The following is a 72,089-nucleotide window of genomic DNA, read 5'->3' on the forward strand; positions in this document are numbered from 1 at the left end:
TCTTAAAGAGCACGAGATATTAATCAAGAATTAACGCGAACTAAGTTTTCAAGGCAATGTCCAGGGTGCAACCAGGACTTATCTTAGAAGTTGGCTCAAAATTGGTTATGTTTTTTTTCTAGAAAAGCATAGAATGTCAATCGCAGCACCAACAAAAACTAAGACTTGCAAAAATGCATAAAGATAAAGTGATGCAAATCAATTAAAAGCAAAAAAGTTGGTAAAACCAATTGTCTCGAGGTTAGAAAACCTCATACAAAGTTTCAAAAAAAATGTATACAAAGGATAAAAAGAAAAGAAATCCTAGGCCCCGCCAGGTTGCTCCGATGAGGTCACCACCTCGCCCTCCTGCTCGGCGGCTGCGGAGTTCTCCCCAGTCTCGGATGGCGCCTCGTGCTGAAGGCGAGCTTTGAACTTCTCCAGAAAGCTCTCCCAAGCATCCGCCCCCATGAAGGAGAAGTCACCATCTGGGTTATAAACCCAGCAATGGTACAGCATAGCCTCCATGGAGGAGTTGGAGGCTGCCCTCTCTGTCGCCAGGGCGGCCTCAGCCTTCGCGGCATCTAGTGCGGCCCGAGCGGCCGTAGCCTCCTCGAGCTCAGTCCTCACCGCAGCTAGCGCGACCTTGGTAGCCTCGGCCTCCTGTAGCTTAGGCTGAGACACTTCCAGCTCGGCCTGTACGATTGCCAGGGCATCCTTAGCCTCCTGCGCCTGTTTCTTGGCAGTCTCCAAGGCAGCCAGGGCAGTCTGGTGTTCCCCCCTCATGTCTTCGAGCCTGGCCTGAGCTCGGGATATTCTCCGGTGGAGAGCCAGGGTGCCCTGCAAGGCCAAAAGATGATAAGGAAACTGCCTTAGATAAAAAACAACAACAAATAAACATGTGATGCATAACAAGCAAGGAATACCAAAGGCGAGGTCAACTTACCATGAGAGCCATCCCCAGCGAAGACTCCATCACATTCTCCGGGCTCCTCGTCTTGATCACCCTCAGGTCCCTCTCAGCGACATTGTAGTAATGGTCCCCAATGTAGCTCGCTGTCTCGTAGACCGTTCCCCGAAAGACGTCGGGGATCTTCTCTAGAGCCCGGGGGTTCACCGGGACGCGCACCTCGGGGGTCATGGCCGCCAAGGTCCCGGGGGGCACCTCTGTATCCCGAGCTGAGTCGGAGACTCGCGGAGGAGGAGGAGGCATCTTCGTTGCAGGAGGGGCGGAGGTAGTTTCTTCGGAGCTGCCGGAGCCTGGTTTTTCCTCTTTGCAGGGGACTTAGAGGTGCTCTCGATGACCTTCTTGGCCAGCCGAAGCTTTTTCACTATGGGCCCAGCGGCCCCAGAAGAAGGGTTCCCTCCAGGGAACATAGCTCGCAAGTCGGTGCTCCCGGGCTGAGACATCTCTTCTGAGAAAGCAAAGGCAAAGTATTAATATACAAATAGAAATATTTATGCGAGACATCAAAAGTTAAAGGGAAAACAGATCTCAAATATATTGAAAGGGATCCTACCCTCCGAGCTAGAGGAATCTATGGTCACGACCACCATCGCCGAAGCTGTAGCGGGTGAGTCTAGGATAATGACTTCGCGGGCTGGATGAGGTTCTGGGTCCGATTCTGGCTCGGGACTAGACTCTTCTACATATTTCCTAAGGCCCGGAGCTACTATACCCTCCCAAAGAGAGGGCCACGACTGAAGGTTGGTCCCATACTCCTCAAAAAAGACCGACCTAAAAGCTATGGTGCTGTCTACAACTACAGTTCCCCTAGGGTGGCTACTTTCGTAATCCAGCACGAGTTGGTCGATGCACTGGAGTAGGGTTATATCGTGGTCTAGGTCACTTCGGCGACGTTGAACGGGCTGGTTGGGATTGAACCTAACTAACCGAGGATCGGCGGTGGCCCTATCTAAGTCCCTAAACATGTAAGGATTACCTTGCCTAGAGGGACCTGCGGCTGCTCCGGACTGGACCCTCTCCTTGTCCGTTTCTTGGGCGACCTCCAGCGCCCACTTCAGCCTCACGAGGGGCACCTTGTCCTCCTCATCCTCGTCCTCTCCTTCCCCCGCGGCCTCCTCCTCGGGGATGGGTGCTATCTCGCGGGCTAGAGGAGGGCCCCGAGGTCTCCTCAAGGCCAAAGTCTGACCCGGAGAGATCAGCTTGCACGCCAGCATCGTCTCGTCTGTCACGAGCTGGCGATAGTCCTTTTCACTGGGGGGCAGACCCGCCAGTGTCTCGTATTGACCCCTGAGGGTCACAGACTTGGCTGTCCTCGCGAAAATGGCTGCATGATTGTTTCTAAGTCAGGAACAAATAGAGGGAGCTATTCAATAGTCAACTTACGAGCTAAGAGTAAAAGGTACTTACGAGGATGGTTGAAGTAATGAAGTTCGCAGTTGCGAAACCCCTTGGAGATAAAGAACTGGTCTTTGAAGTCGTTGGGGTGGCTGGGAAGATCGATGACCGCAGCCGTGTTTGGAAAACGGGACAGGTAGTAGAACCCGTCGCCTCACCCCCGCTGCTCCGGGCTGGCCTTGAGGCAGAAAAAATATAAGATATCCGCCGGGGTGGGGACCTCCCATTCCTGCTTCAGGAACAGATATCTCAACCCCGCTAACAAACGGTAGGAGTTAGGGGGGAGCTGGGAAGGAGCCAACTTCACGTAGTTGAGGAAGTCAGCAAAGTATTGGTCCAGCAGGAGGAAGGCCCCAGCCTTGAAGTGCTCGTCACTCCAAGCCGCGTAGTCTTCATCGAGCGGTGCACAGCTCTGCTCTCCTTCTAGGGGAGGTCGAGTGATCAGGGCGCCCCTCCCTAGCTCGATATTGTGGGAAAGGAATATTTTATTCACTTTCCCCTGGTCGGTGATCTTCGAGATGATCTTCTCAGCCTCGAAGAAAGCGTCAGGCGCCACCTCGAGCTCCCACTCCACGGCCAGCCCGAAAACGGGGATTGAAGAGTCCATCGCCACCTCCTTTCCTTTGAATTGTTGAGAGGACGAGCTGCCTGCAGTCTTCTTAGGGGTGTTCTTCTTGGGTCCCATCTGGTCGCCTAACGAACAAAAGAAGAAATTTTAGAAAAGGCGACCTAAGCATCAGAAAGAACCTGAAGCGAAATGTGTTCCTTTGCACGGGCTGAGGTAATCTCAGCCCGTGGAGAGTGAGACCACGCGGTTCTATGAACACGCGCCTGTTCTCCCAACGGATCCCCGATTACTCAGAATTCGTGTGTCAGGAGGGTCAGGATAAAAGTTTGCCTTGGAAGGAAAGTTTCCGTAGGCAAGAAGTGCAAAACCGCCTGTGAAGCGTGTCCCCTAAGCTACCCGGTTTTGCACCCAAAAGGATGGATATTTTAAACAAGCATACCGAAAATCCTACCCAGAAGATTTCCCCCGAAAGCGTACCCTATGAGCCATGCTCCTAAATGGTTTTCTTCTACAATCGATGCCCTAAAATAAAAACCTACGCCCTTCACACCCACAAAAAACCAACAGAATGTTGCATGCAGCTACAGGAACAATTTACCTAGGCTACAGTGAAGAAGAAATTCAAAGCATGCACAGTCAGAATGTTTTGCTGTGGGGAGGATGAAGGGATCGTCTGGGTTGGAGCCTCGTCGGAATAGCTGGTACCAAAGCCTCAAAGGAGCTCTCGTGCTTGAACTTCTGGAACGCTGGGAACAGTAACCGGGAGAAAAATAGGGTTTTTTGAGGATGAGAAGAAAGAAGAAGATGGGAAATTTGGAAAATTTTCAAATAAACGGGTGGCCCATGCGTAAGGTGGCCACCCCTTTTATATACGTAGGAGGCCAGGTGAGGAGGGTCATTGGATTGCCCTGATGTGGGATCCGAGGCTCTCTACTCGAAAGGCGAAACAACGGCCGAGTATAGGCTAGGCCATTTAATGTGGTTCTCGGAAGACGTACCGTCACCAACCACGATGCTCCACGTATTCGGCGCCTGCGTAATGGACAGAATATGAAGAGTCCATGAAGAAGCCTAAAAGCCCCCACTGTGGCCCCAGATGACGTCATGTGCCACGAGCAGAGGCTTGGGGGGCAAATGTACGCCCTAATTTTCCACGGGCTATTAGCGAGCTGAGATATGGCATAATTATATCATCCACATGGATGTCACGTAGCCGGAGCTGCTGTTATCAGGTCTTATCTTTTTAGCTCAAGGCAGCCAAAAGTTTATTAAGATTACTTAAGAGCCGAGTCAAATATGAAGACCGCGGGTCAAGAAGGCATCCAGCTCAAGGCACGAGCTGGAGTTGGAGGTTGTGACCCTTTATAAAGTCAACCACGCAATGTAAACGTGCATATATCAAACATCACGTGTCTGATATATCCCTGAATTCTCGGACACGCAGCATGAACGTGCGTGTTCAGGCACTCATGACTGGGTTAGGCCGTGCGGCCCATTATCCCCCTTACCTATTGATTAGACCACACTTCATTTGTCAGATTTTAGGAATTAATCATGAATGTCACAGAAGTGACATGATGGGTAAGAAGGTCACGGGATGAACCCCCTTACCAACTCCTAGGTGCCCTCTCCTATAAATATGGAGACCCTGGGAGTTGCAAAGGGTTGGATTCTATTGTGTAACGAAATACCCTGTAAAGAATACCAGAAATATAGCAATAATAGTGGCTGGTGGAGTAGAAGGATTTTAACCTTTGAACCACCTAAAAACGTATTCGTATCATTAGTTCATTTTAAGATCATTCATTTGTTTCAGTTCATTACTTAGCACTAATCTCATTCTCTTATTTTCTTAATTACCTGTTGGCGAAGAACTGCGTCAACAGTTAGATTTATGATAACTTATTGGAGCTTGATTTCATAGGCTCATGGTCCCCATTGTACCTTCGATAAAATCATCTAGATAGTCTCAATTAATTGATTTAATCATCAATTAGAATTATCAAAGTTGACCAGGTCAATTTTGGATAATTTCACAGAGTTGTGTAATTTTGAAAAGAAAAGAGAAATTATGGCAGATTTATTAATTAAGATAAATTGGTATCTAAATTAATAAATAAGTTTAAATAAAGGTTCAAATTATAAATAATTAATTTTATAAAGGATTTAAATAATTATTTAATTAATTAAATCGATAGAAAATAATACAGGCCTTGATTTTAAGTCCAATGGACTTATAATCAAATGTGAAATTTCACGGGCCTAAAGCCCATGATAATTTCGACCTAGGGCTTTAAAATGGCTATTATTTTATTGATTTTTTAATTAAATTAAATGGCCTAATTGAGTCTATAAAAGGAGTGCTTAGAGAGAAGTCAAAACATAAGTCACAAGTCAGATTTTCTGATAGTTTTAGATTCTCTCTAAACACAAGTCATTTTCTAAGCCTCTTTGTTATTTTCTCTTCTTCTCTCTATATCTATCTCATTTGTTGAGAATTTCCCACACTAGTCTAGGTGGTTCTAAGGATACATTGGAAGATTGTGAAAAAAATAGAAGATCGGTTCAGTTTCTTGATAATACTCTGCGACAGAGAGGATACAAGAGATAGAGAAACTGAAGGAATGACTGTTTCATTCCGCTGCGTATACTGTAAGTATTCTATTCTTTGTTTCTCTTTGAATTCAATTTTAGAAACATGTTTTAGGCTATATCGTATTAATTTGTTTAATATTAGATATACATGAAAATAAATAAAGATCATGTATAAGTTAATCTAATAGTAAACTCATTTAATAATGGACACCATTATCAACAACCTACTATTCGATCAAAATAAGAAAACAAAATCTCTTATTTTATGAGCTAGACCCACGGTTTCGATAATCTTAGATTTAGTCTTGGTAGTCACCATAGGGGTGAGTCTAGTAGAATTTGACCTATAATTATCTATCTTTTGAAATCTAACATTGTCAAAATAACTAATGAACACCTTTCGTAGGGGGGCGAATCAAAGCGTTTCGAGGCCCCATTAAGCTATTGACCTTGTTAAACTAACGGTGGAGATCGAATATTATTCTTAAAATAAGCTCATTATTTAATTAAAATAATATTTTTTATTATTAATTTTTTAAAATTAATGACTATGGTTCTCCAAAAAAATGTAAAAATTAAATGAACATATACAATTAAGTCCAACTCAGGCAATGGGCCTTAACAATTGGGCTTGTATGGAGGAGGGATGGGTCCAGTATGTCGCTATCACTACTAAGGCCCCCATACTTCCATACAAGGTCCAAAAGACAGGAATTTAAACATTTGTTTTATTAATTGAAGCAAATGGACATTCACAAGTGGAACCACCCACAAGAGAGAAATTTAAAATTTACATTTTCTAATGGGTCCAAATAAAACCTATCATTTTATGAATGTTTTATTTAGTAAAATCCATATATTAAGCAAACATACAGGCCATTATATGCATCTAGGCTTAATTGCAAAAATACAACATATAGTGCAACACAGACATGTTATAATTGGATGGGCCTAATCATGTTACTAAATGAGCAAGTCTATGAATTTATGCAAAAATACCACAATTTATTTCATTTGCAAAAATACAACAATTAATTTTCTAGAATTTATTCAAAATTTGAATTAATTAAATTTTTGCAAAAATAAATAAGTCAATTTAAATGAAATTTATCAACAATTAACAAAAGTTAATTTAAATTTCATTTATCAAAAATCAACTTAGTTTAGGTCATTTTACAAAATATGAATTTAATTTAAATAGGATTTATCAACAATTAATCAAAGTTAATTTAAATCTAATTTATTAAAAAAATATTTTATTAATTGGTTTGCAAAACGTGATATTTTTAAAAATTTAACCAGTTATAAATTTTTTCAAAACAAATATCATTAGTTGTTTTTGGAAAAAATATATATATATATCTTAAACAGTTAAACAAATTCAGATATTCATAAAAATATCTAGTCAACAAATTTTCAAATTTCAAAATATTTAAATATTAAAATTCATAGATTAATCAGATATTAATATTTTCAAATAAAAGATTTCAAAAATATCAAGTATTTAAAAAAAAGTATCTTTAATATCTGATAACTTAATTCTAATATTTTTATATATTAAAATATTTAAAATTAATTAGTTAACCTATTTTTAAATTTGAATTTGAATATTTGTAGAAAATATCCATTTTTTAAAAGATCAAACAACAAAAATATCATATTTCAAAAGAGATATTTTTATATAATAGAGAAAAATATGATATTTTTGTATCAACTCATTAAAAAATACATTCAAAATTCAAATTTTAAGAAAAAATTTATCGCAGGACACGGCCAGTGAATGTTGGTGGCTGCGAGACTTTTGTGGGCAAAATTTGCGTTTTGGCTGCGGGGCAGAGGTTAATAGTGGTCGCAGCCACTAGTCTCAGACTCCTAGGCCACAGCCACTGAAACCTAGTGGCCGCGGGCACAGCCCAAAAAATATTTTCAAAAGATTTTGTATAATTTTTACCATGTTTTACATCAAATAAAGCATTTATAAAAATTAATTGCATAGAAAACACAACAAAATAACCTAAATTTGCTAATAATCACATAAAAATCAATATGCTGCATAAAAAACATGAAACCCATATAATTACTCAACACATCAAATAATTCAATTTTTACCATGTTCATGCATGAAAATAAAGATTACCAAAGGCTTTGAGGCTAGTTGTCGGGAAAACTTATAGAGGATCTTGTTTATTTTCATGTAAATCTTATATTAAACAAATTTATATAAGACAACCTAGAACATGTTTCTACAATTGAATTTAAACAAAGATAATGATAAGAACACTTACATTATATGCAACGGAATGTATTAGTCATTCCTTCCGTTTCTCTAACCATTGAATCCTTTTTGTCGCAGGGTATCACCAAGAAACTGAACCGATCTTCAATTTTCTTCACAGCCTTCCAAAGTATTCTTAGAATCACCTAGACTAGAGTAGGCAATTCTCAACACATGAGATATATACAAAAAGAAGAAGAGAAGAGAATATTAAGGCTTAGAAAAGGATTTTTGCTGTAGAGAGAATCTAAAATCCTAGAGCATCAAAACTAGATGTTCTGATCTTCTATTCTGCTCCAGATCTTCTCAATCATCTGTTGATCTTCTGTTTTCAACTCTCACTTAGCATTCCTTTTATAGGCTTAATTATGCCATTTATTTTAATTAAAAAATTAATAAGATAATAGATAATATCAGTCATTAGGTCGAAATTCTCATGGGCTTTAGGCCTGTGAAATTTCCCATGTAATTATAAGCCCGGTGGACTAAAAATCAAGGCCCGTATTATTTTCTATTGATTAATTAATTAAATAATTATTTAAATCCTTTACCAAATTAATTATTTATAATTTGAACCTTGATTTACTTATTTATTAATTTAGCACCAATTTGTCTTAATTAATAAATCTGCCCTAAAATCTATTTTCTTCTCTAAATTGTATAACTCTCTGAAACTATCCAAAATTGACCTGGTCAACTTTGATAATTCTAATTGATAATTAAATCAATTAATTGAGACTATCTAGATGATTTTATCCAATGTAAAGTGGGGCCATGGGCCTATGAAATCATGCTCCAATAAGTTATCATAAATTTAACAAATAAATTTACTAACTTATTAATTGCTTGTGACTCTACTAAAGACTCAGAATTGCACTATTGAATTCATAGAACGTTCTATAACCAATATAGATATGTTACTAGTTATACATTGTTACAACCATAATTATCACTCAATCCTCTATAGACGGTCTACAATGAAATGTTTATCCTTGAAACACTTAGTTATTCACTATAATGAGATCTCTATCATTTAGCACCTTGAACCAAACTAAAAGGAAACCATCGTTTTACTTCTTCATTAGAAGCTATAGATGTTCATATCTATGATTAACACTCCCACTCAATTATACTACCGAGTTCTCAAGATGTAAGTATGGGCTAGTCTGCAGGGTAAACTGGTAACGAACAAGTAAAAGAACTCAAATAATACAATTAGTTAAAATACTAACCACTCAGAATTGAGATTCAATTGACCTATGGTCAACTATATGATATGACTATAATAGATTATAACGGTATGTTTACTTATCTTATCTACTGTTAATATCGGTCCAGTCTGATGTAACAAATACATCTGATCTTATCTACTTTGCTAATGTTCTGAAAAGAACATAACATTGCAATATGTAAGTAGATCATAACGTAGATTGACAAGTCAGTATAAATCATGTGCACTGACTAATTTTAGCACTAACTTATGTTTGAACATATACTCATATTTATATTCCACTGTAATTACATTGCTATAAATATGATTAACTATATGCTCAAGATTTAATAGAAGTTTATATTAAACAAATAATTATAAAAATAAAATATGTGAGCAAAGTGATTGAATAAGTCAAAAATTAATTTTTTTATTAATAATAAAATGAGATTACAAAAAGAAAATAAGGCATAAAACCCCAACATTCGGTTCCTCCAAATAAGCTCAAGTCTACCATTATTACCTACTGCATCCACTCCAAAACAACCTTCATAACCCAATTGGATCTTCACCCAATCCAACTGTTTCCACTTCATTCTAGTTTCGAACAGAAAAAGAACTTCCAGTGTTCTTGATCATGGAAAATAAGAGTATTTAATGCGTAGACAACGAAAATTCTTGGTTTTAACGGTTTATTTTGTTAATTTTAACGGAATACTCCAAATATTTTACGGAATATACTTTTAAAACCAAATAAAAATAAAAATTATTAATTATATTAATATAAATTCAAATATTATAAAATATTTATTAATTATATTAATATAAATTCAAATGTTATAAAATATCATTATTAAATTCAAATATTATAAAATATTATTAATTATAAATTCAAATGTTATAAAATATTATTATAATAATATTTAATACTAGATTAGATATTTATTAATTATATCCATATAAATTTAATGTTATAAAATATTATTATAATAATATATAACAGATATAATATATATTCTTATTTTTTATAAAATTTTGCTAGAATAATATTTAGTAATTATATTAAGATAAATTTAAATATTATAAAATATTATTATAATAATAATATTTAATACAAATTATATATTTAATAATTATATCAATATAAATTCACATATTATAAAACTATATATTTGTTATTACAATAATATATAATGCATAATAAATACATTATATATAAGTGTCATGTACGTACAAATAACATGAGTGTTTCTTCTCCAATCATTGATGCGTAATTTGAATAATACTATCATGAATGTTTTGTACCTTAAATAGAATAGTTTGTGATCTAAAAAATTACCGTATTATTTATTTAAAAAAAAACATAAACAATGTTTTGGTTTAATTTTTCTTTTAATATGTTTATGTCATTCTTTTATATATAATATTGTTTATTTATTAAAATTTATATTATGACAATCATAAAAACTTCATAAATTTTCTAAATGATGAATTTTTTTAATAAAAATAAAAATTATGATATTTTATAATAAAAATAAAAATTAAATATATATTATCATTATAATGATATTTTATAATATTTAAATTTATATTAATATAATTATTGAATATATAATTTTATATTAAATATTATTATAATAATGATATTTTATAATATTTTAATTTATATTAATATAATTACTAAATATTTATTCTACCATATTTTATAATTTATTTTTACGATATATTTCGTTAAATAATTAGAATATTTTGTTAAAATTAACAAAAAAAAGTCATTAAAAATCAAGAAATACCGTTAAATACACATTTTTTATATAGAATAAATATATATTTTACTGTATAAATTAATTTTTTAAAAATTATATATATATATATATATATTTAACCGTCAAAATGAAAAATATAGATTATATTTAAAATCTAGTTGAAAAAGAACAAAAATTAATTTATGTGCTCAAAGCCGCGAGTAAATATATACTAATTTTTTTTAGAGAAGTTTAAATTAATAAAAGCCTAAGAAATTATAAAATTAACAAATTACATTTTTTTATAAATTAAAATTCTCTATTTTTTTATTCAGTTTGTTCTTTAATAATAATATAATAATTTTAACTATACTTAAATTATAAAATTTGTTCTCTATTTATTTAATTTTTTTAGTTTTCTCTTTATTTTAGTATTTTTTTTTAGAAGATTAATCTTCTTTTTTTTTCCCTTTTCTTTCTTGATGAGTTGACAAAATTTATCTTAATAATATTTAGTTTTACTTTTGAACATTAGAAGTATAATATTTTGGCATAGTTTTTTTTTATATAAATAAAATTTATTTATTCATTTATTTTAATAATTTTAGTTTTAGACTTGCAAGTTTATATTAGTTTTAGAAGGCATTTGAATCAAAAGAAAATTATTAGAGATCAATTTTCCAAAAGAAAAATAAATAAATAACGGACACTATCTTACCAAATCACACTAATGATAACCACCGAGTCAATAAACTTTTTCATCACAACTCTGTGGAAATCAGTCACATTAAAGTTGCTCTTTCATCAACTTCAAGAGACTGCTTTGTGAAAACATTTTCATACTAGATGATGTTCCACAAGATAAAATTAAGTCCTTTAAAAATTAAAAAGAGAACCAGTACAGAGAAATCTGTAAGAAGAAAATGTCAAGCTGTAATTTCAATAAAACGACTTGTGTATAAGTAATATCTTCTTTAGCTGTAATGAAGAACTAATATTCACAAAAGCACATATAATGCTTTAAACAGCTAAATTTGTTTCAATTACGTCATCTGTGAATATTGGATCAATTATTAACTACCCATCTCTAATGTCAGTTAGACTATGGATCTCCCCTACAACTTGTTCTGCATAAATTGTAAAATCCCCCATATTTTATCAACTAGTACTAATTATTCACATTATTCTGTTTGCATTACTCTCTCCAGGAAGATTATCCTGCTTTCACAACTTGCCCGCTGAATCCAGCATTGCCAAGTACTCAGTTATGGCTTCACCTTCTTTGGTAACTTCAATGTCGTAATCTGACAAAGCGTCGACCTTTGCAAGTCCATCTGCAAGCATGTCCTCCATCTCTGCATCACGCTCTTCTGCTTTTCCAGCAGTAGATGGACCTCCATCATCATCATCTTCTTCCACAATATTGTCGGTAAATGGAACTGAAGGACTCGCAAAGGCATCAGAAGCAACTGGAGGAATAGGTGCCGACTCTGTATTGTTGTCAGCAGCGGCATCTGTGGGGACTGATGCAGATTGCGACAGCAGTCGAAGCATTGCTTCCTCGATTGTCCCACCAGCCTGAACAGCTTCAATTGCTGCAGATGAAGTTAAAATATCAGACCATAATTAGGAACCTCGCCCCTTAGATACACACATGGCAGTGTTTGGAATTGAAAGAAAGAGTAAAAAATGATAACTGGCAAGCTGTAGAATCCCTTTAAAATATTATAGCAAACAATATAATATGAGAGCTTAATAGGTAATATTAGAAGTGTAAAATTATAAGTCCAAGGAAATCAACGAGGTTCTACATAGGTTTTTAAAGCAAACGTTTGTTTAGTAACATTGGAAATAAGTATTTGTGCAGTATAATACTAAACATTGTCATTATGAAAAAGAAGCTCTTTCTCAGTTACCTCTTGATCTTTCGAAACCCTTTTGCACAAGGCTTTCAATTGAAGCATCATTAGCCTTTTGCTGTCTCCTTCTTTTCCTTGATTCAATAGTAAACTGCAAATTAAAAAAACTAGTTAGAGAACCATAGTTCCAAACAACATAATAAAATTATTTAGAAAACTAAGAAACCTGAATTGAAGAATTAATATCTGGATTGGTCAAATCATCCAATGCCTTTTGAGTATCATTCTCATTTCGTCGAAGTGCTTCAGCTGCGAGCTCCTTCTCAAACCTACAGCGTGTACCCATAAAGACACAACATGTAAGATACACAGTTAATCAAACAAAAGAAATGGCATCAGTTTAAACTAAGTAAAATTTAATAGGATTAAAAAATCCATTGAGTGAACTATTTCATGATATGATGAATCGACTCTCATATCAAGATTTCTTTATTAAATAACTAAAAATTAATTATGTGATTCAATAAAAATAAATAGAATAGAAAAACCTAACGTATACTTGTTGTGTTATCAAATAATTAATGATTGCTATTGATGCAAATCCTTGATAGGAAATAGTATTCATCAAGCAGAAAGATTCTACCTTTTAGAGACTCTTGCAATAAAAACTAAGACAATGAGCCTCTCATATTCAAGTAAGTATTCCTTATAAATTAATAGTAAATAGCTATGAAGTCTGTGTTTGTAATTAACAAACAAAGCCAATGAACCTTCATAATCAGATAAATATGCCTTAATCTTAATAATATATAGCTTTATAGTTTCTTCATTACCCAATAGAAACCAATTCATTCAACTTCTGGAGATCCACAGCCTTCTTTAAGGGTGTCCTTCCATACGTCTTTTGCTCCCTGCCAATTTTTGGCCAAATTAAAATTACAGATTGAGAAATATATCTTATAAAGTCAAATTATTAATTATTCATGAGACTAACATAATCTCCTTTTGTTTCTGAAGATCCTCTACCCTTTTCTGTAGCCTCCTTGCTTTTTGTTCAACAAGAAAATCGATGGCCCTCTCAATATCTTGATTGCTCATCCGCAATGCCCTCTTTGCATCATGTTCTCTAAAGCCCATGCTCATAACAAGTGACAAGGCTTCATCTGGCACCTGTAGCTGAAAGAAACCATAACAAACAAAATATAGAGTAAGTGAGAGTCATTACGATTAGATGGCAGCCTTTTCCCCTTATGATTAGTTACATAAAGAAGGGAAGAACTTCTATAGATTAGAATAGCCAATTATTTTTTCTTCTCTCTGGAAAAGTAATATGCAGATGTAATCGAACAATCAATTTAGGGCCAACCAGGATACCAAAGAAAAAACTAGCTTACATTTGGTCCACCAATTTATATCTCAGAAAACACAAAGTATAATCAACTAACCCGGATAAATCTCTCTCGCGCAGAGGTCAGCACCTTTCTTGATTTATCAAACTGACCACTGTGGTAAGCTACCACTCCTTCCAGCAGCTCCAATCTCAAATATCTATAATCAGAATATGAAAGGTAATGAGATGAATACTTTATTGAAATTGTGTTGATAAAATAAAGACCGATGCACTTCAAATGAAAAATAAATAAGGATAGAAATGAAAAGCAGTCACAACAATTTGTGAATATTACGAGTTTAAATATGTTCAGAAATATGCTTACAGTGCAAGCTCTGGGTAGCGACCTCCTTGAAGGAATCTGACGCGTTGGGAATCCTTTCCGTGAGAACGTTCAAAATTCTGTCTAGCTTTCTGAAGGCGCTCCCCTGCCACTGAGAGACAGCTAATGTCTTGTAGCATGAAGTAGCACCACACAATGTCTATTTGCAGTATTGGAGGATTGTCGATAAACTGAAAATGGCACATATCCGAAAGGTGGAAAATATTTTAAAGATGATTATGATATTTACCTTATAAAGATGAGTACATCTATAATTGCATAAGAGTCCAAATGGAATTGTATTATGAACATGTGTAATTATTTTATATCTAGCTTCAAGTCAGTTCAGATTGCCCCTTTTAGGGAAAAAGTTCAGAAAAAGCTTATCAAGGTTCATAATTACACTTCCCTGATCCATTATACAAATGGAATTACAAGAATTCAAGAAGAGCATTAACAGAGTTTCCACTCTCTTACAAAAGCAAGTAATGAAAGAAAGAAAAAGTCATTGAGTGTGCAAGTCACGTGGACACAATTCAGCTCTGTCAATAAGCAGCTCAGTCCAATGACTTCTATTAAGGGAGTACTTATGAGTACTTTGTAAGCTATTTCAAAGTGAAGAGGCACGATCAGGTGTATAAAACAATAATAGCCAACTCACCTCAATGACCTTCGGATCACACAAAGAGAATGCCTCCTGGAAGAAAGAAAAAAAGTAAGCTTGGAATAAATAAATGCCTTACTCACATTATAATACCAAGTAAATAGCTTATAGCTTAACAATCAATACAGCACAAGCAGTATGTAAAATTCCTTGCTTAAAAGAAAAACATCTAATGTAATTCATAACATATTGAAAGGGCAACAGACATTTTGAGGTGATACTTATCCTATCCAAAGAAAGCCACCACATAGATGCAACTTATGTTAGCATATCAACTTTGTAATAGATAATTCAGGACTACAGACAACTGACCTCTCCCATAGTAAGTACTTCCATTGCATCTTTGTAATTTTCCTTCTTAATTAGCTCCTTTCCATTAGTATGAAGCATCAGGCCCATCATGATTGCCCTATAAAATAAGTGCAAACACGTCCAAATTAATTAGCACTGAGCTGCGAACACTTAAACCCTAACAAAAGAATTATATGGACATCTAACTTTATAGACAAACAGTAAAGCATACAAAGAGAAAATTCTAATAAGCACCATACCGCTGATCAGTCTCTGTTCCTAATTTCACTTGTCGTCCACTTTGATCTTCCAGTTCAATAACTTGATCATCAACTGGTAATGTACCATCTGCATTTCTTTGGGACATTGCGGCAGCAGCCGACCTGTCAATTCAATACAAACACAATCAAGTTAACAAGGAGAATTTTATGCTCAACATTGGCTTCAAGAAAATTGAGGACCAGCACATTCATAACATTCATTTGAAAGGTACTTCATGGATAGAACTTCAGAAAAACACCAAACAGAATAATTGGATAATCAAACACATCCTGTAGTATCATATAGTAAACAGCTATCCACAGAATTTTATGGAGCTGTTATATTCAATATGCAACCAAACTATAAGAAGAAAAATTCCAAGATAAATTATCAACAAAATCAAAGCCAAAAGTGCTCTCTCTCTCTCTCTCTCTCTCTCTCTCTCTCTCCCAAAGCAAGGCTGCAAATTATATACAGAGATACTGCTCAACCATACAATATAGAATCAGAAAGACATTACATACATATAGCTCATATTGAGATAGATTTCTCAAAAGACCTAATTTTTCATTGACAAATTATTAAACCAGAGAAGACCCAATTTACAAACTTGGTTCAATTAACAGAATTTTCCATCAAAATAGTCAACGATATACCATCAAAGCTTCAAACACACCAAACCCATTATCAAAAAGAAAAACTCACTTAAGTCGAGCAAGTCTACGAGAGCGTTCCTCCTCAGCCATCAATTCGTTCTGTAAGAATTTACCCTCATCGGCAGCGACCCGGGTAGACAAAATCTTGGAGTTGTTCTTGATGCCCAATTGGCCAAGCTTATCGTTTCCATCGCCATCTTTCAAAACTTTACCGGCGCATATCAAATTGATGGAGTTGGGTCCACAGTTTGATCGTTTAGCAACCTCTTCTCTCAACATGGGCACGGTCCAATTCTCCAATTCGACCTCTATAACACCAGCCCATGTCCCTGCAATCTTCAGCTTCGACATGGGTATGAACGATCGAAGGAAAAGAGTGATTAGAGGCAGTGGATTTTTGGGTGTGGTAGATAGGGAGTTCGGATTGGAGAAGACTGTATTATATGTAGCTTTAGAATTCTGGTACGAGGAGCAGAAGCACTTATATAGTTTTCTTGCTGATGAAGGTTACGAGTTCGAGTGTGATTCAGTTAAAATAAAAAATGGGAGTGAAAAACTCATCTTTATCTACAACTTTAATACTTTCCACATAGGTTTTTGTCACAGCTATCACACTGAATTAATAATGTTAAATAATTTCAGTTTCTTTTTTGGTATGGAATTTTGGAATATGCTCGTAAAAATATCTTAACTAATATGTATATAAATATTGTTTGAAAATTAGTTAGATTTTAAAGTTTTGATTTATTTTTCTTTAATACAAAAAAAAATATATATTTGTTTCACAGATGGGATAAGTATCCTCACCTAAATAGAAATGGAGCCGGAGTCATAAGCAGGGTTACAATGTAATTTATATATTTGATGTGACATTCCGGTGGGGAAGGGTGACACTCCTTAACCCATCTATATTCATATTTATATTTTTGTATTTATTCTTTTTTCTTCATATAATATAGAGTTTATATATTTAAATTTGTATTTCGTGTCATTACTTATTTAGACTTTATATTTTAACAAAATACTTTTTAGACTATTAGAGATTAATATGTGATTATTCTCATTGCTCAAGATGGTTAATATACATGCTGTACAAGCTTAGTTTAAGACTAGAAACTAGGAAAGTCAATAACTCATTATATCACAATCTATGCTATCCTAAAATAGAAGATTACAATTACAAAATATTTACAAAAATATTGTTGTCTAACACACCCCCGCAGTCGAAGCGGGAGGTAAGCGAACGCTTAGACTGTCCCGAAAGTCATCAAATAAAACGCGCGGAAGACCTTTGGTGAAAATATCTGCAATCTGGTATCGAGATGGGACATGTAGGACATGTACTTCGCCACGCGCAACTTTTTCACGGACGAAGTGAATATCCATTTCTATATGTTTGGTGCGCTGGTGTTGTACTGGATTACTGGATAAATATATTGCACTAACATTATCACAATAGACGAGTGTAGCTTGTCGGATAGGACAATGAAGCTCAAGAAGTAAGGTTCTGATCCAGCAGGTCTCTGAAACAACATTAGCGACACCCCTATACTCGGCCTCAGCACTAGACTTAGAAAGAGTCGGTTGACGTTTTGAGGACCATGAAATGAGGTTATCACCAAGAAATACACAATAACCTGAAGTAGATCGGCGAGTGTCAGGACACCCTCCCCAGTCTGCATCTGTATAAGAGACCAACTTGCCAATGTGAGACTTATAGAGATGTAGGCCGAACATAAGAGTACCCTGAATGTAGTGCAAGATGCGCTTAAGGGCATGCATGTGGGCATTTCGAGGATCATGCATATGAAGGCAGACTTGTTGCACTGCATAAGAGATATCAGGGTGAGTGAACGTGAGATACTGTAATGCACCTGCAAGTTGTCTGTACTTTGTGGGATCATCATAAGGAGCATCTGTAGTGGCACTAAGTTTGGACTTAGTGTCAACCGGTGTAGGGCATGTGCTGCAATTGGACATGCCTTCCCGTTCAAGTATCTCCTCGGCATACTGTTTCTGGGAAAGGAAGAGGCCATTCTCATGTTTGGTGACACCAATCCCCAAAAAATAACTTAACGGGCCAAGATCCTTCATAGCAAACTTCGAGGCCAAAAGAGCCATGATAGACCTACGAAGATTATCTGAGGAGGCTATGAGAATAATGTCATCAACATAGAGCAGAATGTATGCAAGATCAGAACCCTTCCTGTAAATGAACAGGGAATGATCAGAAGTACTGTGAGAAAATCCAATGGAGAAGACATAGTCTGCAAACCGCTGGTACCAGGCTCGGGGAGCCTGTTTCAAGCCATAGAGAGATTTCTGTAACAAGCAAACATGATCAGGATATTTGGGATTTTTGAATCCCAATGGTTGATGCATATACACGGTCTCATGGAGATGACCATGTAAAAAGGCATTCTTGACATCAAGCTGATGAATGGGCCAAGAATATGATAAGGCAATGCTCAGGACAACTCGAATAGTAGCAGGCTTAACCACTGGACTGAAGGTTTCATCACAATCCACACCTTGCTTTTGAGACCTGCCATCACCTACAAGGCGGGTTTTATGCCGCTCAAATTCACCATTAGACTTTCTTTATGACGAAAAATCCACATAGATCGAATGAAATTCACATTGGGAGGTCTAGGTACTAATTTCCATGTCCCATTTTTAATTAGAGCATTTTATTCATCTAACATTGCATGTTTCCAATTTAAGTCATGTAAAGCACTAACCAGATTTTTTGGGATGGGTGAGACGGCGGTAGTGGTCGTGGTGCTTAAATTGGTAGAGTATTTGCGGTTAGGTTTGAAAATGCCATTGAGACTACGGGTCGTCATACGATGAGACACGAGTTTAGTAGAGCTAGGTCCGGTTGGAGGTGAATTTTGGGGCTCAATTTGTGGACTGGGGCCTGATCCGGTGAGTGGGTGATGCTGGCAGGAGGAGGAAGGCTGATTTTTGGGCTGTGGGGAAGTTTGGGCCTGGGAGAGAGGGTGGCCCGTAATGGTATTGGGGCTGCTGGGTCGTGTAGAGGACTGAGGCACAGCTGGGGAAGGAGAGGGGCCAACTGGCCCAATTTGAGGAAGGAGAGGGGCGAGCTGGGCAGGGGTCTCTGCTTGGGCCTGTTGGGCCGAGGGAGACGTGACAGCATGTGGAGGAGTTGGGGAATGATATGTTGGTGGATCAAAATGTGTCTGTGAGTTGGTGTTCTGCCTTTGATAAAGAAAATGGGGAGGTAAGCCATTAGCAAGAAATTCATATTCATGAGTAGTGGGGGTATGGATTTTGGAGAAAGGAAACTCATTTTCAATGAAACGCACATGACGACAAATGAATATTTTTCCACTAGACATATCATAACACTTATATCCACGGTGATTAGGAGGGTAGCCTAAGAATGCACAAGGAGTGGATCGTTCTTGCAATTTGTTTATGGTGGAGGAAGGAAAGAGGGGAAAACAAAGGCAACCAAAGACTCTCAAATGAGAATAGGTAGGATCCTTTTGATAAAGAACTTGAGTAAGGGAAAGGTTTCCTAGGACTTTGGTTGGGAGAATATTGAGAAGGTAGGTGGCCATGGCAAGGGCATGATGCCAAAACGATCCCGGGATAGAAGCATGAGCAAGAATGGTGCGCATGATATTATTAATGGATTGAATGTGTCTTTCGGCTTTGCCATTTTGAGGAGATGTGTAAGGGCAAGAGAGACGGAGTTGGATGCCATTATCGACACAGAATTGTTTAAATGGGCCATTTACAAATTCCGTGCCATTATCACATTGGAAGTTCTTGAAGGGTCGTTCAAATTGTGTTATAGTGAGAGCATGGAAAGCTTTAAAATATGGAAAGACCTGCGACTTTGTAGCAATGGGGTAAGTCCACAAGAACCAATAAACCTTGGCTCGCTCTGATACCAAGTTGTAACGCCCTACTACCTTAGAGCCATTACCAAGTGAGTTTAAAATGGAAATTTGTGCAACTAACCAACTCTTTGAGGTTTTTAAAACCAAAAGTGTGACTAAACCAGAGTTTAAGGCTGTAATCTTTGGAAAAGCTTAATTTCATTGAAAACAGTAAGTATCAAACATTCGGGATCCCAAAATAAGGTTTACAAAGTATTTACAACTCAAAAATAGGTTTACACTTGGTTAACTATCAAAAGAATAGGTTAATACAGCCATATACAAAATGCCCCCAACCAAAGCAGTCGGGCAGGCCGAACATGTACATGCCGCCCCCACGCTCTCCATACTCATGGGCGGTTGACTGACTCTTTGCTTTTACCTGCAACACAGAGCACCCGTGAGCTGAAGCCCAGCAAGAAAACTCACATAGTATATAACATATGCATAGAATATAGCTGACATATAATCCACTGATAAATAGGAAAACCATTAGACTGAACAAGCACGACCATGCCGCCCCAGAGGCCTTACCAAAGCCTGGGGTCTCGGTCCTACCGTAAGGATAACTCATGTATCCATTGGGTCCCACCCTGGCTATAAGCACTCCATGTGCTAAGTGTTACTTCCGGCCCCAAGGCCGTTCTCGGCCTTCGCCGCTCTCGGCCTTAGCCGTTCATTTCATTATAATCACACATATAGTACATTTTGAAATAATCATTCAAACATATAATAATTCATTTAAGGTTATACATTTGCACATAATACAATCTAGGGCCATGCCCTGCAATAACACTGTGGGCCCATGCCCTGATCTCGAGTGTTACGGTTTTCTTACTTGTATTTCGAGCTTTCTGATGCACTAAAGCCGCGAGCACGGTCCTCTAACCCGAGCTTTTCCAAAGACCTAGTCACAACACGTATAAAACATCCTTTAATACTAATCAATTCAAAACCACTTCCCGGGACCAATTCCACACTCTCGGGACTCCCAAATTCCTAAAACAATTCATTGGAAACATCCCTCGAACCCCCGGAGCAAAAGCTCAAAATTGCAAAATTTCATGCCCAGAAAATGGCCTAGCGCCGCGGCGCTACCCAAGAGGGCCGCGGCGCCCAGCAAGTCAGAGAGCCTCCCCTGACTGGAAACATCCTCGCGCCGCGGCACCCAAGAACAGGGCCGCGGCGCTCCTTCGCGAACCCAGATTTTCTGGGTTTTCTCATGCATTTTTCCCGAGCTACAACCTCCCCAAATCATCCCAAACAAATACCTAAACCCCAAGATCAATGTAAAACTTCATATGAACCATCTAACAACCTATAGACACTAGAATCAAGATCAAAACACCATCACACCCAAAATCCACCCTTTGATTTCTAATTTCAGCAACTCAAACCAAAAATTTAAAATGCTTAACTCATGCTTTAGATTTCACAAATCAAAACAGAAACCAAACTTAAATGTGCATAAGATCCATACCTCAAGTGGAGAATTCACCCAAAAGCTTCCTTGATCTCCTCCTAGACTCCCACTTCAGCCCCTTCTACACTTCTTCTTCTTTTTCTTCTTCTTGCCCTAGCTTTTCTTTCTTCTAGTTTTTCTTTTCTTCAATTTTTATCAAAGCCATCAAATGACTCAATGCCCAAACCGTGTACCCCAAAAACCCAGCTGAAAATTGTCTAAATCCCTTGCCAAAAGTCCATTTTACCCCTTCCTAATAATCCTTCCTAACTAAACCTTCAAGGGTACTCAAGTCCTTTCACTCCTATTCAATTCTACCATTTTCCATCTAAAACTTGTTACTCAAAGAAGTTACAAACGGTTACACAAGTTACTCAATCGCCAATAACTATAACCATTAGTTCTCAATTCAACTTACAAAATTCCTAAAGTACCCCTAAGCTCCTCCCGAGCCGGGTACAAAATCCCGTTGTGACTTTTAGACTAATTAGCTCACTAGGACTGTCTCAACGCGTGCATCACGATAAAAACACCACACTCACATGGCACAAATCACATAATACAATGATCACATTTATGCCCTCAACGGGCTAAACTTACCAGTTTACCCCTAACATACATACGGGGCTCACATGCATCTGCATACAACCTAATCATGCATTCTAATCACATATTCAATCAAATTCATATAATATCATGTCAATTTACTTCTCGCCTTCCAGGCATGCTTTAAACGAGGTCTTAAACCTTATTAGCAACTTGGGGTGCTACAGGGCATAAGAAGTTGCATATGCCTGCTGTGGTCTTGTGCCAAGCACTCTAGGAGCCCGTTGAGCAGAATTGGGTCTAGGCTGCCCATAACTTGATGGGTAAGGACAAGGAGGAACTGTCCAAGGGGCGCCTCAAGGTTGCTGCCACGCTGCCCATGGGCTGAGGCCAGGAGGCGGCTGCCATCGCTGCTGGGGGTTGTAGCTGCCGTTGCCTGTGCCGGAAGAGGAGCCACCACCGCCGAAACCGCCATTTTTATTGCGAGAGCGGTTGTTTTGACCATTACCGCCTCTATTATTCTTCCTCCTATTTTTGTCTTTGTTGTTTTGACCATGAGAGCTATTGTGGCCATCGATGGGAGGATTATAATGTGACCCATTTGTAGTGGTGACAAGGGCAGCAACACCACCACTTTCTTTAGCGGCAGCGGTTTTGATGGTTCGTTCTCGAAGCTTGAGACGAGATCGACAATTTTCGAACGAGGGTAGTGGGTCTTGGTTCTGAATGTAGTCAACCACGCCGGAGTACGAATCTGGCCATCCTCCTGTAAGTTTGGGAACAAGGCGACTATTCGTCACCGGAGCATCCACGTCGGCTAGTCTATCGGACAATGACTTGACATGGTTGCAATAAGCATCGATGCTGGAGAAATTCTCAAAATTCATGGCAGCCAATTCCTCTTCAAGCTGAGTAGCACGAGATCCTTTATTGTCATGGAATAGAGTTTCAAGGTGGTTCCATGCGGCCTGGGGCGAGTCATCCTTGAACAATATGGCATGGAGAAGGTCGGAGGATATGGTGGCATAAATCCATTGCAGTATGGCGGCGTCGAGACGTTTCCAAAGAGCTGGGTCAGCAGCTTTCTCCTTCTCGTAGGCGGCCTTTGCTGCTTCCTCAGTGGGAGGAAAGATGTGGTCAAGGAGGTTGTGGACACAGAGTTGAACCGTGAAAAGAGCAGCCCATGAATGATATTGGCCAGTTTCGTTATCCAATGTGATTGGGATGATGGATTTCACGTTGGTAATCGAGAGGGCGGGGTGGAACTTTTCTTTGTTGTCTGACATGATATAGAAGAAACAAGGTGGGACAAGGAGGGAGCAGGGCTGCGTGAAGAACAGAGATGGGGTTCCCAGGAAGAAGAAGAAGGAAAAACTTTAGAAATCTGATACCATATTAGAGATTAATCCGTGATTATTCTCATTGCTTAAGATGGTTAATATACATGCTGTACAAGCTTAGTTTAAGGCTAGAAACTAGGAAAGTCAATAACTCATTACATCACAATCTATGCTATCCTAAAATAGAAGATTACGATTACAAAAATATTGTTGTCTAACATAGACCCTATATTTTGTAAAATATTTCAAATAAGCCACAAAACTCAATTTTGATGAACGAAAAAATGAATATAATAACACAATTGTTAGGCATAATAGTTGTGTTTTTGTTTTTAGTTGTTAGTTTGATGAATTAATTGTGATTTTAATTCGAAAAACTTTGATCAAAATCGAGCTTAGGGGTCTATTTGAATAATTTTACAAAATATAAGGTCCACAAAATAATTTGTCAAAATACAGGGTCTAAATAAATAATGAGACAATACAAATGTCCAAAAAAAATATAAACCCTATAATATATACAATTACATTACTATGTTTTAAAATTCCAGTTTAATACATAAATATAGATTTTAATTATGATGTTTTAAAATTTTGTTTTATATAATTCTTTTTCTTTTTATATGGATGAGTTTTCTTCGAGATCCCCAACCTTGATGGAAATTCCTCATCCTCAAAAATCAAGCGGAGTGGGGGTGGCGATGTGGACAGGGACAAGGTAGGCATTCCCCGCCCATTCTCCACCCTACTTTCATCCTTAGTTTAGAGTCTTTCTATTTACCAAAAAGTTAAAAAAAAAAATCAATTTGGTGAAATATTCTTTTTAAATATTATTTTACTAATGGATCTTGACATACCTCTTTTACTAGTATGTTTTTTTTTTTTTTTAATTTTAAGTTGTAAAGGTCTATTTAACATGACTTTTCAAAGTTATTCCAAAACTTAAAGCTTGTTTTTGGGAGTGATTGGGTAAACTTTTAATTTGTGTTTAAAAAATTCTTTTTAAGGAAGTAAATATCTACATGCTGCTTTTTTGGTAACATCTTTTAAAATTAAGATTTTTTTTATTTGAGCTTTAATAAAATTTTATGTTTTCTATTTTAATTATGGCTATTTAGGATTGTTTCCTTGCGAACTATGACCAATGCATTATTGTGCATCCTGATTTTTTCGAACTGTTAAAAATTATCTCTGAACTATTCACAGTGTTGTAAAGTGAGACTTCTGTTAAGTTTTATCCTACGATGCTAACAAATTGATGACATAGTTATTTTGTCACTGACTTGTTATTGCCACGTCAACGTCATGTATATAATTTAAAATTAAAAAATATATATTTCTTATCAAAATAAACAATAAAAAATTTATTTTTAATTCTTACAAAGATTAACTTTTTTTTTTAATAAATTCTTAAAAGATTAATATATTTTAATAATTTTTTTTGAATAACTTTAATTCTTAAGAATTAAAATATATATATTTTTTGAATTATTTTGAATTTTATTTTTTTAAAAAAAGAAATATATATTTTTTAATTTTAAATTATACACATGATGTTGACGTGGCAATGACAAGTCAGTGACCAAATAGCCACGTCATCAATATGTTAGTCACATAGGATAAAACTTAACAGAAGTCCCACTTTACAACACTGTGAATAGTCCGAGGATAATTTTTAACGACTCGAAAAAATTAAGGGGCACAATAATGTATTGTTCATAGTTTGGGGGAAAAAAATCATAAATAACATTTATTTATATCCCAATAATAGATTTTGTATTTTATCATTTTTGCAATTAATAAAAATAAGAGTTTATACTTTTTTGGACTATGTGTTTGTGCCATTATCTTTTGGACACTGCGTTTTGACAAATTACTTTTTCAACAATGTGTTTTGTAATATGATTCCAATGAATCCCTAACTCTAATTTTGGTCAAAATTTTTTGAACTAAAATCACAAATAATTCACCAAACTAACAATTCAGAACAAAACCACAACCATTATGCCTAATAACTATGTTGTCATATTCAAAACAAAAATTCATCAAAATTGAGTTTAGGTGTCTATTTGAATCATTTTATAAAAGACAGAGTACAAAAAGTAATTTATCAAAACATATGGTCTAAATAAGTAATAAGACAAAACATAGTGTCCAAAAAAGTATAAGCCCTATAAATAAATATATATTTATATATATACTAAAAGATTTTGTTGTTAATAACTAAAAAAAAAAACGTTTACGACCAAAAAGTATAAGTAAAAGCTATGCCAAATGAGCTTACAGTTTCTTATATCTTTATTCTGTTGCAAAAATGGTCCAACTTGTTGAATTTTATTGATTTTTGGTACATAATTAATTGATAATTATTTTGACTATATATATTCACACTACTACATCAAACATCGATCACAACCCCAATAATCATCATATTATGTAGTCAGACATCGCCTAACAAGAACCAATGTTTGGACGCTAAAGACAAGCATGGGATGTTGGTTGCCCGAGAGACAACTTCCTGTGCTATACAAGATATTTATAATTTAAATAGTAGTTGTATATAACTTGTTTTGTGTATAATTGATAAGTTCATTGTTCTATATATATTTTGCAAGTTCTTTCGTATTTTGATGATGCTAATTTTGTGTTTTAAGAGATTTTAGCTTCATGTTGTAAGTTTTCAATATTTAAACTAAGTTGTAATTTTTGTTGATAACAATGATATATTTGATGCAATTTTGATTTAAGAATTTTATAGGCTACCAAAAGGAGTTGCAAAATGAAGTTTATATGTCATGTGTTTTGAAGTCTCTAAGCATATATGGTGATGTTGCGGTGAATGAAGCTTGAGTAACGGCATACAAAATCAAGTGAAGTGAAATTTGGAGTGTTGGTTGCTCAAAGAAGTGGTGGTCGCAACCTAATTACAAGGAATTAGGATTTTGGAAACATCAGGTTTTGGTAGCGGCGAGCGCTTCTTCAGGCCGCGACCTAAATCCTAATTTTTAAGGGAATCCGTACACTGGCCGCGACCACTACTTTTCTAGGTCGCGACTCAAGGCTAATTTTCTCAAGCATCAAGCACTCAGACTGTGACCACTACTATTCTAGGTCGCGGCCAGTCATCGCGATTTCAGATTTTTATGTTATTTAAGAGAATTATAAAAAGTTTTAGGGCTAATTTTTTCAAGAGTTTTGAATTGCGAATTTTGGGAGATTAGAAGAATAGAGAATAGGAGAGGACAACAATCTTTTCTACATTAAACTAGTTTTTTCTTCTTCTTTTTAAACTATTTAATTTCAATTATGATTATGTTATTTATTATATTTGTGATTATGGTGTAATCTTCTTTTAGGTTAAGGGTTATTTCAAAATCCAAGACATGAATTCTTGATTTTCAATAATGAATGTTATTTCTTGATTTCTCCAATATTAAATTGTTTCTATTCTTCTATGATTAATTTTATGAATTATGTGATATCTTGTTAGGTAGTCAACTAATTATGATGTTTCATTGTTCTACTATCATCTTAGAATTACTATTCATCTAATAGTTTAGGGTTCTAAGCGTATATGATAATTTACAATTGATAGTATTGTCAGATGTATTATTGATTATGATGAAGTTTAGAACCTAGGTTAAATGAATTATATGTTAAATAGATTTTTTTGCTTAGATTAACCTATCTCCATGGAAATTAATGTTATTCCTAGGTCAAATAGATTGCATGCTTCATGGATTTATTTCTTGGTATAAAGATTTAATTATTGAGCGCTTCGCCTTAATTAATTGTAATTGGGAGATTGGAATAATTGACTGCTTCGGCGTTATCTACGGGGTTAATAATTTAATTGGGAAATTAGAATAATGTTTATTATTGTTGGTCTTGAATGATTGTGGAGGGTGGAGAATGACTCTTAACTGTTTCTTTAAATCGTAATATCAACTCATTATTGCTTTTATGTTTATGTTATTTAAATTTCAAATTAAAAAAAAAGATATTCTTTAATTTTTGTTGTTAATTCTAGAATAATAATTTGAATGTAGTCCTCGTGGGTTCAACTTGTATTTACCATTATACTGATATAATTGGTGATACTGAAAAGAAAATATTTAGTAAATTTGGTACGACATACGACACACATCAAATTTTTGGCGCTGTTGCCAGGGACTATTGTTATTCACTTTATTATTCAAATTTATTTATTTGCAACTAACTAGATTTTACAATGAAATTGTCAGGTGTATATGTTTGGTGAATACGATACACAAGATTGACTAAAAAAATCAAAGATTATCTTGAGGCATCGTCAGTGTCACACTCTTCTAGAACTATCACTGATAATCCACTATTTCAGCGTCATTATCAACATGTAGATTTTGTTAAAGAGCCATTACCGTCTGATAATGAATCTGATTCTAACGATTCAGTTCGATCCTATAGAACAATGACCCAATAAAGGACGTTGAAAGAGTTGGCAGTGTTAGATCTTGACCAACAACCGCTTTGCATCCATTATCCACCTTTGTATGTAAACTTTGAGTTGAAGTCGGGCCTCATTCACTTATTGCCCTCTTTCCATGGGTTGCCCGGTGAGGATTCAAATAAACATTTGAAGGAGTTTCATATTTTCTATTCTAGTATGAAACATGCTGTAGTGACTGAAGAACAAATTAAGTTGCGAGCTTTTCCTTTCTCCCTGAAGAATGCAGCTAAAGAGTGGTTGTACTATCTTCTACTCGGTACTATTGAAACCTGGAATGGTATGAAGACTATGTTCTTGGAACAATATTTTCTAGCATCTAAAGCTGGAAGCATTAGGAAAGAGATCTGCGGTATAAGGCAATATACAGGGGAGTCATTATATGAATATTGGGAGAGATTCAAGCGGTTGTATGCTAGTTGCCCTCATCATCAGATAAGTGAACAACTCATAATTCAATACTTTTATGAAGGATTTCAATCACTGGATAAGAGTATGATCGATGCAGCCAGTGTGGGTGCACTAGTTGATAAGACTCCTGCTACAGCCAGGAGCTTGATTTCTAACATGGTTGCTCTAACGTCCCCCTAATCCAGGATCGTTACACTGTGTACTTTAAATAGTGTCAGACTTGCTAATCAAGTTTATTGGTTATAAACTTGTAACTAAGGTTAATGACAAGGGTTAGGGTTAAAAATTTTAGTTAAAAAGGAATAATAATTTCATTAAAATATTTACTTCCATACATGGGATCCCAACATAATGTTTAAAAGGTCTATTACAGTTCAAAAGTTACAACCAGCCGACCTAAGCAGCAAAATAGGGGATAAAACCCTAGTTCCTCCAAGATAACCCCAGGTGTGGTGGTCGAGCAGCCGCATATGTACACGCCACCACCAAAGCTCTCCAACTAAGGGATGGTCAAGCTTTTTCCTTCCCCTTACCTACACCGCACAACACCCGTGAGCCAAGGCTCAACAAGAAAACTTTTACAAGTGCATGAACAATAAATACAGGTTCTATAAGCATATCTAGCATGCCCAACAGTAATAACCTACTCATGCATGCATACAATTACAAATAAATGATTATAGGATCATTCTGGAGCCCACTACCCTCAATAGGTGACCATAGAGTCACCCGGGGCCCTTTGCCCTAGCTCTGAGTAACTGGCCATAGAGCTAGCCAAGCGCTTTGTTTTTCCAAACGACCATAGGGTAAGCCAACGTAATAGTACATCCCTGAATAGGTGTTGAACCAAAACGGGTATATTTTAAATATTTATATCGCAAGCGCATGAATCGTTCATATAGAATAGTGATCGTGTAAGCAAGGATGTCGAACCCAAAGGAGTTGTCTAAAATAAAAAATAAAACTATTTTAAATCAAAATTAATAAATTCTAACCTAGCTCCAAAGATTGATGAGATTTTTGTATAATGAAAACAAAATAAAAGGTAATAATATTGAAATTAAAGACAATATATACTTAAATTAATAATTGTAAACAAGATGGTAGAAGAAAGATTATTAAGATAATAGAATCCACAAAATATAAGTTCAATAATATTTATAAGTACATTGATTTTCCAAGTTTTAGTAATAGTAGAAATTAATCAAACCATCACTTATTCAAATTAGATATTCTATTTAAGCACAAGTTTTCATAAAAATATAGGATTTATCTTCACTTTTAAAATTATAATTTCAAAGTATTTAATGTAAATCAATCTAATGAGATAACAAATAAAGCAATAAATATTATTTATAAGGCAAAACATAATATTTTTGTTCTAAGCATTTGATGTGCACAATTTAATAGCACACCTTAATCAAAGAATATTATGATTTTGCACTAATGAAGAACAAAGTGTAAATATGTGCTAACAATAAAAAATACATGATATTTTAGATGAAAGAAGATATTTGAAAAAGAAAAATCCATAAACTTTGTTGCACAAATGGGAAATCAACATACAAAATAAATACTATAGTTACATATTGTTTCATCATCACCTTAATAATCTTAAAAATATTATGAACTCATAACTAGAATAGCAAATACAAACTAAAAATTACAAACATAAATAGGAAAATTTGGAGGATGAACCCCCAAATTTTTCCTCTAAAAACTCATAGAAAAATGACCAAAAAGAAGAAAAAGATGAAGAGAATGGAGGGTCTTGAAAGTGTAGAAATTGAAGTATAAAAACTCCTAAAATAAGCAATCTCAAATGGTCTTGAAAACTCCCTATTTATAGCCAAAATGAGAGTATTAAAATAATAAATTAAATTAATAATAATATGACAAATATGGATAAATTTTAGGGGTAATGATGATTTTGTGGTGAAAATGTGTAGAAAAGTTGGGTAAAAATTGGTATTTTAAGACATTGGGGACAAGGGGACAAATGGTGCCTTTTATGGGCTCAAGAAGAAATAAAGAGAAAAATGGTTTGTGGGTTGTGGTAGGTGGCTGGTTGCTGGGTGAGAGGCAGTTGAGACAAGGGGCTAGGCGTGAAGTTGGCTGGGCTAGATGGGCTTCGACTAGGCTTTGACTGGATTGAGGCAGGTGCTCGGGCTGGGCATGACGCGGGCCTAGGTGGCTGGGGCATTTGCGTGGGCCTTGGAGCAGGAGCTTGGAGACGCGGGCCCAAGTGGCTTTGGCTGGGTGAGTTCGGCTGGAGCTGGGAGGAGGGCAGGCTGGTAGGCGTGTGGGCTTGGTTTTCAGCATTTCCAATTTTTCCTTTCTTTCGTGAAAATGCCACACTTTTTCTTCATTTTTTTTTCTTTTCAAGAGTGAAAATGCAACAAATTCTCTACAAAATAAACATAAATTAAATGAAAACCAAATATTTTCAATAATAAAATAAATCAAGTTAATTCTTTGAAAATATTAATTATAACTTAATTTATATTTAACATTTAAGTTCAATAATACAACATTTTTTTACCTCAAATTAAACAACAACAATTCAAATAATTAACTACAACATTTTACAACAAAATAACTATAAAAACACACAAAAATATATAAAATCATGATAAGACTAATAAATTCAAAATTACTTTAAAACTTAATAAATTAATTAAAAACTCAAAGACTAAGCAACAATTAGCATAAAAAATGTGGTAAAATAACTCTATTTTGTAGAGTTATCATTAGGCCTAAGCCTCTCGACCAACGCACAACGCCCTATTGCCGCTCTTGAGAAATAAGGCAATGCCTTAACTAGATATTCAGACAACCAGATACAGATAAGGATACTTCAGATAATACAAGTATGCATACATATTAATCATATATCTTAGCCAATTAAATACAATCACGGTAATAACCATGTTCATTAATAGGTTCGAGCCCTAATCATGCTGACAATCACATTTAACACGTACTGGGTGAAGTTTTCTTACCTCAGGTCTGAGTGCAATATATAATAAGAACGACTCTCGAGCACGATCTCGGTTCCGACCCCTAGTGGTAACCTCAGCTGTGATTTGTATCCTCCTAGCTGCAATTAATTCAACCCTAGACTCAAGCCATCAATTTCCCAAATTTTTAGCCTTTAATTTCCCTTAGTTTCCTAAAAAATCACCAACATAGATGAGATAGAGAGAGAAGAGAACGAGTGAGAGAGAGAGAGAGAGAGAGCTGAGAGTGTTTAGTTTGTTTCCCTTGGTTCTACTGAGTTCTAAGGCTGCTGATTATTAGTGACTAAGTCACTACTTTTGCACAAAAAGACCCAAATGCCCTTGGCCCCATTAGCTATTCTCTAATGCTCACAAAGGCAAATCTGTCATTTGCCATTTTTTTCCCGTTAATCATAATTAACGTCTCATAATTCTTGTTACCTCCAATATCCTCAAATAGTTACTAAACAATTTCCCATTACCCGATAATTCCCGGTAATGTACTAAATACCCAAAATACCCCATAACTCACCCCGAGTCGGGTATTTGATCCCGTTGTGACTCTCCCGCTAACTTGTTCCCTAGGATCGTCTCGTGTCGGGTAATCCAAATATATCCACATAATATTGTGGTCTCACACATATATGCACATATGTTCCAAATATACCCGTAATGGGCTAAATTACGAAAATTTCCCTCCTAATAGGAAACAGGCCCACATGCATATTTGATACAGCTAAACATGCATATATAGTCATATTATAATATAACTCGCAAAATCATATAATGATACACATATATATATGAATATATATATATATATCACATATTCCATAATTAAATCACATGTGTTTAAATAATTTTCCATCATGGCCCCCTACTCAAGGCCCTAAGCCTTATTAGGTAATTTGAGACATTACAACTATCCCCTCCTTACAAGAATTTCGCCATCCAAATTTTACCTGAACAACTCGGGATACTGATCCCGTATATCTAACTCTAGCTCCCATGTCGCTTCCTCAACCTTGCTGTTCCTCCATAATACCTTAACCAAAGTTATAATCTTGTTCCACAGGACCTTGTCCTTCTTGTCTAAAATCTAAATTGGTTGCTCCTCATAGAATAAATTTGTCTCCAGTTCTAGATCCTCGTAACTCAACACACAAATCTCATCTGATACATACTTCCTCAACATGGAAATATGAAATATGTTGTGCACACTAGACAGTGCTGGGGGTAAGGCAACCTATGGGCTACCTGACCGATCCTCTTCAGGATCTCAAATGGTCCAACAAACCTAGGGCTCAATTTTCCCTTCTTCCAAAATCTCTTCACCCCCCTTAGTGGTGAAACCCTAAGGAAGACATAGTCTCCCACTTGGAACTCCACGTTCCTCCACTTTGGGTCTGAATAGCTTTTCTGTCTACTCTGAGATGCGAGCATTCGAGCTCTAATCTTTTCAATAGCCTCAATGGTTCTTTAACTTCCTCAGGACCCAAATATTTCCTCTCACTCATCCCATCCCAGTGAATGGGTGATCTACACTTCTTACTATACAACATCTCATAAGGTGTCACTCCAATAGTCGACTAGTAGCTGTTATTATAGGAAAACTCCATCAGAGGAAAATATTTACTCCAGGACCCTTCAAAGTCCAACACACATGCTCTTAGCATATCTTCCAATATCTGGATAGTCCTCTCAGACTGACCATCAGTCTGAGGATGATAAGTTGTACTAAACTTCAACTGTGTACCCATCGCCTTCAGTAAACTTCCCCAAAACATGGAAGTAAAGATAGGGTCCCTATCTGACACGATAGACCTCGGAGTCCCATGAAGGTGCACTATCTCTCTCACATACATATATGCATACTGGTCAACTGTGTAGTTCGTCCTCACTAGTAAAAAGTGAGCTGATTTCGTATACCGGTCCACAATGACCCAGACTAAATCATGATGGCCCACTGTCCTGGGCAACCCCACCACAAAATCCATCGTGATGTTGTCCCACTTCCACTCTGGGCTATCCAAAGGCTGTAATAGCCCTGTTGGTCTCTGATGCTCAGCCTTGACCTACTGACATGTCAAGCACTTAGCCACGTACTCAGTCACGTCCCTCTTCATCCCAGGCCACCAATATAAAGCTTTCATAACCTGGTACATCTTCGTGGTGCCTGGATGTAGAGAATAAGGGGTAGTATGAGATTCATTCAGAATCTCCCGTTTGATCCTAGTGTCCATCAGAACACACATCTGATCTTTATACCTCAATAAACCTATGTTTGACACTGTATAGTCCTTAGCCACTCCAACTAAGACGTCCCCTCTAATCTTTCCCAAATGTGGGTCACTTAACTATTTCTCTTTGATCCTCTCCAAAAGAGTAGACTATAGGGTGATGCTGGCTAAATGACCCTCCACTAGCTCAATACATGCTCTAGTCATATCTTCTGCCAACTTCTTGGATATCTGTCTCGCACTATAGAACTGTCTTGGACCTTTTCGGCTTAAGGCATCTGCCACCACTTTGTCCTTTCCTAGGTGATGCAAGATTTCACAGTCATAATCCTTCACTAGCTCTAACCAACGCCTCTGTCTCATGTTCAAGTCCTTCTGGGTGAGGAAGTATTTCAAACTCTTGTGATCAGTGTATAGCTCACACTTCTCACCATACAAGTAGTGCAGCCACACCTTTAGTGCAAAAACTACTGCTGCAAGCTCTAGATCATGTGTGGGGTACCTCTACTCATATTCCTATTAGGAAAATATGTATTGCCTCAATGGAAATGGTAAGAAAATATTACAACTCTATGCAAAATATTACAATAGACAAGGATTGATTAAATAAAGTGTTACAACTCTATAACTGAAAAATACAAATAAAAGGAGAAGGAGATGTAAGATGATAGAAATAGAAAGTACAACTCTATAACAAAAAGATACAAGTAAACTAGAAGTGTTTGAACAAAGGAAATAAAAGGATTACAACTTTTAAACAAAAGTACAAGTAAATAGAATAAGAAGAAAAGAAGAAAGAGCAATAGAAGAAAATAAGAACAAGAACCAAAATAATAAACTCTCACTCACACAACCAAAGTGAAGAGTGTTAGGGATCACCAACTTGAACAAGGTTTGAAACCTTTGTCCAAAAGCTTATTTCCCCCTAACTCAAGCACTAAGGGATCTCTCACAGATTTTGGAAATGCTTTCTGGAATAATCAAGCCTCAAGGTGTTTCTAGCCAAGTGCTCTAGTGGATAGAAAATGGTGTGTCTTACAAGTGAGCATTAGGATCCTATTTATAGAGTTTAGAGACACCATTTGAATTTTAAATTCCACCAACCCCCATGGCTGTTACCAATGATTAATTGGATGTTTTATGGAATTAAAATAGAGATTTGGGAGTTACTTGGCTTTTGGAAATGTTCAAAATTGGATAAAAACAAAAGTTGGAAGAGGCTGTCAGGCACTAGGGCCGCGGCGCATGTTACCAGGCGCCGCGACCCTCAGTCAGTTCCAGCAACTATTTTTTTCAGTTTTTTTTCAAAACGTTCCAATTTATTCCCACTTGATTTTGTAACTTCCATACACAATATGGGAGTTAAAATCACATCTCTATCATCCATTTCTCATATGGCTAAAAGAAATTCATCTCAATATTGTGTAACAACAAATCTACACAATAATGGGTGATATTTTAGGAGTTACAAGTTTGTGATGAATTTGTAACACCAAATATGTTACATGTTTGGATATTTCACATATATCCAAATAATGTAACTCTCTATTATATGTTACAATATGTGACACTCTATGTCACATTTATTTAATCTAAAACATTATATTATAAAATAATATAATATTACATTATATTATAAAATAATATAACAATTCCTTCATCTGACATGATGCATAGGCAATCACCTTTCCTGTTTGCATAAGGACACAACCTAAACCTTGTCTTGAAGCGTCACAATAAACCACAAACTTGTCCTGATATGATCTGTAGGAAGACTCAGAACTGGAGTGGTGATCAAATTCTTCTTCATTCTCTGGAAGCTGTCCTCACATTTGTCTGACCATATAAATCTTTGATTCTTGCTTGTCAACTCTATCAGTGGTGACACAATCTTGGAAAACCCCTCCCCAAAAGGGTCTATAATAACCTGCCAATCCCAAGAAACTTCTGATTTCTAAATCATTCTTCGGCCTTGGCCAATCTCTGACTGCCTCAATCTTTGCTGGATCCTCAATAATTCCATCTTTACTGACTATGTGACCTAAGAAAGTCACTGTGGTAACCAGAGCTCACACTACTTGAATTTTGCATATAGATTGTGCTCTCTTAGCCTCTGTAGTACTAATCTAAGATGCTGCTCGTGTTTTGTTTTCGACTGAGAGTATACTAGTATATCGTCGATAAAAATGATCACAAACCGATCCATGTAATCTTTGAACACTCTGTTCATCAGATCCATAAATGCTGCTGGGTCATTAGTCAATCCAAATGACATCACCAGAAACTCATAATACCCATACCTGGTGCGAAAAGCTATCTTCGGTATATCGTCCTCCCTGGTCCTCAGCTGGTGATAACCAGATCAAAGATCTATCTTGGAGAATATTGTCTTACCATGTAACTGATCAAATAGATCATCAATCCTTGGCAGAGGACACTTGTTGTTGATAGTTAAATTGTTTAGTTCTCTGTAATCGATACACATCCTTAGAGAACCATCTTTCTTCTTCATGAAGAGGATTGGTGCGCCCCATGGCGAGAAACTGGGCTAACCAATCCATACCCAAGATCATATCAAAGTCACTCATGACTAGCTAAATCAAATCAATTAACAACTCTCTACCATCTACTGCCACTGGTAATGATTTGACCCATCTCCTGGAAACCACTAACTCCTCAGTAAGCAGCAAAGTACCAAACCCCACAGGATAAAAGTCACAAGGTCTACATAGTCTATCAATAATCCTACTAGCAACAAAAGAGTGTGTAGCACTAGAATCTATCAAAACATTATAAAGGGTCCTAACACTTGAAAGCTGACTTGTAACCACCGAGGGACTAGCCTCGACCTCTGCCTGAGTCAGGGTGAACCCCCGAGCTGGCGTCAGGCTGTCCACCTTCCCAAGCTCTTCCTTCTTGGCTTTTGGGAAATCCTTCTTTAGGTGTCCCAAAATCTCGCAGACTAAGTAGGCCTTCGCCCGACATTCCCCAATATAGCACCTCATGCACCGAGTACACTCTAGGAATGCTTTACAGATCTCACCACCAACCTGATGGCCTATCAGTATTCACTGTGGCCTCCTATCTGGCCTTGGAGCTGAAAATGTATTTGGAGTCTTTCACTTTTGGTCACTAGAGCCTCCGCCTCTACCAATGCCTGAAAATGGAGGTCCTGACCTCTTAAAATCCCTTATGGTTTCACTCTCGCGCAAGATCTTTTTCTCTGCATTCCCAGTGTGAGTGTCTTCTCAACAACTTATGCGTAAGTATTCACTCCTGGCACAGTAGTGATGTGAACATCCCAGGATATCACAGGCTGTAGTCCCTGGAGAAACCTCTCCCTTCTGGTCCCATCAGTGGGCACTAGATCCCCGACAAACTTTTCCAACCGGTCAAACATCAAAGCATAATTAGTCACTGACATGTTGCCCTAGAGTAACTTGCTGAATTCTTCGGCCTTCACAACTCTGATTGCGTCATTGTAGTATTTCTCATTAAACAGAGTTCTAAATTCTTCCCATTCCATAGTATTTACAATCCTGGTCTGGGATACAACCTCCCACCATATTCAGGCATCCTCCCGAAACATATAAGTGGCATAGGCCACTCTCTCATTACCACCCACCCTCATGAAATCCAGGATGGTGGTTATCATTGCATCCACTGCTCAACCTTTAGTGGGTCTAAGTTACCCTAAAAAATTGGAAGGTGCTGTTTCCTGAACCTCTCAGACAAGGGTTCCCATCTGTTTTCCATTGCCTGAGGTTGTACTACCGCTGGCTGTATCACTGCCGGTACTGCGGGCTGTAGGTTCCTTGCTAGAACCTATTGCTGTCTCAAGAGACAAATCTCATCTTCTTGCCTCTATAACCTAGCTTGCAGATCAGCAAACACCTATTGTCAGTTCTCTGGATTTGGTGGTAGGGCCTGGCCTTGGTCATTCTCTTCCATGGCCTGTATTTCTTGGCCAACCAACCTCTCTAACCTTTGAGGAATCATACTAACAACTGTCCCACTATGTAGTGATCAATTTGCCTTAGGTAAGTAATAACTATACCTCTTGCCGCCTGACGGTCCAAGATCGAACAAACAAACAGATGCAATGCTAATAAGCACGCCAACACAAAATATATTCAACCATGGTGCTAATAAGCACTTCCTGATATTCCTCAGCGAATAGCGATGCTAATAAGCATTTCTATCATTTATAAGCAATTAACGATGCAATTAAGCATATTCAAGCATTTATACATGTATAGCAATGCTAATAAGCATGTTCTTTAATCCATGCCAGTATTAATAGTGCTAATAAGCATTTCCTGGCCTATATGCAAGTAACAACGCTAATAAGCAATTCTTTAACATTTATAATCAACCATAGTGCTAATAAGCATCTTTCTATAATGTACATTACAATCAAGAGGCCTGGCCCTATCAGATAACTTCATACTCCCTAATAAGGCATGCAGATAAGGCATATACATTTATATAAATAGTTAAGCACTTAATCACATAAATAGTTACCAAACCCTGAGTCGTGCTTGTCTTTAGTGGTGAGGAACCCTTAAACCTTGGCAGCTCTCATACCAAGTTGTAACGTCCTCCTAATCCAGGGCCATTGGACTGTGTACTTTAAATAGTGCCAAACTTGCTAATCAGGTCCCTTCGTTATAAACGTTTAACTAAGGTTAATGGCAAGGGTAAGGGTTAAAATTTTTGGTTAAAAAGGAATAATCATTTCATTAAAATATTTACATTCATACATGGGATCCCAGCATATTGTTTAAAAGGTCTATTACAATTCAAAAGTTACAAACAGTCGATCTAAGCGGCAAAATAGGGGATATAATCCTAGTTCCTCCAAGATAACCCCCGCCGTGGTGGTCGAGCAACCGCATATGTACACGCCACTACCGAAGCTCTCCAACTCAAGGCTGGTTAAGCTTTTTCCTTCCCCTTACCTGCACCACACAACACCAATGAGCCAAGGCTCAGTAAGAATACTTAAACAAGTGCATGAATAGTAAATACAGATTCTAGATGGATATCAAGCATGCCCAATAGTAATAACCTACTCATGCATGCAAAAAATTACAAATAAATGAATATAGGATCATTCCGGGGCCCACTTCCCTGAATAGGTGACCAAAGAGTCAACCCGGGGCCATATGCCTTAGCTATGTGACCATAGAGTCACCCGGGGCCCTTTCCCTAGCTCTGAGTAACTAGCCATAGAGCTAACCAAGTGCTTTGTTTTTCCAAACAACCATAGGGTCGGCCAACGTAATAGTATGTCCCTAATTAGGCCTAAGCCTCTAGACCAGCGCACAGTGCGCTATTGCCGCCCTTAACTAATAAGTTAATGCCTTAACCAGATATTCAGACAACCAGATAAACATATAACTAGATATAGATAAGAATACTTCAAATAATACAAGTATGCATACATATTAATCATATATCTCAGCCAATTAAATATGAACACGATAATAACCATGTTCCTTAACGGGGCTGAGCCCTAATCACGCAGACAATCACATTTAACACGTATTGGGTGCAGTTTTCTTACCTCAGGTTCGGGTACAACGTATAATAAGAACGACCCTCAAGCATGATCCCAGTTCTGAACCCCTAGCGATAACCTCAGCTATGATTTGTATCCTCATAGCTGCAACTAATCCAACCCTAGACTCAAGCCTTCAATTTCCTAAGTTTTCAACCTTTAATTTCCCTTAGTTTCCTCAATAATCACCAACATAGATGAGAGAGAGAGAGCAAGAGCTGAGAGTGTTTAGTTTGTTTCCCTTGGCTCTACTGAGTTCTAAGGTTGCTGATTACTAGTGACTAAGTCACTACTTTGGCACAAAAAGACCCAAATGCCCCTCGCCCATTAGCTATTCTCTAATGCTCACAAGGGAAAATTCGTCATATGGCAATTTTTCCTGTTAATCATAATTAACGTCTCATAATTCCCGTTACTTCAAATATCCTCAAATAGTTACTGAAAAATTTCTCATTACCCGATAATTCCCGGCAATGTACTAAATACCCAAAATACCCATTGACTCACCTCGAGTTGGGTATTTAGTCCCGTTGTGACTCTCCCGCTAACTTGCTCCCTTGGATCGCCTCATGTCGGGTAACCCAAATATATCCACATAATAATGTGGTCTCACACATATATGCACATATATTCCAAATATACCCGTAACAAGCCAAATTACGAAAATTTCCCTTCTAATAAGAAATAGGCCCACATGCATATTTGCTAGACCTAAACATGGATATCTAGTCATATTATTATATAACTCAAAAAATCATATAATGATACACATATATATCACATAAACACATATTCCATAATTAAATCACATATATTCAAAAAAGTTTCCATAATTTGCCATTCTGACTCTTTAATCAAGGCCTTAAGCCTTATTAGGTAATTTGGGACGTTACAGCTGCCAACTCACAACAGTTCGGCATTCGCCAAAATCCTAATCCACCACCAAAGTTAGTTAATGAGGTGAGAATTTCCAACGAGAACCAACTTGGTCATCAATTGGCTCAATTAACTGCAGTGGTACAACAACTTGCTTTAGGCCAACAAGTGTGACCATGTGGAATATGTTAGGTTGTGGGGCATGCTATTGATACTTTCCTTACTCTATTTGAGGGAGAGACTGAGGATGTTAATGTTGTAGGTAATTCTCCAATCAATTACGCCATATGTACTATGAACCTTTTTCATAAACTTATAATCTTGGTTTGTGTGATCATCCAAATCTTCTCTATGAGAATCACCAACAAGCTGCTCCACAATCTACACCTACTAGATCACCTGGTTTTTATCTTTAACAACAATCTCAACAAAATTATGCACCTAGACCATCGCAAGCACCACAAGCTGCTCAACCATCGAGTACAAAACCCTCTACTGAAGATTTAATCAATGTAATTGCTAAAAATACTCTCCAGTTTCAGCAAACTACCCAAGCTTCCATAAAAAGTTTATAGAATCACATGGGACAACTAGCAGAATCATATACTAGGTTTGAAGCTCATCTTTCTAATAAATTTCCTTCACAACCTCAGAGGAATCCCAAGGAGAATGCTAGTGCGGTAACTTTGAGAAGTAGAAAGCAGTATGATCCACCTAGTCCTCAATACCTATTAATTTTTCATCCAAGCCACCAGTTGATTGCTCGGTTGAAGAAGATGTGCCTCCATAGCCAATTACTCCTAAACAACCAACCAATAAGCCTACTTTTTTCACTCCACTTCCTTTCCCAAGCAGACTGAAGAAGAATAAAAAGGAAGAGGTTGATAAGGAAATTCTTGATACATTCCGAAAGGTGAAGGTGAATATTCCTCTTCTTGATGCTATTAAATAAGTGTTGCGCTATGCCAAGTTTTTCAAAGAATTGTGCACTAGTAAGCATAAGTTGAGGGATAGTGAAAAGGTTAGTGTGGGGGAGAACGTTTCTGCAGTTCTTCAAAAGAAGCTTCCACTAAAGTGTAAGGGTCTTGGAACTTTTACTATTCTTTGCACTATTGGTAATAAAAGGATTGAGCATTGTATGTTGGATTTGGGAGCCTCTATAAATTTCATGCCATTCTCCATTTATGCTTCATTGAATCTTGGTACACTTGAAGAAATAGGGGTGGTTATTCAACTTGCTGATAGATCGAATGCTTATCTCAGATGTGTAATAGAAGATGTTTTAGTTCAAGTAAATGAATTGGTGTTTCCTGCAGATTTTTATGTTCTTGATATGGAGGATGAATCCATTCCATGCTCTACACCGATTTTGTTGGGAAGACCGTTCATGAAAACTGCAAGAACCAAGATTGATGTGCATGAAGGTACATTGACCATGGAATTTGATGGGGAGACAATCCGATTCAACATTTTTGAGGCTATGAGGTATCCCAGTGATGTACATGTTGTTTATTCTCTTAACGTTGTGGATATCCTTTCTCAATGAGTCTTAGATTTGCATAATGAAGATTGTTTAGATATTGCTTTGAGAGAACATCTTATGTTGGATGATGAAGACTATTCTGGTGAAATCATGGATGTCATAGCCACACTCAATAGTGGTTTTGACGAGACTTTTAAGAAGGTTTCATTCTTTGACTTACCGATCTCTAATGAGACTTTGCATCCATCTATTGTGCAAGCACCTACACTTGAATTGAAGCCACATCTGGAGCATCTTAGATATGTTTACTTGGGGGAGAATGAGACACTTCTAGTTATAGTTGCAAGAAATCTCAACCAAGTTCAAGAAGAGAAATTGACAAGAGTGCTCCGAGATTACAAAACAACCATTGGGTGGTCTATCCTTGACATTAAGGGAATCAATCCTTCTATGTGCATGCACCGAATTCTACTTGAAGAAGGGTCTAAACCAACATGTGAGGCACAAAGGAGGTTAAATCCACCTATGATGGAAGTGGTAAAAAAGGAGATACTGAAGCTCCTTAGTGTGGGTATTATTTACCCAATTTCAGATAGTCAATGGGTGAGTCCAGTTCAGGTATTCCTAAAGAAGTCTGGAATTACAGTGGTAAAGAATGAAGACAATGAGTTGGTGCCTACAAGAATACAGACTGGGTGGCGAGTTTGTATAGAGTACTGCAAGCTGAATGCGGTAACTCGTAAAAATCACTTTTCATTACCTTTCATTGATCAGATGCTTGAAAGGTTAGCAGGTCATCCTTATTATTGTTTTCTTGATGGTTATTCAGGATATAATCAGATTGTTATTGCTCTTAAAGATCAAGAGAAGACGACCTTCACATTCCCTTTTGGTACCTTCACTTTCCGACGTATGCCATTTGGGTTATGTAATACTCTCGCAACCTTTCAACGATGTATGATGAGTATCTTTTCAGAATATATTGAGAACATGGTGACTCGTTTGATCGATGCCTTCATAATCTCACTTTGGTACTCCAGCAGTGTATTGAAACTAACCTTGTGCTTAATTGGGAAAAATGCCATTTTATGGTAAACCAAGGTATAGTTTTGGGTCATGTAATTTCAATAAAAGGAATTGAGGTTGATAAGGAAAAGATTGATTTAATTCGTTCTATACCGCCTCCGACTAGTGTGAAAGAAGTGAGATCATTCCTTGGGTATGCCGGGTTCTATAGGAGATTTATCAAAGATTTCTCTAAAATCTCCATGCCACTATGCAACCTTCTTCAAAAAGATGTCAAGTTCGAGTTTAATGAGAAGTTCTTAGTGGCTTTCAAATTATTAAAAGAGTCTTTGACTACAGCTACTACAATTCAGTAACCAAATTGGGAGTTTCCTTTCGAACTCATGTGTGATGCGAGTGATTATGCCGTGGATGTTGTTCTTGGGCAGCGAGTTGACAAGCTTCCTCATATTATATACTATGCTTCTTGCACTCTTAATGATGCTCAACTTAATTATTCCACCACTGAAAAAGAGCTATTGGCGGTCATTTTTTCCTTGGAAAAGTTTCGGTCTTACTTGATTGGAACTAAAGTGATTGTTGATACCAACTATGCTGATCTTCGCTATCTATTGGTAAAGAAAGAAGCCGAGCCTCAACTTATTCAGTAGATTCTACTTCTCCAAGAGTTCAACTTAGAGATCAAGGACAAGAAGGGTTAAGAAAATTTGATGGCGGATCACTTGAGTTGTCTTATTCGGAATGAAGAAAATTTACCTATAGATGAAAATTTTCACGATGAACAACTACTATCATGCGGGAAGTCATTCCTTGGTATGCCGACATTGTCAATTACCTCGCTACAAAGGAGTTACCAAGTGATCTCACACCAACACAATAGAACAAGATCAAGCATGATGCTCGCCACTACATATGGGTCGGACCTTACCTTTGGAAGCATTGTACAAATCAAATCATTCGAAGGTGTGTCCCCGAATTTGAATTTTGTTCCATCCTTGCTTTTTGTCATGCTTATGCTTGTGGTGGACACTTTGGACCCAAGAGGACAGCTCATAAAATATTTGACAGCGGTTTCTATTGGCCTATAATTTTTAAAGACTTTTATGCTTATTGCAAGCCATGTGATCGTTGTCAATGGGTTGGTAACATAACAACAAAAGATCAAATGCCTCAAATTCCAATTCTAATTCTAGAGATCTTTGATGATTGGGGTATGGATTTTATGGGACCTTTCCCATCTTCTTTTGGCTTTAAATACATTCTTTTGGCAGTGGACTACATGTCTAAATGGGTAGAAGTGAGTACAACTAGAGTGGATAATTAAAAAACAGTGGTGAATTTCATTCGCTCCAACATTTTTGTGAGATTTGGTACACCCAAGGTTATACTTAGTGATCAAGACACTCATTTTTGTAACAAGAGTATAGAAGCATTGTTTCGCCGCTATAGTGTAACTCACAAGGTGACGACTGCTTATCGCCCACAAGCCAATGTGCAAGTGGAGGTTTCTAACCGAGAAGTCAAATCTCTTCTTCAAAAGACCGAGAAGTCAAATCTCTTCTTGAAAAGACCGTGAACCCAAACTGGAAAGATTTGAGTGCAAGTTGAAGATTCCTTGTGGGCTTATCGCACAACATATAAAACACCTATCGATATGTCACCGTATCGATTGGTGTATGGGAAGCCTTGCCTTCTACCGGTAGAGTTAGAGTATAAGGCTTGGTGGGTTGTGAAGAAGTGTAACATGGACATGGTTGCTGTAGGACAATAATGATTGTTTCAATTGCAGGAGTTAAAAGAAATTCACAATGAGGTATATGAGAGTTCAAAGATCTAAAAGGAGAAGACCAAAGCATTTCATGATAAGCATATTTGTCGAAAGAGTTTTGTGGATGGCCAGAAAGTTCTAATGTATCACTTTCACCTTAAACTCTTTCAGAGGAAATTAATGTCTCGATGGTTGGGTTCATTCATCCAAGTACTGGAAAGTCTTTCAAGGTGAATGGTCACAGATTGAAGCCATATTACGAATTGATGGAGGAAGAGCAAGCTACTGTGATTCACCTCGTCGATCTAGAATATGTGGATGAAGAGTGAAGCGACGTTAAACTTAGCTATTGTGTAAATTTTCAAAGTCAAGCTAGCGTCGTTAAACTTAGCTATTGTGTAAATCTTAGTTTTAATTTTCATTTATTTTTAGTCTGAACAATTTTTAATTTATTTTTAGTTTGTAAATTTAAATCATGAAAAACATTTTTTTTTTTTTGTTGCAAACATGGTGTTCCAGAGCTCCAGGCCATGGCCAACACTTTTGTTGGCTGTGACCTAATTCCACAACAATGGTACATGGGGAAACAAGGGGTTTTGGCTGCGGCAAGAAATTTTACTTGCGGCGGCCTGTGCACGTTTTTGGCCCAGTCCCTACGCATCAGGGGTCCAGGTCGTGGCAAGCAAAAACCCAGGCCATGGCTAGGACCCGAATTCTGCCTATATATGTTTTTTTTTTCATTTCTCCTTTCTTCTCACACACTCCCACTCTCACAACTCTATTCCATATTTTTCATACTCTTCCTCTCCAATCTGAAATCACCACTCTCACTTCACCATGAAATTTCCTAACCACACAATCAATCATCTATCATCTCTTCTCTTACATTCATTTTCAATCCCCCATCTTCAACATTTTTTAACCCCACTTTTCTCAAAAATCCTAAATCCAAAAATCCTAACTAAAATCCAATTATTGGTGATGACTTCCTTGATTTTTTGACAACTTCATCAAAGAAATAACTCTTTATATTAAGCTTGAAATCATTTTGTTCAAGTAAGTACATTTTCATCATTGTCGCTTGAAGAATATTTGGGTATTTCAGAATTTGATTTTTTGTTTGAAGATTTGTGGTATTGTTATTGATATTAAGCATGTATTGAGATTCTATTGGTTGTGAGTTGTGATTTTTGCGAAGGTTGTTATAATTACACACTTGTTTTTCACTTGAAAAATTTCCGCACACAAGGTGTTCGATAAAATGTTTCAGTGAATAATTTTTGTGTTTTGGAGTGAAGTTGGTGGAAATATTGGGAGACAATTGTTGTGAGGTACATTGGTGAAGATAGTAGTTGTTGTTTGCATTATTTTGGCTATCACTGTTGGAATTTTTCTAAGCTTAAACTATTAATAGTAAGCATCTTTGGTAATTGGTTTTGGAATAGCACCAAAAAGAATTCGAAAGGATCCAAGTGCATCATCTTCTGCTCTTGAAATTACATATGAATCGAACAAGTTTGTCTCAGAAAAAGCTTTTAATGCTTATAAAGAAGCTCTTGTGAAAGGCAGAGCATGGGTTACGGAAAGAGGATTTGATTTATATATGATTGATTTTCTGTCTATTATGGCACAAATTGTGAACAAAAAATGGCAAAAATTGTGCTCTGAACCACAAGCGGCTGTCCAACCTATTGTTAGAGAATTCTATGCAAATGATGTGGGTGAGATAATAATAAAGTCATAGTTCGTGGCATTCATGTTAGTTATTCAACAACTGTTATTAATAAATTAACTCCGAGACATACTTGATGATGAGTTTAGTCAATTGGTGATGTTGATATTGCGTATGGTGCACTTATCTATGCTATCATAATAGGAAAATCAATTGATGTGGGGGATGTTATTAAGTCTTCCATCATCAAGAGCATAGAATATGTGCAAACTACCTTTTATCATCCCAGCTCATCACTACACCATGTGCTAAAGTTGGGGTGGTATGGGAAGATACTGAGGAGTTGTTTTTTCCTATGCACATATTGGATAAATCCAACATCTTTTGCCTCATTCCAAAGGACAAGACTGAAGCCAGTTCTTCTGCTCTAGCACCAATTCAACCTCCAACTGGGAGATGGAGGAGTCTGAATGACCGCATGGGCACTATGGAGCAAGAGTTGTACTACACTCACCTTGATCTACAAACCTGTAACGCCCTGGATAGCCAAGACCGTTACACTGTGTATTTATAAAAGTGCAAGACTTGCTAATCAAGTCATTTAGTTAGAAACGTGTTACTGAAACTATAATTGAAATAAGGTTAAAAGATTTTGGTCACAAAAGTTACATTTCATATAATTAAACATTTTAGTACATGGGATCCCGAAAGAAATAGCATTTAAAAGACAGTTTACAAAATTTCAGGTTATAGGTATAGCTGCTAGCCACTCTAAGGGCAAAACAGACATTTAGGCTTTCCCATCCTGTACCACTCCTGGGCCGTGGCGGCCGATTAGCCGACTATGTACATTCAGCCTCAAAGCTCTCCCACTCAGGACTGTTCCATCTTACCCTTGCCTTTACCTGCACCACGTAGCACCCGTGAGCCAAGGCCCATCAAGAAAACAGAATAACAGTGCATAATCATCAATTAAACAATAAGATAACTCAAACAGTATAATCATATACTTAACAACCCAAAATATCCATATAATTAGGCATTCAGCATACTAAGCTACTCAATTAACACTAATAACCAATTCACATATAATAGACAAGGTCGACGCCCTTAGGTCGCAACCCCAAATCATCCCACTGACTTCGACCTGCTTAAACCAAGCTCAGTGCATATTAAGTTGTCCTCAGCTACCAGTGGCCGAGCCGCGCCATGTGCGCAAATATTGATTCTGGCACTCTTAGGTTGTTTATCATATGTCCCATGGCATAATACCATCTATGACATCGTACAGATATAGGGAAACTCTTAGTCCCAACATAATCACATATTCGGGTGCAATTTTCTTACCTTTGGATTTTGGTAGCTTTGATCAATGATGACAACCCCAAGCACGATCCCTTCCGAGCCTTAGCGTACACCTAGTCACGGTCACAAGTTAGAACCATTACCAAACTTCAATCCCAAAACCTAACCTCAGGACCAATCCCGAGCCCTCGGGAAGCCTTAATTCCACCAAACGGGGTGGTGGAATCAAACCCCGAGCCCCCGGGCAAAAACCCTAAGAAATAACCCAAAAACCCCCTTCTGGAAACAGGGTAGCGCTACAACGCCATAAAGAGGGTGCTATAGCGCTACAAGCAGAGCCAAAAAGCTCTGAAACAATAGGGCCTAGCGCTGTAGCGCCCAATGACTAGCGCTACAGCGCTAGTCACAGCACAGCCAAACCCCAAAATTCTTCCTTCGATTTTCCTCGAACCAAACCTCTCCAAAACTCATCCAAACCTCAACCATACCCAAAACAAAAGCCTAACAACATCTATAACTCAACCCATATGACCCAATCATACAAAACTCAACCACATGCACCCGAAAATAGAGAAACCACCATGATTGATCTTGAAACTCAAAAACTCAACAGAACACCAAAAACTTCAGAATTCAAGTGACCAAGTCCAGAGTTTCTTACCTTCAATGAAGAAATTCGACCTTATGCTATCCTCCACACTTCCTTAGCTTTCCCTCCTCAAAACCTCAGCCTTAATTCCCTAGAATTCCCATCCAAAACTAAATTCAGAAATCTATTTCAACACAAAACTAGAAACTCAAAAATAGCCTTAAAGCTTACCTCAATTAGGCTTACTTCATGTAGAACCTCTTAGCTTTACCAAGAATCTAGGTTCTAAGCTTTGGCCTAACCCTCCTTTGAACCATATCTCCAAAAGCCCCCCAAGAAATGGTGCAAAAAAGGACAGAACCGAATAAGAGAGAAAGGGTTAACTTAGGTGTTATGTTTTTCCTTCCTTCTTTTCTTTTGTCTCTTTTGTTTTCCTTTAGGCTTCTCAAAAAATCTACAAATTCCACCAAGCCAATAAAGCAGAGTAATACTTATCCTTGATTTTAAACCAAATGACCAATTTGCCCTCCCATAAATCCTAAGCCTTTAACTCATTCTAAGGGCATTTTGGTCATTACTCCCAATTCCCGCTAATTCCTCGAATGTTTCTAATATTTACCGCTTGCATCCTGACACCTAACTAATCACCAATTATATTCCTTAATATCAAATAATCTCCAATATTCTTCTCAAATTCCCAGAAATACCCCCGGACTCCCATGAGTCGGTTATAAATCCCCGCCGTGACTTTTCCGCTAAACCGCTTACTAGGATCGCCTTGAGTCACAAGCTACAAATATATCCACATAATAATGTGGTCTCAATATTTTATCACAACTATTTACATTTCTACCCTCAGCGGGCCAAAATTACGAATATATCCTTATAACCTAATCAGGGCCTACATGCATACTAATATACATAGTCATGCATCACATATATCCAAATAATCATATAAACATAATTTTAATCATTTAAATCACATATAATCCAGTTATGCCTTCCCAGCACACTAATCAAGGACCTTAAGTCTTATTAGTAAATTTGGGTCGTTACAAAAGCCATCGCACTAAATTTCATGAACATCACCAGAGAATGGTGGAGTGGGCCAGTTATCAAGATCTATGTTTTCGGATGCATACAACTAGTATCAGAGTAACATGTCTGATTATCCTCCTACACCAAACTGGTTGCAGCCATATCCTCCACCGACCCCAATGCCACAAGAGACTGCCAATGACGTCCGTGATGAAGAACAACCTAGAGACATTCTTGCTCCGATGGACATGCCTGAACAATGACATTATTTTGAGGGAGTTCTTCATTTCTTTTACTTTTACTTTTGTTTGTAATAAGTTCCATTGAGGACAATGTGCTGTTTAAGTGAGGGGAAAGGGAAACAAATTTAATTTTGTCTATTTTTGGTTTAATTTTTCTTTTTTAGTTTTCTTTTGTCTGTTTTTTATTTATTTGTTTGTGTTTTCTTGTGTTGGTCTTGTTGAATGTAGTGGTCGATGATGAGAAATATGGATTGTACTAAATGTGATGCTTGATAATGATGAATTCTGCATGATTTGTGTGCTTAACCCATGTGTGATTGTTATTTAAGCTTGAGCTTGTATTTTGGAATCTATGCACATAATTGATTTTATTTCTTATTTGTATTGAAAAAAAATATATTTTTTTGCATGTTGGAAATTTAAAGTTCCTACAACTCTAGAAAGCATTGATTAATTATTTGAGGAGAAATCACAAGTACACATAGTTAGGGAGATGATTAAGACAAGTTCTTTGGATTGTTTGAGCCTTTCAAGCCTACCCTTGATTTGTTATTCCATAGTTTTCCATTTTTGAGCCATTATGACTATTCTTTTCTTTTATGAATCTAGAATCTAAACCTTTGCATCTTTGAAAATTTTAATAATTCCCTGTTACCCATTGCACCATAGTTATAAGTGAATGTTATTTTGTGGGATGTATGTTATAAAGAAGTGAGGAAATTATGTAATGGTTCTTTTGTTTGGGTTTGGATATGAATGTAAATGATCTCGCATTTCCTTATGAAATGTGAATTGAAAAACAAAAACAAGAAGAGATTTTGAAATAAAAAATTTCAAATATATATATAAATTTATTGCAAAATAATAAGTGTGGGGGAAATAGTGAGATCAATGTGAAAAGAAGAAGATAGAAGAATGTTTATTCTAGATTTGTATGGGACGTTTGTGGAAGATCTAAATATTAGAAGAAAAAATATATATGTTATGGTGTGAATTGAGCCTAAATGTAACTTTTTCATCTACCTCTATCCTTAGCCTTACATTACAAGCTTATAAAGACCTTTTGATTCTTGATTATGTGTATTTATATTAGTGGAGAATAATTGGTCAATGTCTATGGAGTGAATGTTTTTTTTTCATGATAAGTATTTTCTATACAAGGGATACATATATATATAAATATTTGATATGCAAGGATTGATTTTGATTTTGATACATCTAAGTGGGTAAGATTGATTGTGAATGAGGACATAGAGATTAAGTTTAAGTATTGATTCTTAATGGGGTTGAAATTCTAACGAGTATGTAATTTGGATTTATTCTAGCATTATATATTTGTGTGATTCTTTGAGACAATTATCTCTTTCAACAAGATTGTTGCTTAGTTGAGCCTAGTTTATTTTGTTTGATGACATTTTTATTTTTATTTTAGTTTTAGTTAGTTTACTAATGGACTAGCAAAGTTCAAGTGTGGGGGAATTTGATAAGTTCATTGTTCTATATATATTTTGCAAGTTCTTTTGTATTTGGATGATGCTAATTTTGTGTTTTAAGAGGTTTTAGCTTCATGTTATAAGTTTTCTATATTTAAACTAAGTTGTAGTTTTTGTTGATAAAATTGATATATTTGATGCAATTTTGGTTTAAGAATTTTATAGGCAACAAAACGAGTTGCAAGATGAAGTTGAGATGTAATTCTAATGTGTTTTGAAGTCTCTAAGCATATATGGTGATGTTGCGGTGAATGAAGCTTGAGTAGCGGCTTACAAAATCAAGTAAAGTGAAATTTGGAGTGTTTGTTGCGACTCAAAGAAGTGGTAGCCACAACCTAATTACAAGAAATTAGGATTTTGGAAACAGTAGGATTTGGCCACGGCGAGTAGTTCTTTAGGCCGCGACCTAAATCCTAATTTTTAAGGGAATGCATACACTAGCCACGACCACTACTTTTATAGGCCACGACTCAAGGCTAATTTTCTTAAGCATCAGGCACTCAAGCCGTATCCACCACTTTTCTAGGTCACGACCAGTCATCGCGATTTCAGATTTTTATGTTATTTTTAATTAGATTTTTAAGTGAAATATAAAAGGTTTTAGGGCTAATTTTTTTCAGGAGTTTTGTATTACGAATTTTGGGAGACTAGAAGAATAGAGGAGAGAAGATGACAACAATCTTTCCTACAATAAACTAGTTTTTTCTTCTTCTTTTTAAACACTTTAATTATAATTATGATTATGTTATTGGTTATGTTTGTGATTATGGAGTAATCTTTTTTTATGTTAAGAGTTATTTCAAAACCCAAGACATGAATTCTTGATTTTCAATAATGAATGTTATTTCTTGATTTCTCCAATATTAAATTGCTTCTATTCTTCTATGATTAATGTTATGAATTATGTGATATCTTGTTAGGTGGCCAATTAATTAGGATGTTTCATTGTTCTACTATTATCTTAGAATTACTATTCACCTAATAGTATAGGGTTCTAAGTGTATGTGATAATTTGCAATTGATAGTATTGTCATAGGTATTATTGATTGTGATAAAGTTTAGAATCTAGGTTAAACGAATTATATGCTAAATTGATTGGTTGCTTAGAATAACCTATCTTCATGGAAATTAAATGTTATTCCTAGGTTAAATACATTGCATGCTTCATGAATTTATTTCTTGGTATAAAGATTTAATTATTGAGTGATTTGTGTTGATTAATTGTAATTGGGAGATTGACATAATTGACTGTTCCACCGTTATCTATGAGGTTAATAATTAAATTGAGAAATCAGAATAATGTTTATTATTGTTGGTCTTGAATGATTTTGGAGGGTGGAGAATGACTCTTAACTGCTTCTACAAATCGTAATATCAACTCATTATTGCTTTTATGTTTATGTTATTTAAATTTCAAATTGAAAAAAAATCCATTATGTAATTTTTGTTGTTAATTCTTGAATAATAATTTGAACGTAGTCCTTGTGGGTTTGACTCGTTTTACCATTATACTGATATAATTGGTGATACTGAAAAAGAAATATTTAGTAAATTTGGTACGATATACGACAAACATCAATAATTACATGTCCAAAATGTGCAATGAATATTACAAAGTTACATTCTTTTTTCAAATTTAAAAATAATCTAAGTAAATTAAATATTTTAAAAATTAATAAGAAAGTAATTTTTTTAGGGGAAAAAGAAAATAATTAATTTGAATGTTTTTAAATTTAAAATTAAATAATAAATATTATAAATAAAATAAAAACATTTTATGCCACTTGAAAAGCAACAGACTTATGGTGCTAACACCAAACATTTTGTCATAATATTTTTTTTTTAAATTGAGTTTAAATAATAAACACATATATTTATAATTGTCATTATAAAAAATTTATTATGTTATTTCATAATTTTAATAATAGTTATGTATAGTTTGTTTGTGTGTATAATTGTCAAAATATTTAATTGTTACACCTAAATTTCGAGAATGAATTAGCAACCTCAAAATGTAGGCTCGCAAGTGGAAAGATCGAAAGTAGTAAAAGTATTCGGCATGATTACTTGTACTAATAATCAACAAGTTCTAAGGTGCCACGTCATTGGCACTCGAGCATGAACTATGAGCTTGAAAGCAGAGGTTTCTTCTGAAAGGTGGTTTCAAAAGACTGGTAAGATAAGGAGGCGACGTTACTGGAATGTTGAGCTTGAAGCAACAAGCAAGCTCGAAAATGCTTTAAAGCAACACAGGAGAATGTAGTTGTAAATTCTTATTTATGTGGGTTTGGTTTATATCGTGTATAAGAAACCATATATTTAATGGATATTTATTTAAATAATACATTTAATTTTTATTTATCGATATTTATTTGTATTTTGAATTCAAATAAATTAGGTTGTAACTTCCCTAAAAATATGGGAAGCAATATTTGTAACCTGGTCTATAAATACCTGAATTTAGTCATTTATAAAGGGAGGTTCAATTCTTGTACACAAAAACTCTATGAAATTGCCTTCAAAGTTTTAACTCAGACAAATAAATAAAAGTGACTCGTGGACTAGGGAGAATTATCTACTGAACCACGTAAAAAATCTTTGTTTTTCTTTTCTTCCTTAATTATTCATCTGCTTAATTGCTCTTGTTTTTAGTTAATGAAAAACGTCGTCAACAATTTGATGCTTTCTTCAAGAGCATTAAACATTCTTTCAAACGTATCGTTTTATAAAAATGGCTACTGTAAACATCTTAAAATCAGGAAGTGGACGACAACTCCCAGAATCTCTGAGGAAAACACTCCCTGCACTGAAGTCCTCGAAGGCCTAGAAAATAGTCGGTCAATGATCAAACTCCTGATGAAGGGAGCGCATCAACCACATCATAGGATTAAGGTCAACCGCGAGATCTTGGTCAAAGTTCCCCTCCAAAAAATTAGGATTATTACAATCCTGAGAGGTATGCTCCAATGGTAGAATTGGAAAACCAAAGGATGCAGGAGAGATTAGCCAAGGCTACTCGGTTAAATGAGATGGCAAGATGGGTGGCTGAAGCCTAAGCACCCCTGCAGAGGACTAGGGGGTGGCCTTGAGGAAGTACGACTGCTAGAATGGCCGAACAAAGAGCCCGACAAGATCAAGCAAGGGCTAGGGTAAATATTGGGGTTAACTAATCAATGGTTTTGTCTCAAAACCCGACACAACCAACCAAACCAGAGAAGTTCTTACTGACACTGGGAATGTAGTAACTGAGGTTACCTTTCTCTTAGACCTCTTTATTTATGTGATTATAGGTTGTCTTTATTTTATAGAATAGATTTAACTTGAGTTGTGGTGATAGAATAAGATTTAATTTTTGAAATATTTAGTGGTTATGATTATGGTATTTAGTGGTTATGATTAGTATAGTGTAGTATAGTTTTGTGATATTAGTAGCCTTGTTTGTGGAAAATGGGTGATTGCATAAGAATAAATTAATTTTGGTATTATTGAGAATTGTTATGGATCAAGTCTACATAAAGCCCTAAAGCCCAATAAGATTTTGGGCTTAGTAATTTTAAAATCAGCCTAGAGAATTAGAGTTTGTTATTTTATGGTTAGTTAGGATATTTGTTGATTACGTTGTTATTAAATAATTAAATAGAGTTCTCGTACCTTTAGGGTACTGTAACTTCAGACCTATTTTTGACCAAGTTATGTTATGATTTTGGAAAAATAGTATTTCTGAAAAGTTGTAGATAATTGAATTAGCTTTCCAACGGTATAAAGATCAGTTATGTTGATTTTACTACAGGTGAGTCCAGAGTTACGAGATTTAGGTAGTTAGAGGTTGGGATATTTTCCTAGGTAGTTTGATGTTAGATTATTCCTCAATTATTTAATAAAAATATTAATAAGATAATGTAGATATATTTTCTATAGAAATTAGGATTCTATTTTATTTAAATTTAAATTTAGATTATAGTTAGAATGAAATTAGGATTTTTGAAAGCCTATAAAGAGAGCATATTTCTTCTCATTTTTTTCATTCACTCTTGCTCTTCTTGAGACCTTCACACATACTCTCTCTCTCTCCCTATTGTTGTCGTGCACCACCATCAAAACACAAACCCTAAGGCCGAAATCATCATCACCATCTCCTCTTCAAATCTTTGAAATCCTAGTACCCAAAGAGGCTACACGACCAAGGATATCTTTCTTATTGTCAAAACCCTACAAGAAAGCATTTAAGGATCTAGGGTTTTTCTTCAAGATCAAAGTTGAGGTATAGTTATGTTTTTATTGTGTTTGAGTTTTAGATCTATTAGTTTATGTTTTAATAATGGTATTATGTTTATGAAATAGGGTTTTAAGCGGGATTAACATATAAAGAACTCCAATATAGTTTTTGTGCATCACACTCAAGGTAAGAAAAATTAGGCAGTTTAGTTTATGACCTAGTTTATGTTTTGTATAACCTAGCATTTCAGGTACAATAAAGGGGTAAGTTTGGCTGGACCTAAGGTGTCCAATGATGTATGACAGACTTATGTTCGGTAGGCTCAGTTGCCAAACTTGTATGACAGACCTAAGTTGATGTCTAGTAGGCTCGGTTGCCAAACTTGTATGACAGACTTATGTCCGGGACTTTATTGCAACCCCTATATAAGCACTTATCTTTTTATTATATCTGTCTTGTTATTATGACTTATGACCTATGACCTATGACTTATGACTTATGACTATGAACTATGATTTAGATTATGATTTATGATTATGGCTTAGGCTATGTTATGACCTAGGGTTTTATGATGTTGTATGATTAGTATAAAGAAGTTCTGTTATGACTCTTGTGAAATTTATGACATGTTTGATTATATGATTATATAACTGACTCTTATTTGTTTCTTGGGTTGTCTTGATTTGTTATTTTTGTGTTTATGACTAATGTTATGATTGCAAAATATAATTTAAGATATAGATCTATGTGTGATCTTTGGTATGACTATGAAATAGGATAGATTTTGACTTTGAATTCTATTATGATTCTAGTATTGCATGTGAATTTGTTCGTTATGAGATTATAATTGCTTTATGTATGTTTTGTTGTGTATTTTCCTTACTGGGCTTAGAAGCTCATTCCTTTCTTTTATTTTTGCAGAATAAGTTAACCTTAGATGAACGGTGGCGAGCAGATTCCCAATAGCAAGACTGGTGTGAATATGTGGGGGTCGTATAGCCGCGTACTATTTTCTTGGGAAATTATGAACCTTATGATTAAATGTTGCCTAGTTTTATTGTAAAGAGTATTATTTATTTTTCTTAAATCCGGGGTTATGTTTATTTTAAATTATCAATAAAGAAGGCAACACTTTTTACATTTTATTATGTTTATTTTTCAACATCTATATTTCTAAAATTATAGTCAAAATTTAGGTTGTTATAAGGAATAATCGAGCTCCCCCACAAGTAGCTTGGAATACTAACCCAGAGCCCGCATGTAACGTCCCAAAAATGCTAATAGGGTTTAGTGCCTTGATTAGCTTGTCGGGAGGGCATAACTGGATATATGTGTGATTAACTGATTAAATGTGTGACTATGTGGCATGCGTGATATATATATGATGAAATGAATATATTTAAATGTATGTTTATTTGTATTAAATATGCATGTGGGCCCATTCTTGACAGTTGGGGTATATCTGTAATATTGGCCCGTTGTGGGCATAAATATTATTACATATGAGTAAATGATTGAGACCACATTATTATGTGTATATATTCGCAGTATACGGCTCGAGGAAATCCTAGTGAGCGGATTAGCAGAATAGTCACAGTGGGGTTTAATACCCAGCTTGGGGTGAGCCTAGGGGTATTTTGGGAAGCTTAGTGTATATTTGGGGTTCATCAAGTAATGGGTAAATATTTGGTAATTAGTTGGACATGACGGGATTAATTGGGGATTTGTAGGACGACTCGAGGAAATATGGGGAATCGAGATAAGTGACCACTTTGCGCTTGAGGGGCAATGAGAAGCTGAGTTTATTTAAGGGCTATTTCTGTCATTTTGTAAAGTATATACCCAGATAATTCTAGGATTTAGCTTGAACATATCAGAACCTCTCCCTCACTCTTGCTCTCACGTGTCTCTCCCTCCTCCCTTTGGAATGCTTTGAGTATAAAGGAAAACCTTGAGGAAAGCTTGGGTTTGAGCTAGGAAAATATAAAGATATTGCCTATGAATTTGCAGATGGGAAGCTTGGGGGATGAGGAACTGGAGCTAGGATCACTGAAGGATTATTCAGTTGTATAATCTGCAGTTTGAGGTAAGATTTATACCCTGTTTTCTTGATGAACTTTGTTATGGTTTAGGTTTTATTGAGGTTTAAACTTTGGGTCTGAATCTGAGTTTTGTTGAAGATATGGATTAGTTCCTAGGGTAATTATAATAATTATGTTGTGTTATTGTGGATCCTAGACTTGATTTTCAGGTTTGGTTATGGTTTGGGTGTATAAGTAGGCTGGGTTTTAGGCCTTTGAGTTGGGAAAAATCGTTGAAAACCCATGGATTTATAGGTTCACGGGGGCGCGTCATGACCTAGTTCATGGGGGTCGCGGCCCGCGTGCCCTAGAAGGCCTTGGGAGGGCTGCTGACATGAAGGCGTGTCGCAACCCTAAGGGGCAAGTCACGACCCGCCTCCCCTCAGATGCAGAGGCTGCACCTCTGACTTGAGGCACGCCACGACCCTTAGGGCTAGGTCACGGCCCGCCTAGAAAATTTTAGCCTAGGATTGTCTTAGTGCTCAGGGAGGCTCGGGAATTAAAACTTGAGCGTTCAGGATGATTTCTACTACCTAGATTAGTATAAATCGAGGTCCCAGAGCTAGTATTTGAATCCAAAGTTCTTAAATGGTTTAGGATCTTATGGTTACCCATTATCGAATTGTGACTAGGTTATACCGCAAGGGCTCAAGGATTGGGGATCATGCTCGGGGTTGCCATATGCTAGCTGCTCGGGACTTGAGGTAAGAAAACTACACCCGAGTTGTGGTTGGGGCTTAAACCCCTTGTATGAGTATATTATGTACATGAACATATCTGTAGCTGAGAATATCTAATTGGGCATGCTTGTATACGCTGCCATTGATTACTTGCTATGCATTGTGCATCTGTGATTATATTTGTTTACAGGCCAGCCTAAGGGTGCTGGGGGCCGATAGCAAGGGTGCAGAACGCAGCCCGACCTAAGGGTACCGGGGTCAGCTATAAAGTCAGTGGACTCAGCCAAAGGGCGCCGGGCCTGAACATTTTATAATAAACAGAAGCATGGTTATCACTTAACTATTTGTATTGATTGATGATATTGATTTATATGTTTGATTAAGCTGAATTATATTACTACTTTTATACTGTTGCCTAGTTGTGCATGTTGTTTTAAGTGTTCTTGCTGGGCCTTGGCTCACAGGTGTTACGTGGTGCAGGTAAGAGAGTTGATAGCTGGACCAACCATGCGTTGGAGAGCTTCAGGGGCGGTGTGTACCTACGCAGCTTGCTCGGTCACCATGATCGGGATGGCTTGGGAGGAACTAGGGTTAAACCCTATATTTTCTGCTTAGGACAACTTAATTGTATTTGTTTATCTTTTACAAGTCTGTAAACTATATTTTTGGGATCTCGTGTACAAAATTAATATTTTAATGAAAAATAATCATTTTGTTGACCAAATCTTTTATTACTTGACCTTGAATTAGTCTTTAGTTACACATTTAAGTTTAAACGACTTGCTTAGCAGGTTAAGCACTATTTTAAACACACAGTGTAACAATCTTGGTTATCCGGGGCCTTACAACTTGGTATCAGAGCCGTCTAGGTTTAAGGGTTCCTGAAGACTGGCTTGGTGTGTACATCCGCCGCTAATGATAAGCTCGACTCATAGTTAGGTATTTAATGACATGATTATGTGGTTAATTGTTTAAATTTAACCTATATGCCTTATCTGTGTGTTAGTATAGAGAAAGCATGATGTGTATGAGCATATTTGGTAGTAATGGAATTTGATATTAATGCATGAGTAATATAGATTGGTGTTTTGATATGTATATTATGCGTGTGATTATTGTGATTGTTTTGACCTGCCCGTGGGATGATTTTGGATATGAACACAAGGGCTGAGAGGTTAAGTCAGTGATTGCGGACTGATTCAAAATGTATGTAACGTCCTGCGTTTCAGGTACCTTGAAACGACTCAGGTCAGGATTTTTCCCCAAGTTAAGAATATTATTTTAAATAATATTATATTTGTTTGGAATTTATTTCCATGAGTTATTCCTAGCCAAATTATGAATTTTGTGTTTAAAAGTCAAGATAAGACTTTTGGTCTTGGACAGACACAAAAATCCTGATCGGGTAAAAATCTCGGAAAATAAAATGAAAAACTATGGCAAATATATTTTGGGCATAAAATACATTCATAAAAATTAAAGTTTGGTTAAAAATAATAAACATAAGAGAAAATGGAAATTTTAGGGCATTTTGTGTTAAATGCTTAATTTTACCGAATTGGGGTATTTTATTCCATGAATGGACTTTAGGTTAAAATTTATTGTGTGATTAGTTAAATTAAATGTGAGAGACATTTAATTTAATTATTATGTGTTAAGTTTTTTTTTTAAAACTTAATCAGAGTGAAAAGTGTTATAGGAAGTCAAATTTGATTTTTCTTCTTAGGAAATATTTTTTAACATTTATATAAAAAAAATAATATAATCACATATATAAATAAAAGGGTGGCCGTCCATGTGAGGGAAAAATATTGGGTAGACCAAATTAATTAAGTTTAATCCCATTTTTAAATATTAGGGTAAATAGGCAAGTGGATAGTAAAACACTCAAGTGTTTCTAGGATATTTTAGAGAAGTCTAAACCCTTCTAACCCCCCAAAACCGATCACTCTCTCTCTCACTTTCACTCTCATATTTTTTTGAAAACTCTCTCTCAAGTTTTCTCTCCAACTTTAACCTCAAGAACACTAAGAAGGCTTGGAAGCATTAAGCTTTGGTCTAGGAAGGGTTTCCCTAATGTAAAGTTTCAAAAAACTTGACTTTGTAAAGTTTTTAACCATATGTCTTTCAATAGCTAACTATCTATGTTGTTGGGGAGGGGGGGGGGGGGGGGGTATTGAAAGAGTTTTGAAGGACTCAAAGCTAGTAGGAACATCAAAACCTAGAGCAAGAACAACAAGAGGTAAAAAGTTTACTTTTTATGGTTGTTATTGTATGATTTTTATTTTTAAGCATTATTTTGTATATTTAATGCTTAAAGTTTCTTATTGGTGATGTAATAAGGCTTTGGTAGTTGCTCTATAATTTTTATGGTGCTTGTGTGTTGATTTTTGAAAATAGGGACCAAAATCCCTAAGGGTTTTGGTGAGAACCCTAAAACAAAATACAAGTTTTGAGCTGTGACTTCCAAGGGGTCAAGCATCCACTGTATATTGATTTTGTAAAATTTAATTGTACAGTGATGTTGTTGAGATTGAGTGCATAAAATTGAGCTTTTGAAACACTAAAAAATGTTTAAAAATGAGTGAGTTATGCTATTTCAAAATTTAGGTAAAAAACTGTTTTTTCGTATTCTTAATTTCAGGACCAAGTTTGGACAGCCACTGCATAGGGCAAATGAACCCAGTTTTTTCTAAAATTTGGTGGACATAATCTTGGAATAACCTAGTATTCCACTGTAATATTTGGTAACAAAATACTGAACGGTTTGAAAGTTATTATGTGCCAAAGTTTGGAAAAATTAAAGACTTGAAAATAATGTAATTTTTACCTCATTGTTGGAAAATAATTTCACCAATAAAAGATGCTCCTTTTGACCTAACATTTTACAAAGACCTAAATGGCATACTAAAAATGGAATTGGGAAATTTTGGTAACAATTGGGTAAGTAAATTTCAAGTTATGACCTAACAAAGTATGTAGTTAAAAATGTGAAAAATAGAGTTTTTACACTTAGTGTAAAAAAAATGAGATTTTGGAACGTAAGGTAAAAAGTAAAATTTTGCTTATTGCAAGATAAAAACTTGGTAAGTTTTGAAAACATACTTTGACCTAAAATACCACTTTGAGTTTAGTGAGAATTTTTTTTATTAAAGATTTTTTATTCTTTCTAAAAATAAAAGAATTAATTTATTAATAAGTTAATAAATTAAAAGAGGGTTTAAAATACTACTACAAAAATTACATGATAAGTCGGTTAAAAACTGACATCTGAATGTTCATAAGTCGGTTGGGAACTGACTTCCCATGCAGTGACTTAATAATTAAGTGAATTATTTTTCTAGTAAGTAAACTTGATTAATTGACTTCAGAAAAATTAATTAGTCAAGATGAGAAATTTTTAACGATTTTCCTAATTAAGATAAATTAGGCAATTTTCTTAAAACGGTTTTTAGAGATTAAAATCTTAAGAAAAATAAAAAGAAAATTAAGAGTTTATTTTCTTGAAAAATAATTAAGGATTTTAATTAGTATTTTCGGGATATAATACTGGCTAAAATCTTCTATATATTTTACCGGCTATTGAAAGTACGGGTTAATAGCAGAACTTTGAAAGCATAAGATTTTTAGCGGATTGTAGGAAAATACTATTGTGATACCCGAGCCTAGGTATCGAGACCATAGGGTAGGTCTCCCTGAGACTTAGGGTTTAGTCTCAAATATTTTTGTATGAATTTCCTTAATGGGTTTAAAACCAAATAAGGATCTTTAATCCTTACAAATGATTTTTAAAATGACCAAATTGCCCAAAATAGTAATAATGAATTATGAAGTTCCATAACTAATCTGAGTATACTGAATGGATAATTACAGTATTGGAAAAGCATAACTGGATTATACATTGGAGGGTGAAATCTTGCTGAGAGCAAATGACTCCAAGTAAGTCAACTTCTATTGTGTGGCTGCAACATGAAATAACTATTGTATTGTATGTTAGTATAGAGACACATGCACATATATACATTGTCGTAGAAAGTTTGCTTAGAGATGTTAGTCTAATTGGTGCTGATTCAGAAAATAGGACAAGTAGATATCTATCATATTCTAGACGGCTGATCCCCGTCACACTGCATGATTTTATTATGTCCGGTTAATTACCACGACGAGTGGCCAAGAGGTGAGGATTGCTGGTTTAAACCTAGGGGTGCCAAAATGAATGGGACCTAGAAGCCCTCATGCTTACTTAATAAGTTAACGGTTAGAATCCGAGCAACTGCTCTGATAAGTTATTCCCGGATAGTAGCCGTGAATATTGGCCATTCAGTGAGAGTGCCTAGAGATACTAGGGGTTGCCAAGTTTGAGTGAGGCTGAACACCCTAGGGACATGTAGTGTCCCATAATTTTACTTAGCTAGATAGTAGTAATAGTTAGTATAGTTTGTAGTATGTTAGTTTCCGTGGATTTTGGTTCAAGCCGGGACTTAGTTGGACATTCATAGCAACATTTATGGATTTTTTAAGTTTAACCTATAGTTTAGAAATATTAATTATAACATAAGGTTTGATTAATATTGCTGGTCCTAGAAATATTTATTATAACCTAAGGTTTAGATAGAATTAATAAGAGCATGTCACTTGTCATAATTATGTTTATTAAGGATTTAAGTATTTTTGATGAATAGTTTAAATAAAAGAAAGATCTAGAAGCTCTAGAACCTTCCAGAAACTATTAGGATCACGTTTATGTTGGGGTTTTATGCCCTAATTAAAACCCAAATTCTTTGTAATCTCATTTTATTATCAATAAAAGAATAGAAATCATTTTTTGACTTGGTCAATCACTTTGCTCACATGTTTTATTTTCATGATTATTTGTTTAATATAAACTTCTATTAAATCCCAAGCATATAGCTAATCTTATTTATAGTGACGTAATCACAGTGGAATATAAATATGATTATATGTTCAAAATAAGTTAGTCCTAAGATTAGTCAGTGCACCGGATTTACACTGACTTGCCAATCTACGATATGATCTACTTACACATTACAGTGTTATGTTCTTTCTAGAACATTAGCAAAGTTGATAAGATCGGATGTATTTGTTACATCGGACAGGACCGATATTGACAGTTGATAAGATAAGTAAACGTACCGTTATTATCTATTCTAGTCATATCATATAGTTGACCATAGGTCAATTCAATCTGAATTCTGAGTGGTTAGTATTCTAACTGATTGTATTATTTGAGTTCTTTGACTTGTTCGTTACCAGTTTACCCTACGGACTAGCCCATACTTACATCTTGGGAACTCGGTAGTACAATTGAGTGGGAGTGTTAATCATAGATATGAACATCTATAGCTTCTGATGAAGAAGTGAAATGATGGTTTCCTTTTAGTTTGGTTCAAGGTGTTAAATGATAGAGATCTCATTTCAGTAATTAAATTAGTTTACTGAAATATCATTTACAAGGAACTAAGTGTTTTAAGGATAAAATACAATGAGGGGTAAAACGGTATTTTAGTCCTATCTCATTGTAGACCGTCTATAGAGGATTGAGTGACAATTATGGGTGTAACAATGGATAATTAATAGCGTATCTATATTTGTTATAGAGCGTTCTATGAATTCAAGAGTGCAATTCCAAGTCTATAGTGGAGTCACGAGGAATTAATAAGTTAGTAAATTTATTTGTTAAATTTATGATAACTTATTGGAGCTTGATTTCATAGGCCCATGGTCCCCATTGTACCTTGGATAAAATCATCTAGATAGTCTCAATTAATTGATTTAATCATCAATTAGAATTATCAAAGTTGACCAGGTCAATTTTGGATAATTTCACAGAGTTGTGTAATTTTGAGAAGAAAAGAGAAATTATGGCAGATTTATTAATTAAGGTAAATTGGTATCTAAATTAATAAATAAATTTAAATCAAGGTTCAAATTATAAATAATTAATTTGATAAAGGATTTAAATAATTATTTAATTAATTAAATCAATAGAAAATAATACAGGCCTTGATTTTAAGTCCAATGGGCTTATAATCAAATGGGAAATTTCACGGGCCTATAGCCCATGATAATTTCGACCTAGGGCTTCAAAATGGCTGTTATTTTATTGATTTTTTAATTAAATTAAATGGCCTAATTGAGTCTATAAAAGGAGTGCTTAGAGAGAAGATTTTAGAGACGACAGATAAGTCACAAATCAGATTTTCTGATAGTTTTATATTCTCTCTAAACACAAGTCCTTTTCTAAGCCACTTTGTTATTTTCTCTTCTTCTCTCTATATATATCTCATGTGTTGAGAATTGCCCACACTAGTCTAGGTGGTTCTAAGGATACATTGGAAGATCGTGAAGAAAATAGAAGATCGGTTCAGTTTCTTGTTAATACTCTGCGACAGAAAGGATACAAGAGTTAGAGAAACTGAAGGAATGACTCTTAATTCCGCTGCGTATACTGTAAGTATTATATTATTTGTTTATCTTTGAATTCAATTTTAGAAACATGTTTTAGGCTATCTCGTATTAATTTGTTTAATATTAGATATACATGAAAATAAATAAAGATCTTGTATAATCTTTTTCCAACAACTGGCCTCAGAGCCTTTGGTAATCTTTATTTTCATGCATGAACATGTTTAAAATTGGATTATATGATATGTTTGAATAATTGGATGGTTTTTCATGTTTTTATGAACATATTGATTTTATGTGAATTTTAGCAATTTTTAGGTTATTTTTGTTGTGTTTTCTATGCTATTAGTTTTTATATATGCTTTATTTTGTGTAAAACATGTTAAAAATTAATTAGAAAATGGTTTTGGTTGAAAAAATTGCACGAAATATTTTTTCGAAATTTTTTGTTCTGGCTGCCATGCGCACGCGCACACGCGCGCGCACACCGTGCGCAGCAGCGCACGCACGTGCGTGCACAGCGCGCCCGGCACGCCTCCGCGCGCGCGCCCAGCGCACGCACGCGCGTGCACAGTGCGCCACCACCCAGCCTCCGCGCGCGCGCCCTGCACGCAGCTCCTGTGTGCGCGCGCACATGCCCAGACACCAGCAGCCAGTTCGGGTACTGTTCATCATTTTTTTTAATTTTTAATTTTTTTTTTTGAAAATTAAAGAAAATTAAAATTGTGGAAATTTATTATTTATAATCAAAACCTAAAATATCTTTATTGTTTTATCATTTATTATTTTTTTTTAAATAATATATTTTTGTTAGTTGAGATTTAAATAATTAGATATTTTCTACAAACATTCAAATTCAAATTTAAAAATAGACTAACAACTTAATTTTAAATATTTTAATATATTAAAATATTAGAATTATGATATCAGATATTTAAGATATTTTCATTTAAATTCTTGATATTTTTATTAAATCTTTATTTGAAAATATAAATATCTTTTTATTCTATAGTTTTTAATATTTAAATTATTTGAAATTTAAACATTGTTAGTTAGATATTTTTATGGATATTTGAATTTGTTTAACTATTTGAGATATTTTAGGCTTGTTATAACTATTTGTATTTTATTATTTTTAAATGGTTAAAATATTAGATAATAGTTGTAACAACACAAGATATTTTTGAAAAATAGTTAAAATATTGATTTTAAAATTGGTTAAATTTTTAAAAATATCATTTTTTTTTTCAGTCAATTAATAAAATATTTTTTTAATAAATGAGATTTAAATTAACTTTGGTTAATTGTTGATAAATTCTATTTAAATTAAATTAATATATTTTTTTCAAATTAACCTAAAACCAAGTTGATTGTTGATAAATGAAATTTAAATTAACTATTATTAATTGTTGATAAATTTCATTTAAATTGACTTATTTTTTGTAAAAATTTAATTAATTTGAATTTTTTTTGATAAATTCTAGATAATTAATTGTGGTATTTTTGCAAATGAAATAAATTGTGGTATTTTTGCATAAATTCATAGAATTGCTCATATAGTAACATGATTAGGCCCATCCAATTATAACATGTCTGTTTGCACTATATGTGGTATTTTTGCAATTGGGCTTAGATGCATATAGTGGCCCATATGTTTGTTAGATATATGGTATTTTGCCAAATAAAATATTCATAAAATGATAGGTTTTATTTGGGCCCATTAGAAAATGTAAAGTTTAAATTCCTCTCTTGTGGGTGATTTCACTTGTGAGGGCCCATTTGCTTTGCATGACTATAGTGGGCCTAATCAATTAATAACAATTAATAAAACGAAGGTTTAAATTCCTGTCTTTTGGACCTTGTATGGAAGATAGGGGGCATTTGTAGTGGGAACGACATACTGGACCCAGCCCTCCTCCATACAAGCCCAATTGTTAAGGCCCATTTACCTGAGTTGGACTTAATTGTATAGGTTCATTATATTAGTTAAACCTCAATATTGATTAGCAACAATTAATTCTAAATTAATTGAATTTGTTTCAATGTGACACTTTAGAATTAATAAGAAATTATAGGACTTTGGTTTTAAAAATTTTAATCTGTTTAATTTTTTTTTTTTTTGGAAAACCATAGTCATTAATTTTCTAAAAATAAATAATAAAAATACTAATTTTAATTTTATAATGAGCTTATTTTAAGAATTTTATTCGATCTCCACCGTTGGTTTAACATAGTCAATAGCTTAATGGGGCCTCGAGGCGCTTTGATTCGTCCCCCTACGGAAGGTGTTCATTAGTTATTTTGACAAGGTTAGATTTCGAAAGATAGATAATTATAGGTCAAATTCTACTAGACTCACCCCTACGGTGACTACTAGTACTAAATCTATGATTATTGAAACCGTGGGTCTAGCTCATAAAATAAGAGATTTTGTTTTCTTATTTTGATCGAATAGTAGGTTGTTAATAATGGTGTCCATTATTAAATGAGTTTACTACTCTATTTAACTAGTGGTATTTTTGACTCTCGCCAACCGGGACAAGGATATCATAGATTAGTTAAAAACCTAAAGAAATAGAGATATGATTGTTTTTGGTATTTTTTCTCATATCTTACATATTTTTGGTATATGTTGTGCTATTTCTTGAAATTTGTGTGAATAGAAGTTTTATTGAGCAAATGTGATTGATTTCTATTATATTGATAATTTGTACTTTTAAGCTAAGTAGTGTTTGTGTCTACTCCCATCCTTTCTCAACTTTCGATGGAGAAACTCGCTGGAGAAAACTTCCTTAATTGGAAGCAGAATATCAACATAGAGTTGATTGGTGACAACTCTGAATTCGTCATGATTGAGGAATCCCCAGAACGAGCACTGTGTCTGCACGTTAGTGATGGCACCGTCAATGCTCGTGATGGTACCGTAAATGCTTGGATAGCACCGTCTCCACACGTACGTGATGGCACCGTGAATTCTCGGATGGCATCGTGTCTGCACATTCGTGCTCAACTCAACTATGGTCTGACGCAGCTCATGAACGAGCTTCAGATTATTGAACCTGTCATGGGTGGACCTAGTAAAGGAGGTTAAAATAAGACTACTGATGTTGCTGCTCATCTAGCAAAGGCTAAAGCTAACCAAGCTTCGTCTTCGAAAGCTGGAAACAAGAGGAAAAGTGGACAAATAAACAACCCCACGCCTACAAAGGCTGCAAAGACGAGTGCACAACCACGTGCACAGACGCCTATGGGGAAGAACATGAAAAACAAGAAAGGAAAAGATAAATGTTTTCACTGCAAAGAGAAGGGGCATTGGAAAAGAGATTGCCCCAAGTTTCTAGCAGCTAAAAACAAAGCTTCTTGAATCGTGGGAGGAAGTGAACGAAGGCGGCTTAAAGCTTAGAGTTGGGAACGGAGCATTCGTTGCGGCCCAAGCTAGAGGAAGATCTCGTCTAAAGTTCGGAAATAAATACTTAATTTTAAAAAGATGTATTTTTTATTCCGGATTTTAGTAGAAATTTAATTTCAATTTCCATGATGCAATTAGAACGATTTGTTATGACTTTCACAAGTTTTAATATATCTATTTCTTTCAATGGATCACAATTGTGTATTGCATGTTTGGAAAACGGGCTTTATATTCTGCGACCTAACGAACCCCTCGCTCTTAACAATGATTTATTCAAAGTAGCTAAACCTAGGACCAATAAACGTCAAAAGACCGATAACAATAAAATGACGTATTTATGGCACTTGAGACTAGGTCACATTGGCTATGATAGGATTCAAAGACTTACAAAGGACGGACCTTTGAGGGAACTCACCTTAGGTGAATTACCTGTCTGTGAATCTTGTCTAGAAGGCAAACTGACCAAGCATCCATTCTCTGCAAAGGGTGATAGGGCCAAAGAACCACTTGGTCTTGTGCATTTAGATGTTTGTGGACCTTTGAATGTACAAGCCAGGGGTGGTTTTGAGTATTTCGTCACTTTCATTGACGATTACTCTTGATACTCATGTCTTTACCTAATGCATAGGAAATCAGAAACATTTTCAAAGTTTCAGGAGTTACTAGCAATGGCTCAGAACCAATTAGGTAAAAGGTTAAAGATCTTGCGATCTGATAGGGGTGGAGAATATTTGGATATGCAGTTCCAAGATCATTTAACTGAACTTGGGATTTTATCACAACTTACTGCCCCAGGTACTCCGCAACAAAATGGTGTAGCGGAACGCCGAAATAGAACTTTATTGGAAATGGTTAGATGCATGCTTAGTTACTCAACTCTACCAACTTCGTTCTGGGGACATGCAATTGAAACCGCAAATGACATTCTCAATGTCGTGCCGTCAAAATCAATCCCCAAAACACCTTTAGAACGCTGGAATGGTCGTGAACCTAGTTTACGCCATTATAGAATCTGGGGGTGTCCCGCTCACGTCCTGAGGAAAAAGGAGGGAAAGCTAGAACCGCGAACTGAAGTTTGCATGTTTGTTGGCTATCCTAAAGGTACTCGAAGTGGACTTTTCTATAGTCATTCGGAAAAGAAAGTGTTTACTTCTACAAATGCTACTTTTCTGGAAAATGACTATGTCCAGAACTTTAAACCTCGCAGCAAAGTAGTTTTAGAGGAGATGGTTAAAGAATTGACTCCAACCAATGTTCCATCATCATCAACGCGTGTTGATGATGAAATTCCCACTCTTCATGTACAACCGACGCAAGTCGATTTAAATGAAGAAAGTACCACTGTTCCTGAGCAAACAGTCACGGAGCCTCGTCGTAGTGGGAGGGTTTCTAGAAACCCAGTTCGCTATGGTTTGGATGGTGAAACCAATATGGTTGTTGGTGACACTAGTGATGATGATCCATTGTCTTTCAAACAGGCAATGGCTAGCCCTGAAAAGGAACTATGGCTCGAAGCCATGAAACAGGAAATGGAGTCTATGTACTCAAATTCTGTCTGGGATCTTGTGGAAGCAGCTAGTGACTTTAGGGCCATTGGGTGCAAGTGGATCTACAAGAAGAAACGAGGTGTTGATGGAAATATCGAGACTTATAAAGCTCGATTAGTGGCAAAGGGTTATACCCAAAGAGAAGGCGTGGACTATGAGGAAACTTTTAGTCCGGTAGCCATGCTCAAATCCATTCGCATCCTCCTATCCATAGCAGCCGCTCTCGACTATGAGATTTGGCAAATGGACGTCAAGACAGCTTTTCTTAATGGAAAGCTTGACGAGGTCATTTATATGGATCAACCAGAAGGATTTAAAGTATCTGGACAAGAAGGAAAAGTTTGTAAGTTGAATAGGTCCATCTATGGACTTAAGCAAGCTTCTCGTTCCTGGAATCTTAGGTTTGATGAAATAATCAAAACCTATGGCTTTGAACAAAATATTGATGAGCCCTGTGTTTACCAACTGAAGGCAAATCAAATAGTGGTATTCCTGGTTCTTTATTTAGATGATATCTTACTCATTGGAAACAATGTCAAGAAATTATCAGATGTGAAGAATTGGCTGAGCACTCAATTCCAGATGAAGGATTTGGGTGAAGCAAGTTATGTTCTAGGTATCCAGATCATCAGGGATAGAAAGAACAAACTTTTAGCTCTATCTCAAGCAGCTTACATTGATAAAGTGCTTGAACGTTTCTCAATGAAAAATTCCAAGAAAGGGCGTCTACCGTCCCGCCATGGAATTCATCTTTCAAAGAAGCAGTCTCCCCAGACTCCTGAAGAGGAAGATGCAATGAGAAAAGTTCCTTACGCATCTGTAGTTGGAAGTCTGATGTATGCCATGTTGTGTACTAGACCAGATATCTGCTATGCAGTGGGAGTAGTGAGCAGGTATCAGTCAAACCCAGGACCGGAACATTGGATAGCAGTTAAGCATATCCTGAAGTATTTGAGACGGACTAGGGATTATATGTTAGTCTACAAGGGTGGTGTTCTGAACCCTGTAGGCTACACCGATTCAGATTTTCAGACTGATGTCGATGACAGAAAGTCTACTTCTGGAATGGTGTTTACTCTTGGGGGTGGAGCTGTGATTTGGAGAAGCGTAAAGCAGTCTGCAATCTCAGATTCCACCATGGAGGCTGAGTACATAGCCGCGTCAGAAGCAGCTAAGGAAATAGTCTGGCTAAAGAAGTTTTATTCAGCTCTTGATGTTATTCCAGAAATGGATAAACCGCTTGTGTTGTTTTGTGACAATACAGGAGCGATAGCCAACTCGAAAGAACCTCGTAGTCACAAGAGGAGTAAGCATATAGAACGGAAGTATCACATTATTCGAGAATATGTGGCCAGGGGAGATGTGAAGGTTATGAAGATTGCAACTGAAGACAATCTTGCAGATCCGTTTACAAAGACACTACCAGAAGCTACATTTGATAAGCATATCAAGGTGATGGGATTAGTAGAATTAAGGCATTAGTTTCAATTAGTGCAAGTGGGAGTTTGTTGGGGTTTTATGCCCTAATTAAAACCCAAATTCTTTGTAATCTCATTTTATTATCAATAAAAGAATAGAAATCATTTTTTGACTTGGTCAATCACTTTGCTCACATGTTTTATTTTCATGATTATTTGTTTAATATAAACTTCTATTAAATCCCAAGCATATAGCTAATCTTATTTATAGTGACGTAATCACAGTGGAATATAAATATGATTATATGTTCAAAATAAGTTAGTCCTAAGATTAGTCAGTGCACCGGATTTACACTGACTTGCCAATCTACGATATGATCTACTTACACATTACAGTGTTATGTTCTTTCTAGAACATTAGCAAAGTTGATAAGATCAGATGTATTTGTTACATCGGACAGGACCGATATTGACAGTTGATAAGATAAGTAAACGTACCGTTATTATCTATTCTAGTCATATCATATAGTTGACCATAGGTCAATTCAATCTGAATTCTGAGTGGTTAGTATTCTAACTGATTGTATTATTTGAGTTCTTTGACTTGTTCGTTACCAGTTTACCCTACGGACTAGCCCATACTTACATCTTGGGAACTCGGTAGTACAATTGAGTGGGAGTGTTAATCATAGATATGAACATCTATAGCTTCTGATGAAGAAGTGAAATGATGGTTTCCTTTTAGTTTGGTTCAAGGTGTTAAATGATAGAGATCTCATTTCAGTAATTAAATTAGTTTACTGAAATATCATTTACAAGGAACTAAGTGTTTTAAGGATAAAATACAATGAGGGGTAAAACGGTATTTTAGTCCTATCTCATTGTAGACCGTCTATAGAGGATTGAGTGACAATTATGGGTGTAACAATGGATAATTAATAGCGTATCTATATTTGTTATAGAGCGTTCTATGAATTCAAGAGTGCAATTCCAAGTCTATAGTGGAGTCACGAGGAATTAATAAGTTAGTAAATTTATTTGTTAAATTTATGATAACTTATTGGAGCTTGATTTCATAGGCCCATGGTCCCCATTGTACCTTGGATAAAATCATCTAGATAGTCTCAATTAATTGATTTAATCATCAATTAGAATTATCAAAGTTGACCAGGTCAATTTTGGATAATTTCACAGAGTTGTGTAATTTTGAGAAGAAAAGAGAAATTATGGCAGATTTATTAATTAAGGTAAATTGGTATCTAAATTAATAAATAAATTTAAATCAAGGTTCAAATTATAAATAATTAATTTGATAAAGGATTTAAATAATTATTTAATTAATTAAATCAATAGAAAATAATACAGGCCTTGATTTTAAGTCCAATGGGCTTATAATCAAATGGGAAATTTCACGGGCCTATAGCCCATGATAATTTCGACCTAGGGCTTCAAAATGGCTGTTATTTTATTGATTTTTTAATTAAATTAAATGGCCTAATTGAGTCTATAAAAGGAGTGCTTAGAGAGAAGATTTTAGAGACGACAGATAAGTCACAAATCAGATTTTCTGATAGTTTTATATTCTCTCTAAACACAAGTCCTTTTCTAAGCCACTTTGTTATTTTCTCTTCTTCTCTTTATATATATCTCATGTGTTGAGAATTTCCCACACTAGTCTAGGTGGT

At 35.8% G+C, this 72,089-nt stretch overlaps 2 protein-coding genes and 1 non-coding gene across 3 annotated transcripts; all 3 read right to left on the reverse strand.

The window, feature by feature from the left end:
* Window positions 1-11,645: 11,645 nt before the first annotated feature.
* On the reverse strand, window positions 11,646-16,724 carry LOC133782832 (uncharacterized). Its single transcript, XM_062222240.1, has 11 exons — window positions 16,227-16,724; window positions 15,521-15,643; window positions 15,282-15,378; window positions 14,967-15,002; window positions 14,309-14,496; window positions 14,039-14,141; window positions 13,588-13,769; window positions 13,427-13,504; window positions 12,820-12,922; window positions 12,651-12,744; window positions 11,646-12,329 (listed from the first exon to the last, which is right to left on the reverse strand). Exons 1-11 carry the CDS (start codon window positions 16,526-16,528, stop codon window positions 11,959-11,961), a joined length of 1,677 nt encoding a protein of 558 aa, XP_062078224.1. The 5' UTR covers window positions 16,529-16,724; the 3' UTR covers window positions 11,646-11,958.
* Window positions 16,725-22,452: 5,728 nt separating this feature from the next.
* Window positions 22,453-23,382, reverse strand: LOC133785753 (uncharacterized). Its single transcript, XM_062224968.1, has one exon. It carries the CDS (start codon window positions 23,380-23,382, stop codon window positions 22,453-22,455), a length of 930 nt encoding a protein of 309 aa, XP_062080952.1.
* A 4,870-nt stretch (window positions 23,383-28,252) lies between these two features.
* Window positions 28,253-28,359, reverse strand: LOC133787585 (small nucleolar RNA R71). Its single transcript, XR_009872597.1, has one exon. It is a non-coding gene; the product is annotated as a small nucleolar RNA R71 (small nucleolar RNA).
* Window positions 28,360-72,089: the final 43,730 nt, after the last annotated feature.

The sequence above is a fragment of the Humulus lupulus genome, chromosome 6 (genome assembly GCF_963169125.1).
Source record: "Humulus lupulus chromosome 6, drHumLupu1.1, whole genome shotgun sequence".
NCBI classification, from domain to species: Eukaryota; Viridiplantae; Streptophyta; class Magnoliopsida; order Rosales; family Cannabaceae; genus Humulus; species Humulus lupulus.

Coding starts and splice junctions, on each gene's coding strand:
- LOC133782832 (XM_062222240.1), bottom strand. CDS start 16,528: ATGTCGAAGCTGAAGATTGCAGGGACATGGGCTGGTGTTATAGAGGTC. Junction 13,505..13,587: donor CAGAAACAAAAGGAGATTAT/GTTAGTCTCATG, acceptor AAAAATTGGCAG/GGAGCAAAAGACGTATGGAA. Junction 12,923..13,426: donor AATGAATTGGTTTCTATTGG/GTAATGAAGAAA, acceptor TACACGCTGTAG/GTTTGAGAAGGAGCTCGCAG.
- LOC133785753 (XM_062224968.1), bottom strand. CDS start 23,382: ATGTCAGACAACAAAGAAAAGTTCCACCCCGCCCTCTCGATTACCAAC.